We start from the raw sequence: 72,089 nt of genomic DNA on the forward strand, positions 1-72,089 counted from the left end.
CATTCCCACTTTGGAAACGTAAGAAATGGGGTTTAAAGTGTGTGCATTTGAGTTGAAATACGTTTGAGTCTAGTTAAATGGTTGTGTAGTTCTCTGTTAAATGGTTTGTTTGTCTCCCGTGTAGATGTGTAAGGTGGATGATTGTGGAAGCAGCGCCGCAACAGGTGGCCCAGTCCCGCTGATTGAAGTGGAGTTCAGCATCGTCCAGTCTCCCGCTTTACCGCCCAAAGAAGACGACGAGCTGGATAAGTTTCTGGACCTAGAGTTCATCTTGTCTAACACCATCTTCTCCGGTGTTGCCAGTGATAGCAACGGCAACATCCCGCCCTCACCGTCGCAGCAGCAGTGTGCGTATTCCCTACCGGAGTCACCGGAGAGCTGCAGCGGGAGTTCAGCACCAGACTGTACCGATCACACTCCCTCTCACCTGACCGCGCAGAGTTACAGTGCGGCTGCGTGTTTCACAGGATCGAGTCCCGTCCGCAGTCTCATGGCGGAGCTGCTCACGTCTGAGATCAGCTACCCGGGCGAGACTTCACCGGAGAACATCAACAAAAGGAGAGACGGGATGGAGTACACCGAGCTGCGAGCCCTGCGTCAGGTCTCCACCGTCCCACCGCCTCCGGCTCACCACCAAGCGTCGTTTGGATACAAAATCAAAGACGAACCCTCCAGTCCATCTTGTATGATGGTGGGAGTTGGTGGGGACCTTATGGGACACCAGATGCGCTCCGCGCACCCGCACGCCTTTATGCCCCACCACGCAGCTGTCCCCGCTGGGCTGCCGGCTTTCGGTGCGCACCCGTTGCAGCACTCAGCGCCTCTGGCACGCACAGACTGCCGCTTGGCACAAATGAACCTCATCCATCATCCTGACCATCATCTACAAAACCAGTACATGAGGGCGCCGTACCAGTCTCAGTACGCACGCCAGAGCTTGCCCCAGTTCCAAGGACAGTACAGCGAGCACATGCGCGTCCATCAGCAGCACCACCCGTCATCCATGCAGGGGATGATGCTCACTCCCCCGTCGTCGCCGTCGTTGCTGGACTTTTACGCGCAGGATGATTTGGGGGCCATCAAGCAGAAACGAGGCCGCAGGTCTTGGGCCAGAAAACGGGCCGCGACTCACAACTGCGAGTATGCCGGCTGTGGGAAGACCTATACCAAGAGCTCCCATCTCAAGGCGCACATGAGGACACACACAGGTGAGTGCCGATGCAACACACAACACACAAACCATCACATCGGTGTAACATTGCAACCAATTGAATGGAATGTCTGCAAACACATAGGTTGTTTCATAGTTTGTGACTGATCACTACTTTTAGCCATTTCATGTTTCTTTTATCAATTCAATGGGACACACACTACATGAAAACACATAAATGCATCCAATACCTTGTCAACAATCATTTAAATTAAGCTCCAATAAGTATTTGGACATGAAGGCGGTATCGTTTGAGCTCATAATCTAACGCCACCCCTTTCATTGTTTGTCTCTCCAGGTGAGAAACCTTACCACTGCACATGGGAAGGCTGCGGCTGGAAGTTCGCCCGGTCAGATGAGCTGACACGCCACTTCAGGAAGCACACAGGCCACAGGCCGTTTCAGTGTCACCTGTGTGAACGCGCCTTCTCCCGCTCCGACCACTTGGCTCTCCACATGAAGAGGCACATGTAATGGACACGTGGACAAAAATGGACACTTTTGGACGGAGTTGACTGATTGTTGCCAGTGTTCAGGTGTTTGTCAGTGCCAATAGCAATCCATACTTTTACTCAGATGTTTATACCCAGCTGATCAAGTGCCTCTCCATCAGAGCAGTATGGTGAATTTGAGATTGTACAGCAAAATTACACTTAAAATGCCATGATGATTCAGATTTCATTGGTGGACTGGGGCTCCATGAAATATGTAGCATTTGTGTGTGTGTGTGTGTGTGTGTACATATTTGTGCATATACCAATCTTTTTTTCTGATAAATTATCATAGTTCAGTATTTAAGACATTTTCTAGCTTTGTCAATCTAAGTAAGTTATTGTTAGTGAGTGCCTTAACACGACGGCTGATTCACTAAAGGAACACTAACTGGGCCGGACCCAGAGTTGAATGTTTACATCTTATAACTTTGATACTACTATAATCAGGTCAGGGTTTTTATTGAATTGTTTTTTAATTATATTTTCTCACGTTTTTGGTAAGAAGAAGTAGTAGCTTTGTACATTCCAGAGTTTTCAGATTCTTTGCTTCAGGTACCGAAATTCTGCCTTGCAGTCAGATGCAGCTTCAGGGGATTTTCAAGTTTCAGGACTTGAGCGGACCATTTTAATGCTACACACTTTCATGATTTCAGCGCAAACACTTTTTATGTGCTTTTTGTAAGAAGGACAAAAATGGATGAACTATTATGGATGCAATACTTGAAACACAATTGTGATCACCGTGTGTATGATTCTCAAAGAGTGCAATTGTTGTTATGTTAAAGGGCTCAAACAATAAAATACCTTTTAAAAAAAGTTGGTACCTTTCTATTTTTACTATTTGAGGAATTCATACAACTTTATTTGCTATTATCTATAAGAAACTAACAATACAACAATACATATTTTGTATCGGTCCAAATGTGAGGTGTGTGTTACACATAGTTTTCCATAACTATGCTTATTTATTATTATATTTCCATCCATGAAGGGGACTTTACTTGACTAGCCTTGCATCTCTCGCAAAGGCTCAGAGGTCTTTACAGGCCTATGAGCAACCAAGGAAAACATTAATATATGGGGCAAAGACAACCCCAGCATAAGCAGAAAGTCGAGTTTGCATCTGGAATTCCTGTGAAGCGGATCTCTGTGGCAAGAAAACATGTTATGTAATATTCACTTACATATTAGCCTGAATACACTGAGCATAATGAACAGTGATAGTATAACAGGCACAGCGGTCTTGTCAGGCTCTGTCGTGTGTCTTGTGAAATACTGCCCTCTAGTGCGTCTTTACGTAATGACACCTACCTTAGCTTGTTTTGATAAAATTGATAGAATTTTGATATTCTTATTTCATCACCACTGAATCTACAAGTATGTTTTTTATAATTGTGATTTATGTTTTAAGGAGGAATATGCTTTTCAATTGTAAATTTTCAAACTTGAACTTTTAAACTTTTGAGACAGCTTTTTTATTTTATCTTTGCCAAAGCTGTGAACATTTTTTAAAAAACTTTTTGACCATTTATGAGTTGTCTGGAATATATCTATCTTAGAAGTCATCGTGCCTTAGTGACCCCACAATGCAATGCGGCGGACTTTTTTTTCCGACCCACAATGGCGGACGCAGAACGCGGGAGTTGAGCGATATTTTCTAACGTAAGTTATTTCAACTACTGTGGAGGTTTGGGATTCGTGGGGGGGCTGCAGAAAAAGTGTGGGAATCACTGGTTCAGGGCTAGTTAACGCTAACACGGAAATGGAACAATTCAATTACCATCAACAGAGTTATTAAAATCGCCATGGTAACGTTTACGTTTGGTTTTACGTTACTTTTTGTTGTTTTTTTGGGTAAACATGATTGTTCTCGTCACATTCAGGCATCAAACCTTAAGCTGGACTACATTACAGCCTTCAATAGCCCCAACAACTTACTGTAAACTTATTTGTATTTATCTATATTTACATTTCTGTAATGTCATGTGTTTATACTATTAATTGCCTTGTTCGGCTTACATGTCAAAGCATTTTGTAAACTATAGTTTCTGTACAAATAAAGTTCTTATTAGTACTATTTATGCTTTGTTTTGCTCTACCGCACATCTAAGAACTGAATGGAAGGGAAGAGAGAAAGGAGAACTGAAACCCTGAAGAGAACAAGGCAAAGTAATGTTCAAGTTCATTAAGACAGTAGGGTGACAAAAAGGGCAACAGCAGGAAGCCACAGCCATGGGTTATGTAGAAAGGACACAGTAGTGTGGTTGCAGAGTTCTGATGACATCAGTGTTGTTAGTTTGATGATCTCATATGTATAGTTGTACAGAATGACATCATACGGTGGTGCAGGCAGCTACAGATGGCATCATAGACTGTTTTAACTCATGTAGAGTATCTTTTATAGCAGGGGTGTCACCAGAGGCGGACAGAGTACACAGCTTCATTACTTAAGTAAAAGTACAGATACCGCTTGTTAAATTTTACTCAAGTACAAGTAAAAGTACTGCAGTCAGATGTTTACTTAAGTAAAAGTACTGAAGTACTTGTTTTTAAAAGTACTCAAGTACCAAGAGTACATTTTCTAAATATTGTATTATTACTGCCACAGTGCTTACCTTTACCTATAGAAACCTCCCGGATGGAGTTTTTATGGAATCTTTAATGGTAATACCTTGAAGAATGTAACAAATTATGAAAGAAAACTGTGCTTGAATGAATGGGTTTATATGCAAGAAGAAAAAAGAAAATGCAGCTAATTTGTGTGTATGTGTAACAAAGCACACGCACACACACACACACACACACAGTTTTCCTAAGCCTATGTGTGACAAGTTGATAATAATAAATGAAGACAAATATTACCCATCAACAGTGGTGGTAAAGTCTCGGCTTCTGATAAGTTTGACTTTCTTTTTTTATCGGTGTTCGTATGTCCAGAACACTTCGATTTTGCCCCAGGCTATTATATTTCGACTGCCAACGATACCGAGGGCTTCTTTAAGTGCCTCCATGCACAAGAAACAGTGAAAACTACGTTTAAACAGGACATGGCGTACTACCTACTTATGTTTTTACAGGGTCGTATTCGCTCGGGACTAGTATTATCTGAGGTCGTTTTTCTGAACCGTTTTACAGAAGGTAAAAGTCCCCGTCATTTTTTCTGACATTCTCCGGATTGCTGATAGGCTGTCCCTGTCAGTGGCACCTGTACAATGCAATCACGTTTGAGAAGGAAACAACAAAATACTGAATCCACAGGGTTTCCCTGCTTTTTTATTTTAATTTTTTTTAGAAAAAGTAACGAGTACTTGTGGTTATGGATAGAAATGTACTTGAGTAAAAAGTACGATATTTGCCTTTAAAATGTACTTGAGTAAAAGTCATAAGTACTCCCCCAACATGATACTTGAGTAAAGTACAGATCCCTTAAAAGTGTACTTAAGTACAGTACTCAAGTAAATGTACTCCGTTACTGTCCGCCTCTGGGTGTCAAACTCAAATACTCAGTGGGCCAAAATAAAAAACTGGGACTCAGTCGTAGGACAGACTCCATATTTCTTGAAAATTTAGCTACAATTGTGTATGTTTACCCTTCTCTCCAGATATATAATGATCAACTATTTCATATCTTTAGAGCTCCACAGCAGATTGACAGATTGAACCCCACATTTGACCTGAAAATCCAGTAAAATGTCTCACTGTTTATTGTAGTCAAGACTTTGTTTTAAAGTTACAAATAAATGACTAAAGAGCTGTGCTTGGAGCGTAGTGGTAAACTTTGGGTAACTTTTAAAAGCAAATACTTGTAGGTGCCACTAACAACCACATGGGGGCAGTATAGCAACTGTTACAACGTTAGCACAGGCTGGGAGTTCTGGCTTTGTCCCTTCATACCCTCCACATCATCATCATCAACATCAAGACATCAAGTACTTTTTGCCATTTTTTTTCTGGAATTTTTACTTTCTTGCCAAGTTAAAGATCTTTGACTAGGCAGAAACACAAATTTTAATTTATGAAAATCTTGAAAACCTTTAAACCACAAACAAGGCAAATTACTAATTTACTAAGGCCATACATGTGTATGGCCTTAGTAAATTAACTCTATGATCCCAAGAGTTAATGACAAAGCAAGTCTCATTAAATCATCTATCAATGATTAAAAAAAAAGAGAGCTGTTTCTATTTTTTTTTCCTGTTAATTTTTAGACTTGGCAAGATTTTTGGGATAAATAAAGTATCTTATCTAAGAAATTCTTCAATTAGTATAAGAAAGATTTATGTGTGATGATTAAATTGAACTCTCCAAAATGTGAATTACAACTGTTGTTAATAGACTGAGTGATATTAATACTGTTGAGAAGTTTGAGAACATGGATTTATATAATTAAAATGGTCAAACATTGCAGATAATGTATCGATGGAAGTCAACAGGTTAATAGTAGCGCTGCGTTACATGACACCAGCACTGTAAAGTTTAGATGGAGTGACATCAGTATTCCGCTCGCCTGTGCCGTCGTCTTTGTCGTCAAGGAAGCAAAGCTATGTGTGTTGCTGTGGCTCTTGTTTACCTAACCCAAAGGATTCTGGGTTTGTTCAACTGTCACTAGGTCAGGGGTCAAACTCCACTCTCTGCCTCTGGTGTGACCCAGGAGCTAAGACAACCAAAGCCAAACCAAAAGCACTTATTTACAATCTTACACCATTTTGTGAACCAGGGACAGGTAGGATGAGAAACCCAGACTGTTGTCAAGGGCCGATCAAATTCTTTCATGGCATAACCTCTGATTGTATTACAATTATATAATAAAAATCTAATATGGTATATAATATAGAAAATGACTGCAAATTGTATCTTATTTGAATGAATTGATGTATTGATGGACGGAACAGAGCCGCACTAAACAAAACTAGATTTTAGAAACTACAAGCAGTTAAAATTGACAAAAAAAGGGACATGCATCAAGGAGAGCATGTGCGTCCATTAAGTCATTTCTGAGACCGTTGGAACAGCTCACTAAATTGCCCTCTACCTCACTGTTGAAATGGTTCCCACAGCCATGTTCTAATCTGGACCAAGAAGTATCAGGAAAGTGTGTAAACTGGATACGATGATGTAACTCCAGGACTCCATGAATTTAACAGAACATTTTCATTTGTGGCAAGCAGAACAGGATTGTTAAGTCTAGAGATTTTAGCCAGCATGATTGCAATGTTGGCTGTAGTGCCAAAAAAAAACAGTTCATCATTCTTCATCCTATTATCACTGCAGATGGACCAAACCCAAAACTAAACCCGATGTTTGGATTGGATTAATCTCGTGATGGTAGTAACTATTAACTCCACACGCATGTTCTGTTCTTGTTTACCTGCTTCTGAACTGGTTTTGATTCAAATCGGAGGAAAGGTGAGTCTTTGTCCGAGGAGGAACCCACTGAAATTAGATACCCGTTCAGATTCAAGGGCCAATCAAGAACAATATACTGGATCAATATGTCCACAGTTCATAGGGTCGGTGTGTCAATACAGATTGAATAAAAAAGCACAGATATGTGTTGCATGAAGCATTGTTGGCTGTAGTGCCAAAAAAAACAGTTCATCATTCTTCATCCTATCATCACTGCAGATGGACCAAACCCAAAACTAAACCCGATGTTTGGATTGGATTAATCTCTTGTGATGGTAGTAACTATTAACTCCACACGCATGTTCTGTTCTTGTTTACCTGCTTCTGAACTGGTTTTGATTCAAATCGGAGGAAAGGTGAGTCTTTGTCCGAGGAGGAACCCACTGAAATTAGATACCCGTTCAGATTCAAGGGCCAATCAAGAACAATATACTGGATCAATATGTCCACAGTTCATAGGGTCGGTGTGTCAATACAGATTGAATAAAAAAGCACAGATATGTGTTGCATGAAGCATTGTTACACATATAAGAATGAATACGGAATGTAAAGAAAACAGGACGAAATGAGGAGATAGAATGACTTTAACTTGCTAAATGACCAAACCAAAATAAAGGTGTGTGTGTGCATGAGGGAATGTCAATCAATGTTGTACTCTCTACAGTATGTGCTAAAAACAGGAAAGAATTCTTGAATATCGAAAATTCCACTTGCTGCCCCACAGCCCCGCTCCTGACCTCCTTGGGGCCCTATGCAAATTCTGCTGGGTGGCCTCCTACCTGACCCATGTGGCAACCGTTTGCCATTGCCACACAATCACATCTGACACCCCAGTGCTCCCACTACAACCCTCTCTCCTTTAAGACAGTTTCTCCATCTGTTAGTCTAAGATAAGTATTATACGACTTACAGCATATGTATGTATACCACCACAGACTATCCAGGAGCTCACTGATGCCCTGATCCAGGTCTTGGAGGAGATGCCCCAAGACACCATCCACTGACTCATCAGGAGCCCAGAGAGTGCATACAGGCATGCAGGGGCAGTTAGACGGAGGTCGAACTGTCTAATGGTTATAGTCATTACCTTGCAATCCAATGAGCAATGAACACTGATGATATAAACACCTCTCTTTTTCATTACATTTTTTGGTTTTAGTTTCCAAATCAGTCAGCATTTTGAGTTACACACAGAAGGAGAAAGTGAAACAATGGCACAATGCCATCACAGCAGGAGTAGTATAAAAACACTTGTACATGGAATTGGGATGGGACAGAACAATGCTGGATGTGTGTGGACGTTGGCTCCCAAGAGACTCAGAGACTCTCAGGCTCTATTCCCAGATCTGCAGGATTCTTGGGGACTTAAAGTAGGTGAGTGTTGACATATTGTACTCATGTTGATAGACCAAAGACATCACACACTTTTATGATGTCTGGCATGTAGAGCCAAATTCCCCCTCATAAATGATTCTGTAAAGTTTATATATAAAAATGTATTTTAATATAATAAACTGCAAAATATGTATTATACATATATATGTGAGATAATAAATTGATAAATAAATTTGAATTATGTGTGCTGATGAGAAGAGCCATGACGTAGAAATCCTGCAAAAAATAAATAAAATAAAGTAATTGTTATTAGGGGGAATTTCGAAAAAGAATCAATGAAATTAGATTATGACCCCACACTTCGTTGTCGAATGTTTGTGGCACTTAAAAAAATAGAGATACATACATTTTACTTGTGTAAGCTTAATCATGCAGTCTGGGCATTACCACCTGTGTGTCTGAGCTAAAAGAATTCCGACAGATTTTAAATTTAAGGACCCCCCACTCACTCGGAGCCTCTGCACCCCCCTCACATGCAGCCTCCCTCCTCTCTTACCCTGACCACCGCCGCCTGGAGGCTGCATGCGTGTCTCCTCTTCCGCGCTCGCATCTCGCCACAAACAAGGTAAAAGCCTCCCTCTACGTATGGCCGCATGCTGTGTTCCATTCCACGGACACGGGCTATCAGGCGTCATCTAATCATTGTCATCTCATCCTGAGCTCCACAGAGGCTCCTTCCTATCAGCCGAAGCTACCACACCTGTCTGAACACTGCATTCTGCTCCTGACTGCATCAACATCACACCTCAGTCTGTAATCAAAAACATTTAATCTCGACCCACGGACGCATTTTGGGCCAAATCCACGGTGGCATGTTTGAAGTGGGAAATATATGAGCGACATGTGGATTCATTCGTCCACTCAACACGCGTGGGTATGTGCGTTTTTGTCCGGATCCTCTGTACACATGACGGATCGGGCAAGAATACAACGAGAACTGGGTTCACCACAGATCAATCATTCCTGTAGTCACATCATGCGATCCAGTCTGCAAAAATGACATCATCTCTATATGTATCTTTGTATACATATAGATGATGCTGGTGCCGTAAAGCCTTCACGTGATGTAAAGTGTTAATTGGTGTCGTTAATTGCGCAAATAACCCCAAACCCTTCATCATCTGACAAACTCTGCAGATAAGACAAAAGACGTCTGACAGGTTTCAGCGCTCACACGTTGCCACACGCACGCGCACACACGCACGCACATGCTCGTCTGTTTTGGAATTGAAGGAGGAGCTTAGGGGAGGAGGAGGAGGAGGAGGGGGGCTGACCGGGTTTTGACTAAGAGAGGAAGACGCGGGGTGATGCAACGACCCTTACGGCTTTCAGTCAGTGTATGATATCAAACCCAGGGGTCAACACCGGAATCCACGGCAAGACCCACGGTGCGTGATGTTTTATTGTTTCTGATTAAAAATTACGCGTGTGGGATTTCTGGGCTCATTTGCGTTTAAAGCGTTAAAATTTCTGGCACAGGCTGTAAAGTGATGATTCGCCTAATATTATGAGGCTACGAGGAAGAAAATACTACTGAATAACGTTTTTGTTTACACATTGTAAAGAGTATGTAAGCCTAAAGAGTTTGACAGAAGTTATTATGACGGAGGCGCGTCAGAAAACGACTTAATCTGAGCTGTGTGAAACACGTGGCTGGGTAATTTCCGATGCAGAAGTACGACAGTGATGGAGGAGAGGTCACTTTACCCGCATTTATAGGTTATTAAGTGGAAAGTTTGTGCGCTGTCTGTATATGAACGGACGACACATTCTTTCATGATAAACTGTTAGGTGTAACATAACAAACACTTAACACAATCAATATGTAATTCATGCTGTGCTTAGAACAAACTACATAACTGGATAACGGATAATCATCAACAACTAGATTTTACTGTCATTACCTTGCAATCAAATGTTGAATTAACATGAATGGTGTAAACTAATTGTATAGGGGTATTACTGCCGTCTTTTGCTGGATTTATACCTGTACCACATAAACATATGGTTATCTGATTTATACCGTATGTCTATGTGGATCTTTACTAAACCACACCTGTTGATAGTCCATTATAGACACAGCTCTCTTTTTCATAAAGATTTGTGTCTTAGTTTCCAAAAACACTGGCCAAGAACTTTAATATTGAAGGTCCCATGTTTCACCATTTCCTGTGACACAAACAGAAAGTGAAACAATGATACTGCATGTTTGACGCGGAAGCCTCATTTCTTTCAAGCAATGGGAAATACAAAATCCTCCAGGCAGATTTAAGAAAGCCTGACCTTGAGCACAGCTTTAGTAATATTAAAATAAGCCTTTTTGCTGAAATTGGGAGCTCACGTCTACATTATTCTGGGACAGAACAACGCTGGATTTGCGTGGACGTTGACTCTGGGTTCCATTCCCACTCTGCCGGATTCTTGTGGACTTAAAATTGGTGAGTGTTGACACATTGTACTCATGTTGATAGACTAAAGGCATAGTTTTGCTTTGTTTTAGCCTTTGAACTTTCAAACTGTCTCGGCATCACTGTGTTTGTATCAGTAGACATATAATTCAAAAAACAATAAGCTGACAGTATTGTAACCAAGATATCTCACTAACTGCCCTATTATTTATACAACAGGAATTCCCCAAAACCTGGAAGGACCGTGAAAACCTGAAGATGTGGCTTTGCAGTATAAAAACAAAGTCACAGATACCAGCATCGACTCATTCAGTTACTAACGGCCATTGTCATCGGAGACTTCCTACCTTACGACAAATTTGGCTGCCTAAGTAGTTAAAGTACAAACTTACAAAGCTATGAAAGGGAGTCTATCTGAGAAAACTTTCATATAGACATGTTAGTAGTAAATAACTTTTTTTTAATGTATGGATCTTTATTCTTTATACAATAATATTGGTAGTGTTGATGTTTGTAAAACTCCCATCTGTCCTTTTTCCGGTGAATACACATTTAAATGTACGTATGTCAAATGTTGTTGTTGTTGTTGGTCATTTCCTGGTCACATGCGGTTGAAGGTAATGAATCCAATGTAAACACGCACAGGAACATTTCCTAAATGTTGAATTTTCTAAAATGGACTGTATTTCATGACACAAGCAAACATCGTTCCAAAATATGACTTACAATAAACAGGGTGAGCTTTGGTTGAACGCAGGGAAAGTACGCGACACACAAACGGCTCACTACACTGACAAAACCCAACCTCTGTACATTCTGCATCCCTGAAGTATGTTTTGATTGGAGGAATGCCGCTCATTGCAATACCGAATGAACAGACACATGCACACACATGTGCGCTATCCCAATTATAAGTCACATTAAGTATGAAAAAGTAAATGCATGCATGTCGTTTATAAGGAAAATATTTGGCGAATTATGGAAAATAACTCCACACTTCATGCTAGAACCTTGTTGATGTTAAATAATATAATAGATAATATTTTATTTTCACAGTTTTTCCTTGTTTCCTCCTGATGAAAAAATCTGCAAAGTGTGTGTGTATATATATATATATATATATATATATATATATATATATATATATATATATATATAATAAATATAATAAATATTTTTTATATATACCTGGGGAGGGTGCAGTATTTTCCTAGAAAAGTAAAACACGAAATGAGAAAACAGGAAGCCAGAAAGGAAAGGTGGAACTGAGGAGGAACTGTAAATCGACAACAATGATTGGAAACTGAGCAGATTACGACAGTCAATGCCACTGTTAATGATTCTCTACACCAGCCCTCAAGTGAGCATACAGCCCTCAACCAGAGCTCATACTGGCCCAAAAAATTGAAAATGTCTGGTCCAATAGGCAAACCAGGCCAGAGAGAAACTGACATTTTCCAGCCCCACCTGTGATCTTAATTAAAGACAAATATTTAGCTTTAAATATCACTACAATTTTTTACAATTATCAATTGTAAGGGGTATCAATAATTTTGTCCATACCATTTTCATTTGTTGTTTGTTTGTTCTTACATCCTTTGAATTGACCGGATCCAAATGACTTGAGTGAATTTCAACTTAATTCAGAGAACATTTCAAAAGTATATTTGAATTCGAATGAAACCAAAATTGGCAGCCACCTCTTTATGTCTAGGTTGAAAAGGAACTTATCCTAAACCAGTAGTTTTTGAGGAAACCATGCATGAAAAGCTGTGTTCACACTTCAATTTCATATCGGTCACTTAAGCATGAATGAATGTCAAGACAAATACTTTGGATCTGACTTAAACAGAAAAGTGGCTAATGTAAAATGTGTGTGTTTAAAAGAGCGGCTTGCTATGACTGATTTATCATGGCTGGTCACCGTTGCGGTTAAGGTCATTGTGGCTTGATGTGCTGTCTTTGAAAAGCAGGTTTGCGGCCCTAGATTGTTGGCATGGCAGCAGTTGTCATTATAAGGAGACATTGTCAATGTGGTAGAGAAGGTTTGCAAAAGGAGAGAGAGAGTTTCTGAATAGAATATCATTTTGTGGCACGTGAGAGGAGAAAGTGGATCAATCTGCAGTCTCCCAAGTCATGCCAAAGGAGTACTCCAGTTACTGGAGGAGCTTGCAGATGATCTGGAGCCAACAACAAAGCAAAGCCACGCCATCCCTGCAAAATGTGTTGTAGCTACAGAACTCGCAGGCTGCCTTTTCAAATACGCTGTTCATGTTCCTGGTGCTGAAAGCTGTGCTGGGTTGAATCATGCACTATATACAGTATATATATATCCAATATATCCAAACCGAGCATCTTAAATAGCAGCAGTGCATTCAAGTCAACGCAGAAAAAAAAAAAAAAACTGTCATGCTGAAAATGCCAGCATAATACCGGGTTGGTTCCTGCATTGGGTCATGTCGTGTGTGAATGTGCACAGCACTGATGTGCTGGGAGTTGCTGTTTCTGTCCGTTTTTATTTCAAGAATGGCTGCAAATTGCGGAAATGAGGGAGCTCCCCTCAGTCTGTGCTGAGGGCACCAGCTGTCTGGAAGCTGCAGTGGATTGGAGCTAAATGAGCGGTCGTACACTGTTTTATATGAGCTCCACTGCTCTTTGAACGTTTCCAATGCGCCGTTCTGATTCAATTAGATCACAAAAAACGTTTTCTGACGTAGAAGATTAAACATGAATTATACAAACAACGGCAGCCTGTTTGTTTTTCCTCTGTTGGCTTTTTACTGACATCTGCTTGAGTGTCCCTTGTTCTGTTTAACCTGGCATAGCAGTGTTATGTTATGAATAAGTGCGACAGGCGCAAGATGGCATTATCCCAGCACGTATTTGCATGTGTGTTTGTTATGAACCAATGGGCCAGTGGGCCAAGGTTCCCTGATTTCCACTTTGAAGATAAGACAGGCGTGTTTGTTTGTGTTTGTTATTGCAGTAGATAGAATATCTCAATAGGACCTTGAATTTTGGCATTCAGTGATGTATGAGTTGGTATATTATATAAGAACATGATGTATACTATATCTTCTCATTTCCTATGCCATCGCATGTTTAAAGAAGTAGTAGTAGTTTGTTTTGGACAAAATGTCTTGGACTGTACTTACCCTAAAGGACCTTACAATGACCTCACATTCACCCATTCATACTATGCAAGACATCAACCTGCACATTAGGAGCAGTTAGGGGTTCAGTGTCTTGCTAAACAACATTTTGACAGGCTCTGTAGGAGGAGCCTGGAATTGAACCAGGGATCCTACAAACAGGGACAAACACAGGGAATCCAGGGGGTCCACTGTCCCCCACTGTCCTCTGAGGACAGTGGGGGACAGCGGACCCCCTGGATCCCTAGATAGTCATGTGTTACCTCTATGACACCTTTTTTTCAAGTAAGGCTTCCTTGGTAGGGCGTTTTGTGAAGCAGGCTTACACCATGCCTCCCAGATCATGATATCATCATAGGGCTAACAAATGATGTATCTCACTGACTGCTTACTTGCTGGTGCATTCTTACAGAATACTTTTGAGTACCATCTCATCTTACTCGTCTTATCTCTGGGGAGTGAGCGAGTGAGTTCTTCTATCAGGACATAACAGACTCCACTTGTTGAGTCCTAATCGTACAACTGCATATTGTCATTACTCATAAAAGCAGGGGGCCAGGGGGTCTTAATTTCAGTGCTGTGCATACTATGTAGATGTAGAGTGACAATTGAGAACAGCATATAAGATAAGGTGTTTTAGTCTCTTTTAGATTTAAAAAATGGTGTCTAGTGAGTCTCAGTTCTGGCCTATGTGTTCCCCGTTGCTGTTTTATTCTTGATGATTAACAATAATTAAGAAATATTCGCTAAATAAGTGAATTCTCCATCAGTTCTTGGTGATTTTCAGCACTTTGTTTAATCAGGCTTCTGTTAGAGCCATAACAAATTCACATGGTAGTTAATGAGTAACTATATAACCCCCCATGATACTGATGCCTTACACAACACATAGGAACACTTTCTATGCTTCACCTAATGTACATGATTTGTCACAGTATCGAACTAAAGCACGTGGAGGTTGATTACTATAGTTATCTTTACACAGTCAGACAGTGATTTATAATTTAAATTGCACCATGGTGTGCGAGAAGGAATCCATAAGCTACGACAGCAAAGAGTAATGACTACAACGTTTGTGTACTGTGCTTATATGTGTGAATCCTGGCACCTGCAGATTTATTTCATCGTTTTATCTTAAGATATTTATCGCGGAAGTAGTGTTTTATGCTATGAAAATAATATAAAATGTGCAAATGAATGTAGTACAAATTATTCACATGGTCACACAATTATTGCCTCTCACATTTCAGAATACAACTGCGCATGAGTGACTTTGTTTTGCACAACACAACAAGCAGCTGTTCTGACAGAAGCCATTCTGCATATACTCTGGACTGACATGAGACCACTGTCAGTGGTGGAAAGTGCAGGAATCAAAACGGTGATTTACATTTGCAATCGGGCTTACACTCTTCTCTTCTGGACTCATTTCATGGAACTGATAGAGAGGAAGTACAAGGAGTAATATAATAGTATAGGGAAATGTCATAAAAAGCCACCAACAGCAAAATTGCTCTCCCAGCTGATGTGTGTGTAAGTGAAGTCTACCTTAAACTCAAGTTGCTCTTTATCATTATAAATGACTTACATACTTTCACGTGTCCTCTTCCATTTTCCTCTCTGTCAGGAAAGAAATACTAATAAGTCCTAGGAAATGTGATACACATATGGAGTAGATGCATAAGGAGACAAAGAAACGGTGACTTGAGCTTATGACTTATACAGTCAGGTCATGTATAGGTGGTGAATAATAACGTTAATGGTGATGAATAATTGTGTTCTGTACCAGAGTGATAATAGTGTAGCCAAGTCATTAGAATGCACTCTCCAGAACTGAAGAAGCCTTTCGGATGAGAGGTGCTTCTTCAAGCTTTCTTGGAGTCATTAGTCTGGTATAGCCTGTAGATCTGCCAAGTAGGACAGATATTGTTGCCATTTGTGATAGAACTTATCGGTGTGTCTCCTCAAAGGACTTTGTTTAAATGTTTTCAATACTCTATCAGTGACATGCTTGAGTTACCCTTTTCATTATGTTTTACATCGTTAAAAAAGCCTCAAAATCGCATTCAAATAGAAACGGGTCGCTGATGCAAACAGTCAGGATGACTCTGTACAAAGTTGGTTTCTATTCGATTTTTTGCATGGCTCAGTAGAAGTATACATGATCATTATATCATGGTCATAGTTTCAAAAGAGTCCTCCTATTGTGCAAATGCATGGAGAGGGTTATGTTCACTATTTACACGCCTGAGTTATTTATTTACTCATTCAATCTATTACTTGAAGTATGTTTATGTTGATTTATACCATAAAATGTATTGCCCTTAATCGCAGTGAAATTGAAGTGTACAATGTGAAGTCTCCAGCCTGGTAAACTGTACAAAGAACTTAACAAAAAAAACTCAATGAAAATCCCTTATCCAAGTAACTAGTAACTATGTGAAAGTACAAACTATTCCAGGTGAGTTTAAGTCAACCGGAATGATTTTCGGCCAAGTTTGTGTCTGTTTTCAGTGTTCTTTTCCAGTTTGGCTTTTATACAGAAGTAGTCAATGGGCAGCCTAAACGATCCCTCAGTTAACCCTCAGTTAATCTCTTTACACAAAAGGACACTCTGTTATGGCTCCTGCTCTGCTACAAAATGCAAATCTGTCGCAACATTTATTTGTGAACAATTTCTCATTTAACTCTTTACCTTATTTCTAACATCATACGTAATAGTTTTATGTCGACATCTTGGTAATCAGTGAAGTCTCAAAGATCACCAAAGGGCTTGATTTTATTTTCTACCAAGAACCAGGTCATGCATGCACAAAGCCTGAGGAATTGTTTTGAATGTGATTAAGGGGACAAGTAACTAAAAAGTGTTTCCCCCTCCCTCTCTCTCTCTCCTCCCTCCACCCCTCTCCACTTGTCACATGTTCTTTTCACAGCATAGAAAAGTTTCTGGATTAGGGCAGAATTAACACAAAGCAGCGACGCCACTCCAGCTACACTCTCGAACAACTGAGAAGCGGCAGAGGGGAAACGAGACAGAGAGCGCGACACGTCGGCGCGAAGACACTCGAAAGCCACCTCAGAAAACCTCAAACTCTGATCCCCAGAGGTCGAAGAGTCTGCCACAGAGAGAAGCCAAGGCAGAGAGAGCAGCAGAGAGGCAAGGGGATCTTTGCCAACAAGGTCCTGAAGGATGGAAGATAAACAGTTTTCTGGGATCCTGGTAAGTTTTATTCTTATCTACGGTATAGAGTGTAGCAACACACACACACCGCCTCACAGAGATGATGGAGCCACAGAAACACAGACAGCTGCTGGACCCCCAGTTGAGCTTTCATTGACCTTATGTTGATCAACCCTCTGACATTCCTTATTTCTTCTTTATTCCAAAGACATGGTCCTTTTTATTTGTTGTTATGTGGTTGGTGATACACATCTGTCAGATCTCCTTTCTATTGCTGTTTTACCGAGTATATTGTGAAATTTTTAATCCTTGGTCCTTGAACAGTTATCCCACATTTTAGTGGTTGCAGTTGAGTTTACGTATTGATGATCAAGCAATCCAGAATGGAATGACACATCTTAAATTATTCAGCAGAGTCTGGATGCAAATGAAAAAGTTTTGTAGGAGAGAAAGAGCTCACACAATATATTTACATGCACACAATACTCACATATACATAGACAGAATTCAGGGTAAATCCACTGTTTTCCCGGACACACGATGCATTGCTCATTCCGATTATGTGTGGAAATTTACACGATGGTGGTATGTAAGATTTGCAATCTCATAATGTGTCGAGTTATGTTTATTTAACGTTTCAAAAGGATCTGTTTATTCCCTTGATCTGTATGCGGTCCTCAATGTGCATCCAATGTTCACAGAACACCAGATCAGGAGCAGAGTCTAGCATTCTGCGTTAGATGTTCTTTTAAGACCTCCAACCCAAGGCAAACACCATCATCCCCACATGTAGATTTCAGAAAACCTGAAGGAACATTTTACACGTTGGATCTCTCTAACCAGTTGCCTCTTTCTGAGGTTGTTGCAGTGTAGCAGCTGAATCAGAGTCTAATCGAAGTTTTGAGTGCTTTTCCTTTTTCAAAACACTTTGGATTTATTAGCTGTGAAGCACTTTGTGACACTTCCTCTTAAAACCCGGCAAACAAACAAACTTGACTTTACCTTAGTCTACCTAACTTATAGAACAATACGTAAAGTATCCAAGTCAGGCGTACATTGGCAGTAAATAGAGGTTTGATGTCATTGGCAGTCAGGTCACTTCTCTCTCTTTCTACCCCCGGACCTTCTGTCTATCTTAAGACAACCATAAACACCAACTCCGAGCACCAACTCTCCTCTGGCATTCTTGTTCGTTTGAAGCTCCGCTTTCCTTCCCCACTGACATTTTTTTCCTTTGTCCTTTCAAGATGCAATCTGCATCTGTGCTTTAAAGGGGGAAGTTATCGGTCTTTCCTGCTCTCTTCTCTCGCTCCCTCAAAGTGTTAATAACGTGAAGGTGTTTGGAGAATGGAAATGTGGTTCTGGATTTTTGTTTGTATCTCAGTGATTTTGCTACTGTTTCTTGGATGGGGGAGATACCATTGATGACTAGTATTGTTTTGCTGTGGGTATCTGCCCGTGTTTGCTGCATGTGGGGAAAACCTCTGTATATGACAGCCAAGGCAAGTTAATCTTAGGTAACTGGAGTAGTAAAGTGGTACTTGTAGTAAAAGCTAGAAGACGTTTCACATCTCATCTGAAAAGCTTTGTCACTGGTGGGGATTCCCAGGATTCAGCTTCTGTGGAGTTGTAGTCAGATGTGGATAGTGACGACAGTCTCTGGGGTTATCAGCAATATTTGATTTGATTTGGCTCTGGCTGTCACAGTAGTTGGGGAAATACTTTGTTTGCTCTCTGTATCTGGATTTTAAACATCTACTGACAGAAGGTTGTTTGAGGGGAAAGAAGAAATGATTTGGATATTGAAATGATTTCACATTTAGCTAGTGAATAATAATAGGGCTCAGCACTTCACCAGAGGACGATGGGAAATGAAAGGTGTTGTTTTTCATTCAGTTTAGGTATCACAGTTTTTGCTGAAAGTAGGGCAGAGGTGAGTGCCGCTTATCTGTGATGGTAAATAAAGCCCAGAGCCGCTGCAGTAGTGTCAGTGAGAGCCACTCGTCCCTACTTACACACAACTCGCCCCTTGTGATTGGTCATCTCCCTGGCGAGGACAATTGTCTTCAGCTGTGCGAGACAGTGATGTCGGCCGAGCCTTAGAGACGTCAACAAAGAATCAAAGTGTGTTTGTGTGTGTGTGTGTGTGTGTGAGGGAGGGCTTTATGTTTGGCTTGAGAAAGAGGGTGAGTTCTAGACATTTATTTCCCATTGTCAACTGTCACTGCCTTTCCTTCCCCTCCTCCATCTTCCTCCTCCTTTTCCATCTCATCCTCCTCATCCTCACTTTGACATTCACAAAAATGGTCGATTAACATTTTTAGTGCGTTATTATTGCACGCAGAAACCACCTACGTTTCTACCTCCCTTGGTTTGGTTTCACTTAGTCCCTTAGAGCTTACATGACCGGTTGGTTAAATTTATTTATACCGGTCCAGATGGTTGGTGGATGGACCTGTCACCGTAAATTGAGGGATACACAGGCACTCACTTCCTGCTACCGCTTGGCTGGGCTGGTAGCCTTCTGCCGGGAGTCTTTCTGTCCAAACTTTATTCCCCTACTCATTCAGAGGGAGTTTGTCTCCTCAATCTTGCTGCGATGTCTTTCACTGCCCTGGAAGTCTCCGCTTTGACTGAATGGATGAGCAGATGGTGCCCTGGCACAGGTTTTTATTGGTCTGATAGCAGCCTCTTTGTTTGCACTTTTTTATGTCTTCCTACTTTCATGTCTGAAGGTTGATGTGAGAGGAGGAGGAGCTGGACTGTGGTTTTGCTCGTTTGTCTGCCCAGCACTATATTCATATGTCTGCCTGTGAATTCCTTCCTTCCTCCATATCCTGGTGGAGGAAGAGGTCACCTGAAAGCAGTTACTAACCAACATTTAACTGATGCCATGAAATGCTTTATTTCAGGCTGGTAGTTTGTGATATTGTTATAATAATAAGGATATTGTTGGGACAGTATTGAGTTGATTTTTCCTCCAACCTTTATTTAAACAGATACTCTCAATGAGCAACCTGATTATAACACCATGTTCACATCATAATAGGTTGAAAATGAAAAGTTAACTCTGAGGAACATGCAGCTCTGCAAGCATTTCTTCAAGGGATACTACGCATACATACTTGTACAATGGTGGAATCCTGGTAATTCCATCCACCTATATACGTAGACTACCATTTTCTGTCTTAATCATCAACAGGCAGATAACCTGAGCATTGATTGCATCTAAACATATAGTTTGAGGCCGTTTTCACACCGGTAGTCAGTTCCATGTTGCATTTCCTGCTTGCTTCTGTCTGGGTTTACACAGAAAAAAAAATGTTGTGGTCCTTTCTGAGTATTGATCAGAGTGTTCGTCTTTTACTCCATATACCACACAGGCCTGTAAGTAGAAATGGCATCTTACTGTTGTGGAAAGTCCCATGGTGCCTTACAGGATGTGATGCCTTGCACAGAGCATGTACAACCACATGATAACACTCTACATAGAAATGTGAAAGTTTGTCTATTAGAAAGTTCAAACTGAGCTCAGCTTGGAAACATTTAGTTTTTTGACCCATCAGTGAGAGCTTCAGGGTTAAATAGGACAGAAGACAGGTATCGCCTAGCAACAGGAAGATCTTTCACAGCAACATTTGAATTGTGATTTTCAACAACCTTTGCAAAACATACACACTATAATTAATGCACAATAGTACAAAATGACATTTGAAAGAAAAATATTATAGGAAATTCTGTTTATTGTCGTATGTAGTAGTAGAACAACACAAATGTTTTCTCAGCTTTGGCTGTGGAGGAGGTGTGACCTCTGATGAGTGACCTTCTACTTTACTCCTTCATGCTCTCTCTCTCTGTCTCTCTCTTTCCATCTACCCCTCTCCCTCTCTCTCTCTCTGTCCTTATGTAAGAAACATATTGGGCTGCCAATCAGCCCGTTTAGTTAACAGCAGTGCTCAGCAACCATGTTGGATGCCTCTGGGCTGGGGGTCTCACAAACAGATGTGAACTGACAGAGAGCAAAAGAAATTAAAAACCAGTGAGGGGAGGTGAGCGGAGAGAGTCAGACATGTTTCTGATTGCACTACACACACATACAACTCCCACAACCACGCACGCACACACACACACAAACACACACACATAGGCTGAATGTGAGGGTGAACAACAAGCGGCCGTACAAGGTGCAGACAGCGCCGTCGGCAGCTACTGTGGCGAATGTACAATTGAGGGACAAGAGCCACTGAATGCCAAACACGTCCACTGCTGGGCACTTTGGTACCCCACCACCACCCAACCACTGCGTGCATGTGTGCACTTACACACACGCACACACACACACACACACACACACATACGGTTAATAAAGAATGCCAAAATAGGATGCCATTGTGTTTTGGACCTTTAGATTTCATTTGAAAAAACCTCTCAGGCTGAAAGTTTTATTTTTCACATTTCCTTCCTCTCGCCTTCTCTTCTTGGTTAATGAGTCGTCCTCTGAGGTCAAGCAGTGACGTTCTGGACAGGGCTGTGACATTGTCTTGACACAACAGGCCTCTTAAATCTCCCCTCGTTCCTTTTACAATTATTATCATTTTCAATGCATTTCCAATTGAGCTCCTTTCTAAAGCCTTTTCAGAACCATATTTAGGTAATTTGTTGCGGTTGAACCCAACCTGCTCTTTGGCTCTGTGTGGTTTGTGTGTGCTGAATGGCAGCTATAAGCCTGGGACGAGGGGGTGTCAGCTTTTCTCAGGGCTGGACGGTTGTCTCTCTTGGAGACACACCTCCCCTGTGTTATTTATCACTTTTATTCCTCTCTTAGTTTCTCCCTCTCTCTACATTGGAGAGCCCCGCTCCCTCTGTGGGGAGAGAGCAGAAAGTCAGCTGACAGCGTTCAGCTTCTGCCTTGAAGGGAACTGAAGAAGCATGAGGAAAAACCCCAGGTTTTGTTTCCATATCACAGTTTGACAGTTTTTGTCCATTACGTGTGTTTACGTAAAAAATTGTGATTATTCTTCAAATCAAGCAGTGCCTTTGTGTGGCTTTTCATAAAATAGTCGTTTCTATGCTAGAGTCTCTATGATGGATTACAATGCTGCTGTGATGCCAGTGTTTCCACACACACTCCCACCCCCCCACCCATATGAGTAAACTAAAACCAAATTAAATTAATTAAGTGAAATTAATAAAATACCTGTTCCCACACTGAACAGAAGAAGTTTTTCAAATTAACAGTTAAAATGTCTGAAAGCTTATTTTCCACTCCAGAGAATTCAATAAAACTTCCTGGGCCTGCTGCAGGAATATGATACATTTAAACGACCAGAAGTCAGTGTTTATGAGTCACTCAAAATATATTTTCAAAATATATTTAAACTAATTCCTTATATTACCTATAGCTATACGATATATTATCCATACCTCTCTCTCTGTCTATATATATACAGTATATGTGGAGGTGTTGTTTAAAAATGATTGCCGTCAGCCAATGTTTCTGTGTGTTGCTATGTTGTCAGATAGATTTTTGTAAAGCAACCCTAACGGATTTTGTAGAATATCGTTGTTGGTACTATTTAGTTATGCATTAGAAACTCTGTGACCTTGATCCATCAAGCAGCCCTGCAAGTGGCTCATAGTTGATTGCAGCGAGCGGTGGCTTTTCTGACTGATGCCACGTGAGGCCAACTCCACTCACATGTGCCTCACTTTCATCCCTTGCAATGGTCCCATATGTTTGTCAAAATGTGTATGTTGTGTGCTTTTTCCTGCCTGATTTGTTCTCAAGCATTCTCTCCAATGAGCCCCGCGCTCCCTGGGGGTCTGAGGCGAAGCCTCACGCTATTTTTACAGACTGAACAGCTGGGGCCCTCCTAGCCAAAGTAGTGAGGGATGAGGGGTCGGGGGATGGGTAGAAAAATGATTATGGAAACTTCAGGTTAAACCAAGCGTTGGGAATTTCACTCTATTCTCTTTTATTTTCTAGTCTCTCCTCTTTCTCTGTGTCATTTCTCTTTCTCGATAGAGTCCACAGGTCAGGTCGTGTCCAGTTCAGGTCAGCGGACAAACATCTCTCATGCTTTTGAGGACTGTTCATCATTCCATTTAACACCTCTGTCCAATCTCTTTTTTATCTCTATGAACGTTTTTAGTTGCATTGCAACTATATCCATCCTATGTTACCTCACACACACTTTCTCTCCCCTTTTCCTATTTAAGAGCGAGCTGTTTAGGATGGAACACTGATTTTCCCTCCAACTGCGCTTCAAAACATTCTGTCCTTTTGTTGCTGTGGACAAAGCCAACCTGCTGTTGCAAAACTCAGCTTTTGGTGTTTCTCTCCTTTTATTCTGCACTGTGGCTCACGCAGTGCCTGTCCTACTGCGACCCTAAACCCTGTGAAGCTCTCTCATCAATGCATTTTGCTTCTTATTTTCTGCTTTCTTCCTTTCACCTCTCATGATATTTTCTGGTCTAGCTCAGTTCTTTCCTCTTTGAGCCATTCAGAGGGAAGAGTGAAGGGAAACTAAGGCTTATAGATGCCTCCCTCAGTCCTGGCCCGTTTTCACAGTCAGCTGTCCCATCACAGGCGTGCTGAGCTAAATAGAGGTGATGGGATATTAAGTTAATTGCTCTAAAGGACTGATATAAAGATTGAAGTGGATGTAATAGGTCCAGGTCTGGCTTCCTGTGATATTAGCTTTTCAGCTTGATGAAGTGGGAGTTTCACATTTTACAATTTCAGTGTCACAGGGGACATGTAGTGTTAATACTTCAAATGTTTTATATTAATAGTATTTTATAGTAATTGTAACTACAAAACAAAGGTCAGTACATTGTGCCCTAGAGTCTTATTCCCCTACTTTTGTACAAGTGGCGTAGATGTAAAACACTTGGTACGTCCAGCTTGGTTGTGCTCAAAGTTGGCAGTGTGGGAAGCTGGCAGAGGGATTTAGTCCTTGCGGCTCCACTAGTGACTCCTACTGGTCGGTCAGGGCAGGATAAAGAGTTGACATCTTGTGTTTTTGGAAGTTTTACCTCCAGCTGTTGAGTGTTGGAGGATTTCTGTCTTTTTGCACTAATAGATATTGGCATTTCTCCGAGAACTAAGCCTCAGGAAACAGACGACCGTTCTGACCTTTTCTTCTCCTGTGCTGATCTCTGTCCCTCTTGGGTGTCCTTGTTGTTTCCCTATCGCCTTTTCTATTTGCCTTGTCACTGCTATCGATCCCTCAAGAAGGGATCCTCCGAACATTCATAAGAACTCCCTTCATAATAACCAATCCAGCCGGCTCAAGAGGAATGTGTGAATAGAGTTGTGGCAGAGTCCTGGTCCACGGTCCTGACCTATGTGAAGTTGTAAACACTGACACCCGCTTTGACACGAGGGGGAGGCGGGGCCCCTGCATAATTGAGTAAGCGTATAGGCTGTGTGTCACAAACAGCCTGTAGGCAATGAAACTGTTTGTTCAGGTTCTTACAGGTCATTTTACTGCTGTAGGAACAACAACAACACAACTAAACGAAACGAAACGAAACTAACAAAACCGAAACTAAAAACTAGGGAACATAATTGAATAGAGAAGAGAATGTAATTGGTTGGTGTGATTTCCATAGCAGCATCTGTCCTCTAATTAGTGTCAAATTACCAATTGTTGAGTTCTGAGTCTGATTGTTCACACAAAAAAAACACCTACATGATTTTCTATGTAAGAGGGCAATCTGAGGAGGCACTGTGTTGGTGTGTGTGTGTGTGTGTGTGTCTCTGTCTCTGTTTGTATCTATGTGTGTGTGTGTGTGTGTATCCGTGTGTGTGTTTGTCTCTCTGTTTGTATCCGTGTGTGTGTGTGTGTTTAAAGCCTCCCATTATATATGACCTCAACTACACTCTCCCCATCCAGACCTAAGAAGAGCTTGGATCCCTGTGTAGGAACTAATGCTCTCTCTCTCTCTCTCTCTCTGTCTCTCTCTCTCTCTCTCTCTCTCTCTCTCTCTCTCTCTCTCTCTCTCTCTCTCTCTCTCTCTCTCTCTCTCTCTCTCTCTCTCTCTCTCTCTCTCTCTCTCTCTCTCTCTCTCTCTCTCTCTCTCTCTCTCTCTCTCTCTCTCTCTCTCACACACACACACACACACAGCTCTTTGAAGAAGCAAGACCTTGTATGCCTTCAAGCTTTCCTTTATGTGATCTCCCGAGCCTCTTAATTTAACAAATATGTTTCATTTTAAAATCCGCACCTCTTATCAGAATACTTTGATAATTGCTAACTCGCCAATGAACAGGAAGCATAGTCTCCTTTTTGCAGGAGGGTGATTAGCCTTAGTGGAGAGAGAGGATGGGGCACATCCGCTGATTTTCTCTCTCTATCCTTATTAAATTGCTCATTTTACATCCCGTGACTCTACTGACCACTTCTCTGGCCTATGGGCCCCACACCCTTGAGTGTGGGGTTCACAGGTCAGCTATTTTCCAGCTCTGTGGCTCCTGAGCCGTCTCAATGGTGGACGGCTTCTCGCTCAGAGGGACGGCGTAATGTGTCCACTTACAGGGCTCTGTGGATCCCTCTGCCATCTGACAATTCTTACTCCTAGCAATATGACTCACATGCTTTGTGTTTAGTGTGCAAGGCTTCTTGGTGAAACTACTGAGCTGAACTGTGTAGCATAATGTCTCTGGAGGTTCTGGTCAGTGGATCCCTATTGCCTTCGACCCATTTTGTCAACAGAATGCAATGGGATCGACCTGACCCCATCCATTTCACTTTGGACTTTGAAATAGAAGGTAGAAGAAACATCTGCTCTCCATGTCCACTGCCGTCCATTTCCATCTCCGTTTAGAAGTATAATCAACGCTTCACTGCACAGCTTTGCCTCTAATAAGCCGGTTTAACACTCTCAAAATGTGTTTTTGAATATTCAGACGTCATCTTTTGTTGTAAAGACGAAGCAAATAGCAGCCAAAGTGGAGTCAGAGGTCCGAGACAATTATTTGTCTACGATAAACACATCCGCTTGCGTGACTCTTTGTTGGGGCCGTTTCTTTTCACTGCCCCTTAAAGGTCTCTTGTCTTTCCTCTCACCACGTTGAATAGGGCGGGTTCAATAATGATTCCTGTCTAGTATCCACGATGAGAATCTAACCCATGTACCCCTAAATTGACAGACAAATGAATAGCATCCTGTCTGTGTTGCTCGTCTCGTGTTAACACAACTGGAGGGCCTCCACTCAAGCGGCAGGAGCCATTGTCCTTGGCTATCAAACACTCGTTAGGCCAAGTGCCAGTTGCCTGTCAACTTGTGACTTTAGCACCACATCCTGTCAGAGAATCGGCACTGAAGGACACTGAAAGACGCCGTCTCCTTCTGCTGCATGAGTGATGTTTTTGTTGATCTCTCAATCACGCCGCCATTGTGAATCGCTTTTTGTGTCTTGTATATTCACTTTGCTGCCTTCTCCTCACTGCTTTTTGAGGCGGATAATCGTTTGCCATATGGCGGCAAACAGGCACATCAGTGTGATTGAGAAACAGAGGCTCAGGGTGGGGAGAGAAGAGAGGTTGAACGTTTGTAACTGTGGACACGTCGCAGGCGAAGGCAAAGGAGGAGGGTTATTGGCTCGACTGGTCTCTCGGTGTGACACGGCACAGGGGGGCATTGGCAATGTCAGGATGTAGAGAGGGACGAGGATTTGGAGGAGTCAAGTGCTGCTGAAAGGGAAGTTGTTGGTGGTCCGCAGAGTTGCAGCAGCTGCCTCTGAAAACAAATGGAAGAAATAAGAGAGACACAGGCCCGGGGGGGGTGGGGGGATGTGTGGAGGTGGGGAGCGGGTGGGGGGGCAGGGGAGTCCGGTGGAAGGCGTGTAGGCTTCTCAATTGTGGGCTCCTCAATTTTTTTTGTCCCCTCACTTTAATCTGTTGAGAGAAAGAGCGAGGGAGAGAGAGAGAGCTTGGCTGTGGCCCATAGGCGCTCCACTTTACTCCAGCCAGCTAAACTAGGAGTTCAATACCCTCCTCCGGACCCCCACCACACCACCACCCTCAGCCCTCCTCTCTCCTGCTTACCCGCTCTGTATTCAAGCCTAGGTGCTGGAGTGACAACAAGCCATTCATTGTGGAGGTAGAGGAAAGAGACTGTGGATCTCTCCTGTGTGTGTTTGTTTTTTTTTGTGTGGGGGGTGTTGGGGGTGCGTTTTCCTGAAATGGTGAAATACAACAGAAAAGAGGCAGAAAGAGTGGGAGGGGGTGAGCGAGCAAGTGAGAGCGCAAGGGAGGGAGGCATTGAGGGAGAGCTGGAATCACGGATGAGAGAGAAAGAGAGAGAGAGAGGGAGAGAGAGAGAGGGAGAGCTACCATGCCGAATGAGCAAGAGAGGCGGAGAGGAAGCGGAGCTCCATCAGATGAAATGAGGTGAAAGTAATTCAGGCATTAATCAAGCCAGGGCAAAAGGGAGGGTATAGGTTTTTTTTTTCCTTTGCCCCCTCTTTCGCTGCGGAACTGACAGGCAAGGTGTGAATGAAGGAGCCCACAGTGGCCAGCAGAGAAGCACCACCGGGTCACAGCGTCAAATCATGTCCGAGTCGAACACCATTGCCGCTTCCATCACAGACCAGGTCAGTCCTCATTTCAGCATGTATCATTTGTGTTTTGTTTTGTCTTCCAGAGGAGAGGGTGCTGATGTGTGTGCTCGTTTGGTTTTGCCTCAAACCGGCTTCTGTCAAAGACTTAACAACAGAGGCCATACCCCAAGTTCCAGTCAGATGTATATCTTTAGATCCTCATACGGAAGTAGTTAGAGGGAGTTTTTTTAAGAGGGAGTGAGTGTGTGTTTGTTGGACTATCAAAGCAACAATTGTTTTGCCCGGAGCTGCCTGGACAACGGTACAGGGTCCTGAAAGAATTGAATTCATCAAGACGAGCTATTGTCTCCGCCGCCTTATTTTTCGGTGATCATTCAGGGGGTCTGTGACGACTCAATACCCCCCGGACCACGTGAGGAGGGGGATGCAGCTCTTTAAAAACCCGACCACGTGTGGTGGCCCTGAAAAGTTTTTATAAGTAATTGCAGTGGGAAGTCCGGGGCAGCGCTGTGAGAGATGGGGTTGGTAAGGAAGTGGGCCGGTCCGCCGTGTGTGTGAAAGAGGGTGACAGAGTAGCGAAGCAGAAGTATTCAGAAAAGACCGATATTTATGTCCCCCACAATCCTACCCCACCCCCCTCCTCACTTTAATGACACACATTGGCACATACGTCGTAAACGCTGCTTTCTTTATTGACTGGCAACTCACTTTGAAACAGTTAAAGCCGGGGATGTGGCGGCACAGAGAGAGCTAAAACCAGTAATGGAAAGTACAGGTGAAGACAAGACGTTTGTGTTTGCCGAGTGTGTGCCATCGTGTGTGTGCAAGTGTGCATAGCGTATTTGTGCCAGACCTAGCTGCCGGCTTCAATCGGGAGCCAAGTCCTTGTCTCCCGCTTCCGATTGCGACTGTCAAAGCTGAGTCAGCTCGCTATAGCTCTGTAGGCACACACACACTCACACACACACACACCGTGCACACGCCATCATTGTGGCTCCTCAGATTGCTCACATACACAGAAAATCAGAGCTGGAATAGGGATGTGTGTGGTAGATTAATTCTATATTTAAAAGAGTGAGTGAGAGAGTGAGAGAGTGAGCGAGTGAGGTAAAGAGATAGAGAGCGAGAAAGAGACTGCATGCACAGGTGTGTGATTATAAATATTTTCCTTTTTTTCACACAGAGAAATAGAGCTTGATTGATGATGATTATAGGCTTAGTATCGAAGCTACAAGCTGTAATTATATTTTTGAGCATGGCCTCAGTCTTGTCAATAATTGTTTCCTGTAATAAAATAAATCTGCCAAACAGTCAAACTAAGTTATTCTATCTATATCAGTAGAGCCGCTTCAGATTGAGGTCCACAGTGTGTACGCCTTTGTCTCTGTTCTGTTTCTATGGCATTGCTATAAGCTATGAGTGGATCTAAATAGTAGTATGCATTTCGTAATTAATATTTAGCTTAAGGGTCTTTGCTTGCAAATGTTGTATTGGGAGCTCTTTCGTGTCCGTGGGTTTGTGTTAAACATTGTCAAACAAGGTTGCCCATACAACACAAACCCTGAAAGCTTTGCCGTTGATTGTTCCTTTACGTCTCTGACACGATGACATCATGTAACCGACACACCTGGTTAGACACACCCACCAAGTGCGAGCCGATTGATTCAGTGTTTGTCAAGTTTGCTCAAGTTGACATGGAATCGGAAAGAGAGGTCGTTCAGGAGGAGGCTGTAAAAAAAGCAACGACTACTGGCTCATTTTCAGTCAGTGTGCACATGAGTGCTGTGGATTGAAGTGCAACACCTAGTCAAGACATATTTTCCTTCATTTATGTTTTTTTCTGTTTCCAATTGTCACATTGTATCGCTTCTTTCTTGCTCCCATTTCTTAAGTCCCGTTTCCCATTTCCTGTCTTGGGAGTAATTGTTCTGACGGCAGACATCCAGCTCCGAAGCCATCAGAGCCCAGTCCCTTCATTTCCTGCGCGCTTACATGGGTCAAGTCCTTTCTTCTCAGTGGTGGACTGACCTCACTGTTGTTACCAAACCCGGGGTCATCTGTGATTTAAAGACATGCTTGACTAATAATTGCATTACAGTAATTAGTTTGAATGAATGTGGCAATTGCTTAGTGAGCACTTGTGATCGGCTCTGACATCCATGTAGTCGAAGAAAAGATTGAGTTAGATTATACGTGACATCTGTTTTGATCTCTTGTTTTCTTTCAGTTTCAATCTTCTGAACCACATTTTTACATAACAGGATGGAGAAAATCTCAACTGCCAAACATCCGGTCACTTTCTACTTTACTTAACTTTTGTTATTACATTTAGACATAACACTGAAGATTTTTATTTGATTCATTTGAATGCTTAGCTAATGATTCATTAGTCTGAAACATTGACAGTTACTTGAAGAACAAACATGGCTTTAAAAGGAACCTTAAGTCGTCAATCTTGTCTCATGTTTTCAGGCGGGAGGACGCAGAATGCAATCCAGTGGGACGTGGGAGTCAAAATGTATCCACACATTCACCCTCTCCACATTCCTATAGACTGCTGCTGTGCTGGATCGGTTTCTTTATGTGATTATAGCTGTCATTGATGGGATTATATTTAGAAGTATTTCTTATCTGCATGCTGCCACAGGTGTAATGACAATTCTGCATTTCTAAACCAACCCCCTTATGAGCTCAATTCAGTGAACAGTTTTTCAAATATAGTAGCTGCTAATATACAGTTCACTTCATTACATGTGGGACACACACGCTCGTACGCACACTCACACATATGCACACGCATGCACGCACGCACGCACACAGACACACACACACACATATACACAAAGTTCTGGGGGCAGGTGTTGCAGTTTATGGAGCGGAAGTAGCTGTTTACTCATTGCACAAAGGCATAGCAAGCAGGCAATTGGAAAAGAGAGACAGAAATATGCATAGCCTGTGTGTGTGTGTGTGTGTGTGTGTGTGTGTGTGTGTGTGTGTGTGTGTGTGTGTGTGTGTATGTGTATGTGTGTGTGGTATGGTCATGTCCCTGTGGTGGCTCCAGCCTTCAGTCTCCTCCTGACTTCACTAAGTTAAGCTTGCGGGCTCACAGCTGCACACAGTCGTACGGTTGCACCCTGACAAACTGACTGGGTACATTCATGGTTGGATGCATTGATGGAGGGATGAAGCAACGAGGAGGTGAAAATTGAACCAATGTGTTAGTTGGAATAAGCCGATAATGTTCCACTGTCTTGCTGAGTGAGGCATTGTTTTTTAGTAAGTTGGTTCATTTTCGAGTTAGATCGTATTTTACAAGCAGACGTGCCCACCACCACGTGCAATTTGAAAGAATGTGGATGGTGTCTGCAGCGACAAAATGGTGCCTCAATTATTGATTGGCCAAACAAAGAGGGAAAGACTTGTGTGTGTGTGAGGGTGACTGAAATGGAGACAGCGTTTGGGTTTCTGTCCCAGGGAAGGTTTGGGAGAAGCTTTGCCCTAAAACTCCACCAAAACTTCTAAACCTTAATTAAAATGTTCAATGTTCAATATCCCTAATTAAGACCCCCTGTCCACACACTAGTCTGTATACCATTAAGATGCTGTTTAAGTGTGAAGACGTTCTCTGTCTACACTGGCATTTTCAAAAGCCTGTTAGAGGGGGAAAGCAGTGATGTTGGTCAGTTGTTTCCACACTCTGTTGATCTCCGGCTTCATTAAACACCAGGATTCCTTATTTTTTATTCCTCCCAGTGGGAGCATTTGACATTGCGGTAACTGTCTTCCCAGTGGGACAGAATACCAGAACACGGCAGGCTCCTGTAGTCCAAACACATTCAGGCCAGGTGAACTGGAAACTCTAAATTGCTCAAATGTCTGAATGAGTTTGCATGTGTGTGTGTGTCTGATTGCCCTGTTAGCAATCACACAAATGGTCGGCTCCAGCATTCCGTACCCCTGCACTGGACATTAGGGGGCTGTTTGGAATGTGTGTGCATAACAAAGTACTGTTGAGCAAGACACTGCTCCTGATGTACAGGTTGGCTCCTTGCATGGTTCGTCCCTGTCATCAGTGTATTGATGGGTGAAAGTCTAAAAGTCTGTCCATATTGCGACAATACTGCCGCAGTCAGATTGGAATTCATGCGACTATTACGTAATTTCAACTGGACATGACTTCATCATTTTGCACGGTGATGCAGTTTGTCAGTGGAGGGACAAAGCCGCCATTCAAATCTTTGTCCTCTTTCTCCTCCCTTGCATAGTAGTGCAACCTCCACACCAATTTTGTAATTTCCCCAGAACTCCATGTTTGGACAAGTGTTGTTTAGGAAGTGACATAAAGTTATTATTTTGCAAATGCATGTCACGTTCAAAGATCAATGTGAACAGCTTAACAACCAAATCAGGTACGAGTGATGAATTAGAATTGACCACAAAGTCTTGCAGTGTGAACGTAACCTAATAGAGACGGGCATGTTGACAGCTGCTGCAGGCAGGAGGATGGAATGGAGAGGAGGTCAAAGCAGACAACACTGAGCCTTTGGTTGAACTTATCTTATTAAACAACTTCTTATCCGTCACAGTTTGTGATGTAATTCCTGTGTGTATAGAATCCAGCAAAAAGATACAAAGCATAACAAGCATAGTCACGTATTGCTTAAGAAACCTGGGACCTACGTGAAGGCCTCATTTCACAACCACCACTTGAAGGCCGTCTGTTTTTAGGGTTAAGGTCCGCTTGAGAGGGTCACTAGGTTTATTTATATCCCTCAAAGTGTGTTTCCCCACATGCCATAAATTATGTTATACCGTCGGAAAGTGATTCCAGCTCATCTGTTGTGATAAACAGCACGTCTAAGGCTTGTCTCATTCTCCAGGTAATTCACGTACATACATACATGTAGTATTTAAGTGGGTGAGGAAGTTGACCCAGCTGAAGTTTCTGTCCCCAGGCAGAATCAGAGGCCAGAAGAATGTCGGGGGTTAAAGCCTGAAACCTTCAGAGGCAGAGGGTCAACTTCCCCGACAGGAAGTCTGAAGTGTGGAACTAACATGGAAGGAAGAATGGAAGGAGTGATAGACACAGAGGAATGGTGAAGGGAAGGCAAGGAGGGGAAAGGTAGACAGAAACAGGTAAAGAACAGGGGTTAGAAAGAAAGATAGAAATAGAATGAAGCCAATAAGTGAAAGGCAGAATTTAAGACACAAAGGCAAATGCGTAAAAGAAGAGAGGAAGGAGTGAGAGAAAGAAAGAAAAATTAGGGAAGGTTAGAAGGAAATGAATGCGAGTCAGAGAGAGGAAGAGTTATCCAGAAGTAAAGCCAAATGTGGGAGGGAAGGAAGGAAGGAAAGACGAAACAATGGGGTAAAGAAGAAAGATAGAAAAAAGGTACGAAGGGAAAGAAGGAAGGGAGGAGGAAAAAGACAAATTCTTGCTTCTGAGTGGGAGAACGTAAATCATTGCAGACAGTTTGGTTTGAGTTTCAGGGCGAATTTGCTTCACTGTTAGTAAAAGGTGGCACTGAGGAACCAAGGAAAGACAGACTTTGTGATGTGCACGCTGTGTAACCACGCCATGCTGCTGTGGTTACACATTTTTTTCAACTTCCTGAAGCAGTTCATCACAAACCGGAACTAACTGGGCCTTTGTGGTGGCTTCAGACCAGCCTTCCCCTGTGAAAATGGCAGTAAGCCACTAGCAAAGTGCTAGTTTAAGCTGATGAGGAGCTGCAGGTCTGTGGGACTTGACTAAGCTAGGCCACCATCACTTTACTCACTGGTGATTTCTCAGAGGAGGCAACGGAGGCTGATCCTCCTCAATAATTCATTCCAAATAAACATAATTACCGCGTGTTGTTGTAAGGGAGGATATGCAGCAGACAGGCTTTGCTGGGGAGTTTACACAGGCGCAGAACCTCATTTGTGGCCAACAAGTAGGCTACATGTCTCTCTGTCATAGGAAGATTAGCATTGTTGAATGTTCAAGGCTATTTGAAACAATCAGGACAAGCCTATCGAAGTCGACGAATCGTAAATGTCACAATAAGAGAAACTATTATGATGTGAAAGTTCTTCTGTCTCATTCAGGGTCAGCAGTGACGTTGTGTTCCAGTAACTGTTTGGTATTTGAGTACAAGAAATAACGGGTCACTCAAAAAGAAGCACTTGACCAAATTTCGCAAACCAGACACACAAAACACACAAAACTTGGAGCAAATCCGAGTACAAGGAGCAGATGAGTTATATTCATCAACGTTGTCAAGAGAAAAGAGCTGATTATCATGCTTGAGGATTGAGGGCAACTCCACAAAGAGAACAAACAAGCCACAGATAATGATTGATGATTGTGTGTTTGGGAGAGTATTGGAGAGTTTGTGTGGGTGTGTGCATGTGTGTGTGTGTGTGATAGAGAGAACACACACCCACACACACCAGGGGGGGCTCCTGAAACCAGATCTATTTGCAATACCTTCATTATACCTGTAGTTACAGGCGTAGTGCTGACACTTGACATCTCAGCAAAATGTGTTGTGGTCGATGTTGAAGTTATTGAACATAAACAAGATGGCGACGTCGCGACAATGACATAACAACAGACATTCCAGATATTGTTAACCATCCAGATAAGTGGCCACAGATCACAAAACATGACCTTCCTCCTACTCACAAAGGGAAGAGGAGAGGATCAGCATCAGTGACATTTTCCTGAAGTGCACAGGAAACACAAATTGTCTAATGCTGAGTACTGCACTCGCCGCCGGCTTGTGTATTCCAGCTGTGACGGTTTGAATAGGGAAGCAGCACACGGAACGGGTCAACATTGGAATTGGATGGACTGTATGATTGGAGTGAACATGAAGACGAGTGCGCTCCACATCACTCCCATGCAAAAATGGGATTCAGTTAGAAAGACAGCTGTCATCTAACGCAGTAACACAACAATTCAGCTGAACTGTGACAGACAAATCAGAGGGAGGGGTTCGCGCAGAACCGGGCTATTCTGGCATCAACTGAAGAGTTCTGCTATTAAATTATATACAAACTGATGCTCTGCCTTTCTCCTTGTTATCACTACAATCTTTGTTGTGGTACAATATTGCAAACGTCACACACTCCAGGAAGCTTGTGTAAGCTCTTGTGCGAATTGTGCCATTTACAGCGTTTAACGCTCAATCGGGGCCCGACTTTCCCAATCCCCTCTCGTGTTGACCGAGGCCGGCTCTGTGTTTATGCCTCCGCCTGCGTTCTTGTGCATGATAAAACATGCACGTGTACTTTGTGTGTGTGTGTGTGAGTGTGTGTCCTCGTGTGTTTTGTGGGGGTGGTTGTAAGGGGGTTGTTGAATGCAGGTGAACAGCTTGCGAGGGCCAACAGTTCCGCAGGCCAGTGTCTCACGCATCACTTGCCAGCCATACCAAATGAAGCCCTATGCAAAATGCACGTGTTAATCAAATGAGTGAACAAGTGTACAGGGGCAGCGGCTGGAGCTCAACCTGCCTGCCTGCCTGCCTGCCCCTCTGCCTGCCTGCCTGCCTGCACTCATCGGCCGCCACAAACTTCATCCTTCCATTCCTCCACATCACGTACAAGGCCTCAATGCTTACTCTCATGTTTTGCAAGTCAAAGGGGCAATGTTGTGTAACCACTTTGCTGCTGTCAAGCTAGACAATGAGGGCGTGCTGGTTTTCGGCAATTTGTACCCACTGACACCTAAATTGCTGCCAGGTAACATAAAGAGCTGTTCGTAAAAGGTTGTCTTATCACCTTGTGTATTATTTAGTTTTCTTATTCTGCCAGCACACAACGTTTTCACTCAGTGTTTTGTTCACACTGATCAGAAAAATGCAGATCAGTGTCACATGTCTTTTGCTAACGACATCCATCTGTGTTCCTGTCCTTCCCTTTCGGTGTCTAACTCCTGCCTTCTCCCTTCCTTGTTCCTGCTTTCTCCCTTCCTTGTTCCTGCTTTCTCCCTTCCTTGTTCCTGCCTTCTTCCTTCCTTGTAATCCCATTGTTTTATTAGAGAACAGCCTATTTCTGGATCGGATTGAGCGATAATCCTCACCGTGCTTTGACAGGTTACCATTATGCTACCACCCCCTGTGTAAATCTAAAGTGGATACCCAAATAAGAATAACGGTTTGAGGGCTTTTACACGGCTCTTCCATTTAGCTGACAGGTGTGTACACATGCCAGATTTCAGTGTTGATTACAGGGAAACCCACTGCGCAAATCAGACAAAAGTTTGGACAGTGTTACATATTATAAGATCACCCGTGTAGTGTTTCCGTGTAGGTGATGCACGCACACACACACACACCCACACGCACTCATACACAGTTATGTAAGGTAATGATGTATATATTTGCAAATGAACACACCCGTGCACATACCTAGACACACAGCCACACACACAAGTCCTAGTCGGAACAAGTTCCTTCCATTCCATTCCAATTGCTGACATCAAGCTTCCACCCCCTCTGCCCTTTGCCCTAACCCTTCCCACCCCTCCCTAGCTCCAACCCCCACCTTCCTCCCTTACTCATACATACTTACTCATACTCTTACGCATACTCATCCACATGGCACCCCTTACGTCTCCTCCCCCTAAAGGGATGCATGGGAAGTTTGCAGTATTTAGGCCTATAAGTATCTCAGGGTTACAGAAGTGTGGATTACTTTTTGTCTTGTGGCCAATGCTGAACGTGCATGCAGAGCTTCACTATGGAAAAGGTAAGGATTAGAATATTACAGCGTTTTTTGGTTTACCTGGTGGTGTTTACATTCTTGTTATCTTCCCTTGAGGGAACTCTATAAGGTCTCTTTGTCTATGAGCACTGCTGTTTGAACTTTGAAGTTGGAGCGTTTTGGAGATATTTGCCATTCACTTCCCAGGTTTGTCGGAACACATTGGACACATGGTAAAGCCTCTGAAAGCTAGGGATTGTGACAGCAATTTGTATACTGGATAGAAATGACAAAGTAAAACATTGGAAAACGACAAGAAAGAGGCAGCAATTCAGGGTCAGAGAGAATAGAACTTTTGTTTGTTTGTTGGTCAAAAATGTTAACATGCATCCCTGACCGCCTCACAATGCAGTTTAGGAATCATTCAGAACTGATTGTCACACTGCAGACACAGCGGTGGACTGTAGCTGCTCTCTTGCGCTCTCTGGCAGATTTCAAAATAGTCGGCGATTTCATTGAAGTGGTTCTCAAGCTGTGGTAAGTGTAACACCACTGGCATTGAACTGAATATTTATTAAGCTTTGATGTCAGCCAGTATGAGGTGCAGCAGGGACATGTTAGTCACAAAGCATTTTATTGATTTCTATCAGAAGTGTTTATAGGCTGTGTCCCAATACCAAGTGACATGACTGTTGACTGACTATGTTGACAGTTCACTAGGTATCGGGACACGGGGCTTGTTAGTAAGGTGGTATGTCTGCCTGTTGGTCTGCTCAGAGGTGAAAGTGGGCCAAAACCACTTTGACCACCACTGATACAGTCCCATTGACAGCAGTGTTTGGGAAGATGTTCCAAACTCAAGGGTGTATTGACACTCACACTCATCGCTTCGAAATTAAGTGATCACATCCCATTATGCCCTCAAAGTTTTGGTTGTTACCCTCAGATTGCCTACAATGTATTTTAATGTCCCATGTGAACGGCGTCGATGGACTCAGTGTGAAACTTAGTGAATGTGTGGAATGATGTAACCTGTAAGTGACCTCTAGCTTCTGGGGGGCCATCTATTCCAGGCTTCCTCTGACAGAGCTCAACTTTCTCTCCTCCTCCCGACACCCCTGCATTGGTTTCAATTAATCAGCCGTGGAGGGGGATTTATTCACTCATTGCCCAATGGGATCTTTTGGTATGTGGCCCCAATGGTAGCAGGTTGAGAAGCCGCGGTCTACACTGTCTTTAGGCCTATTACTCTCACCTCACAGCTCACTCATAATGAGAGCTTTGAGCAGACTGTTTCTGGGGGGATCCGGTGGGCTTTTTGTCCCGTAATAGCCGAGTGGATTCAGTCACTGCAGACAGACGTGTTTACTAAACTCTGTGTTGGTGGAGGAAAAGAGATTACGTGTGCCACTTTGAATAACCGGCGCTTGGTTTTGGGCTTGGGAAAAGTCCGTAAAATGTCAACATCTGTCAGGGGAGATCACTTCTGTTCCAGCGTTACTTCAGGCCAACTTTGTTCAGCGCAGCGTGAAAGTGTGTCACACTTTCTGATTGCGTCTGCTATTACATGAGTGATTTAAAGTATTACATTATGTCTGAGAGGAAGACCTGTGTTGTTGTGTTGTTCTTGTTGTTGTTGTGCGGTTTGTTTTAACATGTGTTCTCATTTTCTGGGTATGTTGTCCGGATTAATGAGGTTGGATGTTAAGGCAAGATTTAAATACCTTGCAGAGTAATGTATAAATGTATGTAGTGACACACTCTACATTATTAATTGTTTTGAAGATGGAGCATTTTGGAGATATTTGGTATTCACTAAGAAGGTTTTGTTGGTACACATTGAACACACTCTAAAACATGCTCGACCTGAAGTTACATGTTTTGTCAGATACAAATATATTCACTGTTGTTGAAAGTCTTATCCTATGACTTTTGATCTTGAAACGTCTTTGTTTTCATGGATCGAAAAGTAATATAGGCTGGGAGCTGTGAAAGTCAAAAGAAAGGAGAGGAACTGGCAACTTTTGCAACATCTCACTGTGTTGCAATCGTCTGAAAATGTTTGCACCTTGTGTGTGTGTGTGTGTGTGTGTGTGTGTGTGTGTGTGGTTGCTACATGCCAGTGGTGGTGTCCGTCACTGGCATTGCTGCAGCTGTTGAGGTTTTTTTTTTAACAGTGACGCTGCTGTCTATGAGTGTATGGCTATGCCTATGTGTTGTGTGTACCTAATAGAGTACTATGTGTGTGTCTTAACTTGTGTGATCTCTGTTCAATCTATACAGCTAAGTGCTGTCATTTGTCATCTTACTCTGTCATAAAACATTTACTCTAATGACTACGGCAGCAGCAATGAGGCACAGGGACATGGGTTTAGTCAAAGCTGTGACTTGTAAGAGAGTAAAGTGATGGAGAGTCACAGGGGCCATGTGTGGTCTTATGTAAAGCACAGATGGCTGCAATAAAGCACGTGACAGAGATATGGTGGGATGGAGGGCTGTAGAGAGAGCAGTGTCTGTCTGCCTGACTGAGGGCCAGGGGGCTCCTGGGACCCACAGGCTGCAACACCTGCGTATGGAGATGGGAGACATGAGGAGCAGAGTGGACAGATGCCACAAAGGCAGACATCAGGGTCAGGCAAGGCAGAAGGAGCTAAGTTCAACCGATCCCTCAGAGGGTTCACCCATGAGGGTACACGGCTCAAGCTGCTGTCATGACTCCTGGATCTCAGCATGCAGACTGACAATACTATGTGTTGGTTTGCAATATCTATCTATCTATCAATCTATCTATCTATCTATCTATCTATCTATCTATCTATCTATCTATCTATCTATCTATCTCTCTCTCTCTCTCTCTCTCTCTCTCTCTCTCTCTCTCTCTCTCTCTCTCTCTCTCTCTCTCTCTCTCTCTCTCTCTCTCTCTCTCTCTCTCTCTCTATCTCTCTCTCTCTCTCTCTTCGGCAATGTGTGTCTTCTGGAGATGCATGTCTAGATGGTTGTGGGGGAAGTCAAATGTATAATAGTATACTATATATACTATATAGTATAGTGGAGAGCCCTGTATGTGACAAGAACACACACAGCTGCACTGTTTTTTGCGTGTGTGTATGTGTGTGTGAGAGAGAGAGCGACTGAGACAGCAGTTTCCTTTCCAAAGTCAACTCCATACAGAGACAGCTTAATGTGCGCCCTGCTGTGATAGCGGGCTCACTGCTGGACGTTCCTACATGCACGCTGTTGTGACCGCGGAGTCACTCTCTGTATCTCCTCATCAACAACACGTGTTTGCTGATCTTACTGTCTGTTCCACCTGCAGTCCACACACCTGCACAAAGAAGGGTCAAGGATGCTCAGCACACACAGTCAGAGTCAAAGGCAAACTACAGCGCTTTGAGGAAAAACTGCCAGCTGTGTGCTTTATGTGCTTGTTGCAGTTTTGTTCTGTGTTTTTGCTCCTTTGTCTCCTTCGTCTCGCTTGAGGCAGCCTGGGAGATTAACTGCAGCAAAAAATGGAGGTTGCTTTTAGCTATTGTGTTTGTGTTTGTTTTGTTTTGTTGCTTATGAACAACATTTTGAAAGATTCCCAACCACACAAGTGTGTCAGAGAATGTTTGAATGTCAAACTTGGAGGAACTTGGAGTGACTTCTGACTCTCTCTGTCTCTCTTTCTTCTCGTAGAACGGAGCAGTTCCGGGCGAGCCAGTGAAGAAGGATGAAAACATTCGGAGGGGGAATTGGGGCAACCAGATTGAGTTTGTCCTGACCAGTGTAGGCTATGCTGTGGGTCTTGGCAACGTCTGGAGGTTTCCCTACCTCTGCTACAGAAATGGAGGAGGTATGTACAACAACACAGATTGATGATGAAAGCTAAATTAAAAGCAAAGCAGCACTTTGTAACGTCTTTGAGCATGTGGCACTCATAAGCTGTTGTACTATTTGATGTTTAGGACGACATTGTTTACTCAATCATTGGCCGTTCAGCAATAGTACTTAAAACAACTGAATTTACTGTATGGTGCTGAAGATGTTTCACCAGTCAAACAAATTGCTTCTTCAGCCCTGGTAAAAGATAACAGTACTTAGCTTAGCATTCCAACAACTTATGCTTAATGCGATTTTAGACTGTGGAAACTTACTCTCTTAACTCTTATCTTAAGGCAAAGCAACCTCACATTTTGTTCAACAGCACATATGGCTTACTGCAGTGGTTCCCAAAGTGGTTCCCAAAGACCTATTGCGGTGGGGGGGGAATACTTCTCCGCATCGCAGCAGGAGAATGAGAATGAGTGACAAGTCATTAGCTCGGCTAGCCCCTAGTTTAGCATTATACAACTAGCTAAGATTTTCTTATCTACAAAAGGGGGGGCCCTGCAGGAAAAAGTTTGGGAACCGCTGGCTTAGTGTAAACCTTCAGTCCACATGTTTACATTTTAAATATTTGGCTTAGTGTTCTGCTGCCTTACAAGGACTCAGTGTTTGTTTGCCATGCTTAAGCTCATACTAGTGGGGAAACGGTAAAGTAGACAGCTGAGCTTTACCAGCAACTCATACTCAACGATAAGAGTTACATGATACAGTAAACAGTATCAGCTGGTTGGACTGACCTTTTTCACGTGAATACAATCGTTTCAAAATACACATAGATACACACTAATGCAACAGAGCATTTTCTACTTTGTATTTTGTGTGATCATTACGATCATTTCGGCAGACGCTTTTATCCAAAGCGACTTACATTACATTACAACCCTTCGCAGAGGGGGGAGCAATTGAGGATTCGGTGCCTTGCTCAGGGGCACCTCGGCAGGGGCTCGAACCGGCGACTTTCCGGTTCCCAAGCGGAAGCTCTACCCACTGAGCTACTGCCTCCACAGTGATGAGTGTTGATTAGGTCTACAGCATAAGCCAAAGATTGTACACAGATGAGTTCCAAAATTAATTTCAGAACAAGTAACAAATAAACAACGCTGATTAGCTCTTTCCAATGTGGAAGTAACACCGCTGCACTTTGCTACTCCCCAAGCTTGTGTTTGCGTACGTTTATGAGGACGAACAAAATGATCTCTTCAAAGGAATGTGTGATATGACAGTTATATCCGTCTATATCAGTGGTTCTCAAACTTTTTACATCGGGTACCACCTCAGAAAATATTTGGCTCTCCAAGTACCACCACTATGGCCGATGTTCTTACACCCACAGCATGTTCACACACACACACACACACACACACACACACACACACACACACACACACTGCACCATCATGCTCATATCTGACATAAACAAGTCAATTGGCAAAACCTGCATCATCAGTAGTCTCGTCCAGTTCGATGGAATAATAGCGACTATTTTAAATGCGTTCAATCAGTGTCTTCCTAACGTCAGCTGCCATGGCTCCTATTCTCAGCGACACTGTGTCATACCACCACAGTACCACAGTTTGAGAATCACTGGTCTATATAATGCAAAGATGTTTTAGGAACTACCTGTTTTTCCACCACAGGGACCAGAAACCATACTTCTAGTCCAACATTATTAAAAATGAAAAAGCGGGGAACTCTTGATGTTTTTCTTTATTTCAGATGCTTTTGATTGCCAAATAGTTTGCTCTCTCCTCTGCCTTTGACCCAATAACACATACCTGCTGTGTCTCTCCTCCAGGTGCATTCATGCTCCCCTACTTTGTCATGCTGGTGTTCTGCGGCATTCCTCTCTTCTTCTTGGAGCTCTCCTTTGGGCAGTTTGCTAGCCAGGGTTGTCTGGGGGTCTGGAAGATCAGCCCTGTGTTCAAAGGTCAGTGTTGCTGCCTGTTATGTGCTGTGATTGAGGTAAAAATGTTAGTAAGAAGGTTAATGGCCAGCATGAATTTATAGGCTTTAGCCATGCTTCAGACAGACATGAGACACCAATGAGACCACAAAAATTAAGGTCTTAATTAACTGAAATAATGAACTGTAACCGGAGTGTGACCTAACCCTATTCTTTGTTGTCCTTCTTCTTGTGCCCTCATCTCTCCAGGTGTTGGTTATGGCATGATGGTGGTGTCCACCTACATTGGAATCTATTACAACGTGGTCATTTGCATCTCCTTCTACTACTTCTTCATGTCCATGACAAACCTGTTGCCATGGACTTACTGCAACAACCCCTGGAACACGCCGGACTGCACGGGCGTGTTGAGCAACCAGCTCAACGCCAGCCTGGCTAATGTCACCAGCCTGGTGGCCGAGGTCACCGAAGTGGTCAACCGCACCAAGAGGACCAGCCCCAGTGAAGAGTACTGGAAGTAAGTAACTCCATTCTTCCATTTTTTTTTAAGGTGGCAGGAAACAGGCATAGTGAACAGAAAACTGGTTTTGCGGTAAACATTCACACAAACATCTGTAAATCATGGACACTGTAAGTACTACAAAACGTGTGTGACATCTCTTGTTTCACATGACAAATGTCACTCAAAGTTTGATCAAGCACTCGTCAGTTTTGTAGCAAAGGTTGTTTTGTACTTTCTGTCAAATTATACACTTCTTTGAACCCAGTGTGTGTGTTTACTAGACATATCAGTCAAAATCGACCGGCACCCATAAGATAAGGGGAATAAACATGGCTCCTATTGGCACACAGCATTCAAATATTTGGTTTAGATCAGGTTGGCATTCTGGGGTTTTTGTGTCATCAGCTGTAGTTAAAGACTTCGTGGGGTTGATTGACTAAGAGGTTGTTGCCCCTTTCTAGCATTTGTTATTGGTAAGGAAGAGAGAAGTTTTTGTTTTTGGTTTGCAGAAATATGTATTCAAGGCTGCTGTTGTGTTGGACGGCACATTTTCAGAGGGGGAGAGGAAATTGATTCAAATAGCTGTGGAACATCATTCCTCATTGTTGACAGGCTGCTGTGGTGAAGGAAACTTCATCTTTGTAATACATTACATTACATTACATTACGATCATTTGGCAGACGCTTTTATCCAAAGCGACTTACATTACATTATATTACCACCCTTCGCAGAGGGGGGAGCAATTGAGGGTTCGGTGCCTTGCTCAGGGGCACCTCGGCAGGGACTCGAACCGGCAACCCTCCGGTTCTTAAGCGGAAGCTCTAACCACTCGACTACTGCCTAATAATGTGTCGATCATGTACAGTATAATGCAAATATGCATCCGTGTCCTTATTTTCATTGAGGAGCAGGGTTCATGCTCCTATTTGTCAATATCCGAAATATTTGCACAACCTTCATCATTTTTCCACAGTGTAATACACCAAGTAAAGCACAGCTGTTGTAACACATACTGAGAATAATAAAGGGTAGTGTGAATCAGTTCATTAAGTTTGTGGTTGAATCAGTAATTCCACGAGAATAGCAACATCACAGGATAATGTCTCAGAGCAGCTGTGACTGGGTGGATTTTTGGGTGGAGTGTTAGTGACAGTAAATGCACTCCTTTGGGTGTAGTCATTGCGGTCATGCAGTCATAAGTCGCTCTATGACTGATTTGTGCCCCTTCAGACACTGACGTATTATAATGATATCCCATCATCGGTGTCACCTAAACCAAAGAAACATGGTGACAAAGCAGAGCTGATAGCAGAATGAAAGCGACAACGTGTACAGTGGCTGTTGGCTTCAGTACTGTGCCACTAAAACCCTCATATTTTGACTAATTCACCCAGTGCAATCCAGCTTTGGTAAATACCAGTATGGATTAAACAAAGGGGGCCGGGGCGTGTTTGTGTTTTTTGTCCTGACTAACAGCTTATCCGCTTGCCTCAGGTGTCAGTGGCACATGGCAAGAGCTAGAGTTCCCCGTTTTTTTATTCCATTTGGCATTTACATCCTGAGTCTTAAAAGAAAATGGCCAGAATACCTCTAGCACCGCTGTTTGTCAAGATACTCAATACAATTGAACTGACATGTTTATTCAGTTTGTCCCCTCCATAAAGAGAGAGTTGATTTGTAAAAAGTCTGAACCTGAAAGTATTTGTACTTATTTAAAACTTTGATCCCTTGGATCATAAAAGCATCTGCACTGAGGTCACAGATCCAGACATTTGAGATGTTGAAGCATCTGAAACTCATTGTGTCTCTGTGCGTCTCTCAGACATTATGTGTTGAACATCTCTGACGACATCGGAAACTTGGGAGAGGTTCGTCTTCCAATCCTCGGCTGCCTTGCTCTGTCCTGGGTTGTTGTCTTTCTCTGTCTCATCCGGGGCGTCAAATCCTCTGGAAAGGTCAGTGACACACACACTGGCACATACATGCATGCCAGTAAGCTGAGTTCTACATTACATCTGTTCCTCTTTCCATTTATGTCTTCCCACACAAACAAAGGCTTCCCCAAACTTGCATTTCTTTATCAGTGATCTTGAACATAATCTGTGTCTGTGTGTGTGTATGTGTGTGTTTTTAGGTGGTCTATTTCACAGCCACATTCCCCTATGTGGTTTTGACTATCCTGTTCATCCGTGGAATCACCCTGGATGGAGCCATCAATGGGATCAAGTACTACCTAACTCCGCAGTGGAAGATGGTCTTTGATGCAAAGGTATTCAGGCACAGAAACATATAGAGGATTAGATATCAACACTAATAATCATCCTCGAGTGTGATGTGGCAGAGAAAGAGTGGCTGCTTCCTCAATCCTGTGGCTTATGACTATTTGTATTTGTGGTTTTCTAGGTATGGGGAGATGCAGCGTCACAGATCTTCTACTCCCTGGGTTGTGCCTGGGGTGGCCTCATCACCATGGCTTCCTACAACAAGTTCCACAACAACTGCTATAGGTTGGTACGTGAGAGTATGGATAAAGTGGACGAGGTCCTCCAAACAGGCCGGTGGCAGTGGTGTGGCCTCGAGGTGCATGACTGAAACTGGATTGGTTCTGGAGTCACAAACCCGCTGACTTGATCAATCAACCAAGTCTTACACCTCAACCAAGACTTGAAGAAATAGAAATAGAAATGACAACCCAATTTGGTATAGAACACCTTATGCCTTGAATATTTGACTTGGACTTTTCAGTTTTGCTTGACTGTCTTGACTTGGGTCTCCATGCCAAGACTGGAGGCTCACTTCTGCCTTTTAAAACCATGACATGCTTCCCAACACTGGCAGTTGGTGAAAGTGAAAAGCCCAAACTTACTGAATAAATAGGAGCCAGGTATAAGCAGGCATGAAGCAGGTGTCCTCCTCACATTGTTGCTTCCAGCTCTGTCCACACCTGTGTCTTTGTTTGCGACAGTGAAATGCAGACAGCCAGACAAATTGGCATCAGGGTCTGAACAAATGGCAGGGTCTGTATTATATACTGTATACACACCCAATCAACACCAGTTCAATTGCATAGTTCAGCTCTATGTCCACGCACGCAAGCACAATCATCAACACCTTGCACGTCATGGGTTCTTACTCATGGTGCGATGAAAGCAGGAACAACAAGGAACAACAAATAGTCTCAATGTCGAGTTCAGAGTCAAATTAGGAACAGTTTTACTCGTATTCTCCAGTGTAGAAACCATTTGGTGCCTCCATTTCCTTGAGCCGTTTCCCATCGTGTTTCAAGTACGGTGACTTAGCTGTGTCATGTGCGTCCAAATGTGACACACACAACAGAAGCTATGGGCAACAAAAAGGTGCCTGTCTGTTTGCTTGGGCAGGGGGGAAGCTTTCATCATTGAGTATCTACACACAAGCAGGAGTTAATAACACTGCCAAATATGTTCTAGCAGCATGAAACACACTTTTAATTTGACAGTTCTGTGTGGAGGTACAGCCTCTACTTTTACCTCATATAGTTGAGATTTATTGCAAGGGTAATGGTGAGTTTATCCGGCCGGATTTAATTGATGTCATGATGTAAGGTTGTCCCCCCTGGGATTGTGCAAATGTTACACAGATTTTTTACAATGCGTGTGCTGCACAGCCATTAGGGCCTATGGAGGAGAGTAGCACACACCTACCGCAACCCTGACTAGTATCGTATTAGTCGGAGTTATCAGAGAGGCTAGGCAGAAAATTAGGAATCATAGGAGAAAAGGGGAGGACGAGGAGAGGTAGAGTTCAGCACAGAGTAAACAGACTGAGGGGTAGAGTTGTTTTAGGATGTGCTGGCTGAACGCAGAGCCACCACCGAGTCAGTAAGTGATGTGAGACAATGTGAGGAGCAGGAGAGTCAAAAACAGAGGGCTGGAAGGTGCGATAAGTTAGAGCAGCAGCAGGGACGGGGATAGTGTTCTTTTTTGTACACGTTTTAAGAAGCTGGTTGCAGTGGGCATGAATGCCAAAGGAGTGAAGGAGGAGATGGAGAGAAGGTTAATGAGAAGATGAGGAGAGGAGAAGATGTCATTCATTCTGTGGAGTTTGATGTGCTGACAGAGTGAGGTTGTCAGGATGGTGACAGAAGTTGTTTCTGTGCCAGGAGCTTAATGTTGCGCTATCTGCACTCGCAGCTGTACGGCAGCCTAATCAGCGCCGCTTCTGTCTCTTGGGGCCCCGAGGAGTGAGCCTCTGCACTCCTGCAACTCCACCTAGTGGCACAAGTGCAGAAGTGCAGACCAGTAACCAGAGTGAGGGAATGTTCCCATTGTGAAGGGTTCGGATTCTGTCTCAATACAATGGCCGAGGTGTTTCATAGATCCTCACTGATGCTGGACTACTGTCTATGTCTGGCTTAACAACATCCTCTCCAAGTGGATGAATTTGATTGGACAGGTATTATTAGGAACAAAAAACGGTATCAGATTTTAATTTGCAGCAGAATAATTCATGTGAATCCTTTCTTCTCTCTCTTTCCCACTTTCAGAGATAGCATCATCATCAGTATAACCAACTGTGCCACCAGCGTGTACGCCGGCTTCGTCATTTTCTCCATCCTGGGCTTCATGGCACACCACCTGAACGTCCCGGTGTCAGAGGTGGCTGACCACGGCCCCGGCCTGGCGTTCGTCGCCTACCCAGAAGCCCTCACATTGCTCCCCATCTCACCTCTCTGGTCTCTGCTCTTCTTCTTCATGCTCATCCTTCTGGGACTGGGGACTCAGGTGAGGCAGGGAAAGAGTGAAATTAGAGGAATGTCGGGTCTTGGTGGAGGTATGAACTCTCCGACTTAACACCCGTTTGCTGTTCTTACAGTTCTGCCTGCTGGAGACGCTAGTGACGGCCATTGTTGACGAGATTGGTACAGACTGGATCATGAAGAATAAGTCTGTAGTCACGCTGTCAGTGGCCATAGTTGGATTCCTACTGGGCGTGCCACTCACAACTCAGGTTAAACCCAACACACACTCACACACACACACTCACACACACGTCTCTCTCATGGAGGTGCAGCACTGACTCGTTGTGTTCTTCTTTGTTCAGGCGGGAATCTATTGGTTGCTGCTGATGGACAACTATGCTGCTAGTTTCTCATTGGTCATCATCTCGTGTATCATGTGCATCTGCGTCATGTATGTTTACGGTAAGGACATCCTTTAAACACTTAACATGGACAAAAGCCAGTTGTAGTTTGCAGCCTAGAAGGGTTGACTGATAAGTTCAGAGTCTGACCCGTAGGTATGCCAGGGATTGGCTCTGATTCTTCTTAAAATAACTTCTATAACGTCCTCCTGGCATGATTCAAAGCTCAGCTGGTAGGAGCTTTTGTTGAAAACGAAACACCTGGGATGAACTTGTGTCTCTGTGTCTCTACACCCACAACTTAACAATCAACCATTGTGTTATTGTGGTGTTAACGTTACAGTAACCAAGCAGAACCTGGTAGGTAGAGGAGAGTTCACAAAGAGACAACAAAAAGCAATTAAAGAGGGGAAAAAAGCAAGTGCAGAGAGTTTTTTGTCTCATTTTCAGTTTGTCAGAATCAAAAGAACAAATTTGCTATTATACCCCAACATTAAACAACCACACAGAGACAATTGCACAGGAGGTTCAGAAAACAATTTCCCCAGCGACAGCAGCCCGAGCTGTCTGACACACAATGCTGCCTCATGGCTTGTTTTGGGAAAGTGGTGCGAGGCTGGAAATAGTCTGGCTTTATCTCTTATTATGCTGTCACTTTTGTTCCCTGCACCTGCTTTACATGCATAAGCCACAGCTGAATGCTAACAATTTGCCGGCTATTTATACCTCTGTACATGCGCTCTTCTTTTTTATCTTTTCCATGCTCTTATCTAAAGCTGCAATTTACAGGCTCACCCTGAAATGAAATAGGGAAATTTAGGAATCAGGAACTCTTAACAGAAGAGGACTTGAAGGGGCTTTAATTAAAGATCATAACTCCGCCATGGATGAACAAGCCTGGATAAAGTTTGTTTCCGTTTCTGAGAATATCCTAAGTCCATGATGTTTTCACTGTTTGATTGTTTAGGAGACATATCTGACATGGGAGTAACATTAATGTGAATTCTGTCCTGTGCAGCTGGATCGCTGAGTCAGAAGCTGGGGAAATTGATGATGTAATGATTTGTTTACAGGTCATAAGAGATACTTCAAAGATGTTGAGATGATGCTGGGGTCCCCACCTCCTCTCTTCTTCAGAGTGTGCTGGAGATTCATCTCTCCTGTCATTATCTCTGTAAGTACACACACACACACACACACACAGTAGATTCCCTTGATGGTTCAGTATGGTCGAGTGGTCATCTAGGGATTGGAAGGTTCCTGGTTGGATTTGACATTGTTTCTGCCGTGTCCCTCTGCAGTTCATCCTGATCTTCACGGTGATCCAGTACAAACCCATCACCTACAACAACTATGTCTATCCCAGCTGGTCCCTGGCTATCGGATTTTGCATGGCCATGTCCTCAGTGGTCTGCATACCAATCTATGCCTTCTACAAGATCTCAAGATCCCCAGGAGCGACCTTCAGAGAGGTAGAGCGCCTCCTGCAGTTGTTGCTGTTGTTGAGTTAGTTTTCAATAATATAGATGTTGAGATAGACTTTGATCTCTGTTTTCATGCTTTGCATTCATTACTACTTTTGATGGGAACTTGTTTATTTATGTCAACAAACACATCTGTGTGTGTATCAATGCCTGGTGGGCTGAGCTCGCTGTGTAGCCTTCAACCTCACGCCATCCGTCTGCAAAGGGCATATTCATGCATTATTATTATAACCTGTGTAACCAGACTCATATTTCTGGTGGGTTTTCTGAATACTCCAAGTAAAGCACTATTCCCTCTCTGAATGCTTTGTCTCTCTCCTCTCAGCGGTTGAAGCACGCATGCCAAGCACATCCAAAGTGGGGCCCGGCCCTGCAGGAGCACCAAACAGGTCGCTACGCACCCATGGCCTCTGAAGACCCTGTGGAGGCCCGTCCCCTCAAGGAGAAGGAGGAGCTGAAGGAAGACGAAACGGAGAGGAAGGATGATATCAGCCTCACCATCCAAGGAAGCAATGGCTCCACCAATACACACAACAACCCCAACCCCAGTGCATAAATGGCACCCGGCTCTGTCAGCATGGCTCAGGGCACAGCCCAATGCCGCTTCCATCTCCTCCTCCTCCTCCCATCTCCTCCCTCTCCTCCATGCTCACCCCACTTTCCCACAGTCTGCTGTGGGGGAGATCCCATTCGCTGAAGACCTTTACATATTGTAAGGGCTTATTATATCTATCCTAACCTCTTCTATCTATCCGTGTGTCATCTCTGATTAAAAGACGCAAATGAAAGAAAGAAATTGGGTCATCATCCAAAATACTTTTTGCGTGTGGGTGGGTTGTTCATTTATTTCACCTAATTTAATAATGCAGGTGGTTTTTCCTTTCATTTTTTTGGTAAAACCTGCATAAGTCATCTTCAAATGCAATTAGAGTCAACGATACAGTTTATGGTGTCGAAAGCTGCGTGCATGTGTGTTTTTTTTGTGCATGCAGCAGCGTAGTGGCAACACAGCGGAGGGACACACACTGTTCTCTTTGATTCTGCTTGCTGGGTCTGTTTTAAAGCATCACTGCTGTGATATAGACGTGGAGGTTTTACTGTACCTGTACTGGATATGAACAGTTTGTGTTAATACTGATCCTGATAGGTGCGGATAGTTTAGAGGCCGGAAAACGGAACAACAACTCATCCACATTAATATGGAAGCATGGACATAGATTTTAATATCTCGTTTCCAGCGTTTTTTTTGGAATCTACTGTACATTTTACCGCACACACAGTGACCTCAACCATAGTTGATCTCAGCAAGGACTAAGCCTGTTGTTTTTATGCTGCTTCTTTTGAAAAAATCATAAAGAGCATACATTTTTTAACAAATACCCAGGATAGTTCTATTCATCACAAATGCATGGTGATTTTCTGTGGAAATCCTTGTGGGACTTTGTTCACTGAGGCTGCTCGAACCCATGGTTTGAGAACTCAACAGCGAAACATCAGTGAACTGTATGTAACGCACAAAGTAAAAAGGCTCCAGAGATTTCAGTACCCATTCTCAGGGTCCCAGTGAATTTTAACTTTTTGGTTTTTGGTTTCTACTTTGTTGGGCTAAAGCGGGGCTGTTAGAGGCCCCAGGAGGCTTTAGAAGGAGGAGAAGAAAACCTTGCATGGTTCAAGACACAGTGATTCAGGCAAGAAAGGCAAGGCCCCTCTTAGCTATGTCTCATTTCATGGGACGCAGCCTTTGAAGTTGTCTTTCAAAGGCTGCGACTATTCCGTAGAACCTTTGAACTTAAAGAAGTTAGAGGATACAGCTGGTGTATCCTTTCCCAGAAACAAAAATAATTATGGTAATACTAATTTGTATGCACAATAAAGACTTTAATGTTGATGTCATCTTTTGTATTGATCGATTTGAGATGACCTTTATGACCTCTACTGGGCCGGGGTGTCCCGTGAAAAGAGACACAGCTTTTGTCTTTTCTAATTCTGATACCTGTAATGTTCAATGTCCAAATATCACATGACTGGTTCAGCTCTGCATCACTGGCTCCTCACCAGTGATGCAATGTCAACCTCATTTGATATTTGCACCAGTTAGAGCCAGGGGGGGGAGAAGGTATCTGAAGACAAGAGGGCAGATCTTCTAAGATGTGTTCACAGGCCTGTTCATTCTTATTTTCATCTTACGTCTTTTGAAGCACACTGGGGCCTTCGCTTTATTGGAATGGACCCCAACCTAACATCCGTATTTCCTCACATTGCACAACACATAAAAACAGGTGGATGCAACTATCTTTATAGAAGTGCCATCTCTTCCGAAGTCTTCCAGGCATTGTTTTTAGTGACGTGCACCTTGAGATGTGACACATGAAGAAGGAGCTGGGCTGTGGACTCGAGGTAGCAAAGGGCAAAGGGGCATAAGTGGTGTGTACGTCGGTGTAGTTTGTGTCTCTTATGGGTCGTAGCAATTTGTCCCATGAAGGCGTATGACCAGAAACACGTTCGCATACGAGTCTCACACTGTCGGTGCAAACACAGTAGCAGATTACATTTCCAGAGAAAGCAGGTGGAAAGTACTTGAAATGGCACCTATGGGACCGTATGAACATGTTTCTGGTTATACGTACTTCTTAATATATATAGAGACTCCTATGGCTTCAGTCTCTTGCTGTTGAATCGTAAATGTTACATATTTACATTTATATTTGTTGTGTGTAGGCTCTTAGGACGATGGAGAAACAGGAAGCAGAGCAGCGTGTTCCCGAAGTCAAAAACAAGTCATCCTGCTTGTACTATGTAGTCTTAACTGTTTCCTTTGTAGACTCTTTTGCTCAATAGAGTTCTCCTTTTTACCTGTCCTTATTGTAAAGTAACATAGTAAATAACTATAAAGACAGCATATGTTTATTTTGTAAAAAAAACAAACAACTTAATTAATGATGTTTACCATATATTCTTGGCTTAATTTGTTTGTTGTCATTTGTTGGAGGGTGTGATAGAATAGCCACGGGTCTCTTTTAGCATGCAGAGCAGAGTTTCCCAAATATGACCGTCCATCCAATGCAAGAGTAGGGAATTTAAAGGACACAATGGCCAGAAGGGCTGTGCTCTTTGTTTGCATGCGTGAGCCCTAAACTCCATCCTGTCACTTTGTAGATCCACTATGCCACCTGTGTTTTACGCAAGTGCAAAAGAAGCGCAGATCTATTTCTGACTGTAGAACTGTGGCTGTAAGATCTAAAGAGTTTGGACTCGGGGAGGAGGCAGCTTTGTCGATCCTCGTCCAGATTGTGCCACAGGGAGGCCAGATGTTCCTAAGATGCTTTTACAGAATTGAGCAGACAGGAAATCTTTAGGAATCGGCCGTATCCAGTCTCACTCTGGTTCCTTGAATTGTACTTTTGAGTTTGTGCTCTGTCCAATCTTAACTAAAAACACTTTGGAGAATAGATGGCTATTGCATTGTTACTAGTCTGAGCTCACATCATAATGTTTATAGTTCATAATATGCATCCAATAAAATAAAGATGTACACACCATATTTATATGTAAGGAGCAATAGGGAGATTTACATGCTTATATCTGGTTTAATAACACACAACCTGCTACACAAGACAGGGTCACACTGTTGATGAAGGCATATGATTGCTGCATCAATGATAATCACATTCATATTAAGCACATGAGCTCATACACTGAGCTACGATGAGATGATCACAATAAGGATTTTTCGCAGATCTGAAACAGTTTTTCGAGATGCTTCACAAAGTTTATATCTATACATTACATTACATTCTAGAGGTTACCAACTCTTTTTAAGTCCTGGGAACATTTGCGCCTGGTGTGCAGCTCTACAGGTGTGAGATTCATGCTTTAGAATGGATCCAGTAACATTTAGGACTAGATCGTTTTGGTAGAATAGAGGAAAAACTGCATCCAAGGGAGGTGAATTCTCAGGCGACTAGACTTGTGGTTGGTTGTAAAAGCTTGAACGCTCGTGCTGGTGCATGTCAGCACACTGCACACACACCCCACTTTCTGCTATCTTATCTCCATTTACTGCTATTTAGATACTACTGCATTGGAGATTCAAAATTAAGGAATCTCATACTTTCAAGATGAATAAGGTGAGTATGAAACTAATGGGTGAGCTCGTAGCTAAGGCCTTTTTTCCTGTCGTGGCTGCCTGTCTTGTGCATTACTGCTGTAAGTGGAGCTTAGCCACAGTGTTCCCATGCTGTCTCTATATAGAGCCCATCCTTCATCATCTCTATTGACCCTACAATTCTTCCTCCCCCTGTACAGTAATGTAAAAAAATATATAATCGTACTGTCTGTGTTTGTTTATCTTTTGCTTTTATTTGGGGTGGGTAGGTGTGTTTGTGGGAAGGTTGTTGTTCCAGTTTGGTTTGTTTTTCATTTGGTCACTTTCCTCGTAGTGTAATTTAGGCATTGTAGGCGTGTTGTTGTATTCTGTGTGTAGTGGATTAGCTCTTATTGCTGCACCTGCATGTAGAGCAGGCATAGTGTCAGTAATGATGTCAATGTACCTCTAATCTATATCAGATATTAGTCATATCCTGCTAATATTTAGGCTTTATCTTTTAAGAATTTTGTACTAAAAGGAGAGAGAGAGAGAAGACTACATATTTTGTCTTGAGATTTTAATCATTGTTTATCCATGTTCCATGACAGTAGGTTTTTGTCGTTTTGAAGTTGTATTCGTAGAAAAAATATGTCTAAGATAAAGCCAGCTGATATCAAAAGCATTGCCAAACAAAAAGCTTTGGATCGAAACTTGAACTACTACAGAATGCTTGGTTTTTAATGTGAGCTCTGGTGTAGATGGCAACTGCAGCTACATACATCTGTGCCATGGACATTTCTAACAGTAATAGACGTACCTAAAACAGTTTCCCACAATGCAGTGCCAACAGTGGTTTGGCTTTTTTTCAGTCCAGTTTAATGTCCACACACCCATGTGACAAAAAAAAACAAAAACAAAAGCCAAAACCTTTAACAACAACTCCCAACTGGTGAGACATGTGGACTTGGATAGACTTGTGTGGGGGGGAATTGAAATAACAGCAGTATAGATACAAGAAAAGGGTCCAGTTACTGTTCTAAATGATTTATTGAATTGATTTACTTTTGGATAATTGCTTGATAAAGGGAGAAGGCTGATGGTGATATAACAGGAAACAAACATGCAGCATACGGACATACAAAGGAGGACAATTGTCAATTTAGGATTAATCTTGACATAATCTACACATGCATGCATCATGACTACCATGCATATAATCGATACATTTGAAACCTATTGATCCTCAAGAAATAATGCAATACCTACAGAAATTTGGGAGACCTCAATTTCAACTTCTATTGTGTGATGTGACAACCAGAACAATGTCTGAAACTCTCAAGGAGAAACATCAGAAACCGTCCTCATTTACATAATGTGTCAACATCGCTCAACAGTGAGAGATTATACTCGCTAGGACAGTGACATGAAATTGGACACAAAATTGAACATTCTGCTGGGTGTCATGTTGACAAGAGATGAGGTTTCACCTTCACATTGCCCCCTATTGCCCAAATTATATTCTATAATCCATCTGATTGAGTTGACGTATGGTAGCAAGGTTGCAAGCAAACACAATTTAGGTAGCAACTACTTAGGTAGTTCCGGTTTGTCTCTGTATGCATATTCGCAAGTATGAGGAATACTTCAGAATGCAATGTCAGCTCCATTCAGAGTCTACAGTATCTTCAAAGACAGTCATTACGTTTACATACACTGATCCGTGCTCGGTACGTGTCCCTACTGTGATGAAGGCAAAAATGCAATGAAATACATGTGGAAGTGTCTTACCCATTAAGATTTTTACATGCAGGAATATATACATGCACAATAATGAATCTAGGGTATGTTACTTGGTAAACACATGAGTCTACATGAGTTCATTCTCCAACACAAGAAATGCCAGAAGCGATGAGCTCCATTCTGATACGACTGGTCTCTATTTCTTTCATCTTCTCAAATGTGAAGTTGTCAGTAAAAATGTTATCATGAATCTATACGTTTGTGTTGTTCTTACCAGTTATGCCACCATCCCAACCTTTCTCCACTTAATAATAATAATCACACTGCTGAGAACTGTGTTAGTTAACCACAGAGTCTAATCTACTCTTTACTATCATCTTAAAATATGATGACTGTGCAGAAAGTCACTGGATTTTGATCAATGTTAACTCCCAACATTCTGACCATTTATATACCATAAAACTCTCTATGGTATTTCCAATCCAAACTGTGATTTTTCATCTTTTTTTTGTGGTTTTCTGTCATTTGCAGAAATTACCTCTTGAATTTTCTTACTGCTACCCATATACACATCATCTAATGTCATGTTTCAGCACTTGTTTCAGCACAAAGAAATCATTTGTTTTTACAAGCAACAGGAAACATCAAATAATTCACTTTTTCCATTTTTTAAAATACGCATCAAAAGTCAAATTAATGCCTTTCTCAGTGGTCTGGCTGTCTGTCTTCTATAAGATGAATGCTGTGTTTTTGTTAAGCCAATGTAAATTCTTTCATGTGAGGAAAAAAAGCAGAAATGAAAAGACAACACAGTTGTTCTGGTACCTTCTATCATATCTATGTGTATCTCTATCTAACATGTCTGTTCTTCAACCTTTAGGGCCAAAATCCATTGAAATGTCTTAGTCCTGTCAGCTGTATATCGTAAACTGTTGGAATTACAAAATGGTAAATAAAATCTATTTTAAAGATCAGTGCACTCTTGCCTTATGGTGTCTGTCTCTACACAACCTACACAAAAACATGAAATTGTGAAATTGTTCCTGCTTGGGTTTGGGTTTTCATAGAGAAGAAGAGATGGGAGGATGTGGAAGAAAATAGGTATTACTAGTATTAAGGGTTGGTTGTAATCATACTAGTAGTTAAGTTATGATGCTTTTTTGGGAGGCAGTGGCTCAGTGGGTAGTGCTTCCGCTTAGGAACCGGAGGGTCGCTGGTTCGAGCCCCTGCTGAGGTGCCTCTGAGCAAGGCACCGAACCCTCAAGTGCCCCCCCCCTCTGCAAAGGGTGGTAAGTCGCTTTGGATAAAAGCGTCTGCCAAATGATCATAATGTAATGTTTGGCAGTACCCACTGTCATGTCGGGTTTTCTCCACAAGGGGGCATTGGAAAGGCGATTACTTTTAAATACTGGTTAACACAACAAATAATATATAATAATTTCAACTTTCGATATAGTAGGTGGTATGAGAATAGGACACTTTTTAAACACAAGCAGTTCTTCTGAAGTAGAGGTTTGTATAAGGTGGGAGAGGGGATTGACATTAGAGTCTGTGCATGTTCACATAAAGTCCAGTGTCTCAGTATTGTGTAATGATCCTGTGTTTTGTTGTCTTGTGTTCATTTCCTGTTTTACTGTGCAGTACTTCCTGTTGTGTCATCTACTTTACTTTCTGCCCTCCTATTTCCTGTCTTGTGTGTGCTTGATTAGTTTCACCTGTTGTAATTGTCCACACCTGTTCCCCATTGTCATCAGTCTTGGGAGTATTTAGTCTTTGTCTACCCCTTGCTTCATCTTGATTCTGTTCCTGGTTTACCCCTAAGTTCTGTTCTCCCAAGTCTGGTTTTGTCTCTGTATTTTATAAACTGTATATACTGCAGAAATCTGCTTCTTGTCCTTATGTTCTGTGTGTGTTTCCTCTTTTCTGTCCTTTTATCTCATTTCCTTTTAAATGTACTTGTTTCTTTTCTTTGCTTTTTTTAAGTGTTCCAAGGTTCTTTTTTTTAGTTTAGTTCTGTTTGTTCTCCTATATTTGTGTTGACCTGTCTGAGTCCTTCTGTTTGGTGCCGTGGCTTGTATGTCAGATATTTGAGGCATACAATCCTGCTTATATAGCAGGCGTGTGTGTGTTCAGAAGAGATATACATGCATAGGATCTGTATATACTGTATGTTTGTCATTGGCTCAAGGGACGGTTTCTTTGTCTTTATGCATTTTGTCCATGTATCACATTTCCTAGGGCTAGGTCCAATCAACGTGTAATTTCTCTGTAAAAAATCATTTATTGTTAATGTCCCATATATTTATGATCTACTCTTGTATTCAATCCGCCTATAAGCTTATTTTATTTCAGCTTGCTTGTATTTATGCATGCATTGCTCCGGGGTCTTCATGTTTTTTCTGTCCTGCTTTTCACCATTTGTTATTTTCTATTTTAATGGCTGCACATGTTTGTCTCTGCACAGCAATTACAGTTGCATTTTAGATGGAAAGAGGCTATTTCAAATAATTGATAGTTGATTTACTGACTTAAGGCTTCCACTGCTGCCATGGCAAAAAGATCTAAACTTCTTGGCACCGTCTCTAGTCAGAAGAGGGCAGTATGACCATAAATATAAAGGCTCGACCCCATAAGCAAAGGGACATTCAAGCCGGTAAATAACTGGACCGTAACATCCATCAAACTGTATCAGCCATCAGGTTGCAGGATTAAATTTGATTACTTAACACAACATTGTATTAGACTAATGACTTCCCAAGTATCAGCATACACACCTGCTTCCATCCATCACTCTAACACACACTGTAAAAACAGAACAAGACATATTGGAATGATTCAAGAACAACGAAATAGTCATAAACATCATTTGTATGAGGTTATTAGAGGGAATAACTTGACATCTTGAGGACATGTGCAGAGGAATAAACTCATTATAAACCTGTCATCCATATTTGACTTTAGGCAGCTCTGCCGTCGGATGTCACAGTTTCTGTCAGACTCAAGGACATTTTCCAAATTTTTGTTTAACTCTCACTGCCCACAAGCCCTCGCTGCTTGTAGCTGCTGTTGCTCTTCCATTGAATCCTCCAGAGTGTAAAGCAGTTTCACCTTTCACTGAATTTCATTTCAATGTCGTTTTGCATTTTTCATAAAAAGCTGCACAACAAAAAAACCTTCTAAATTGGATTTTGAGGGGAGCAATTCTACAAACAAATCCAGGTTTTTGAGAAGAAAACATTTAATTAGAGACACACACAGCAATAAGTCAATTAGTGATGTTTACAGTTGGCAGAAACTGTCAGATATGTAGAATGTGTTGTTGTAGGGGTTAATGAAAAGCTTAGGTTGCATAGGGGTTAATCGAGGACTCTGAATATCTGCACTGACACATGATATGATCTTGTCATTGATATTCACTTCAGCTACCTCGATTAATTAATTATCCAAACAATCTCTCATCCTGAAAGCAGCCTGTTACTGATGAACCTGTTTGTTCCAAGCAAGAGGCAACACAGCAACAACAGTGATTTTACACACACACACCACAGTCACTCCCTGGACTTTCAACGAAGGGCTTTTAAAGTCACAATTCTGCAGTTGCATTCCATGTGAGCACGTCAATCTTGTAGAAAATAACTACTCTCTTTCTCAGGAATATATAGATTTGTGACTCCAAAAGTTCCATTTAGGTGTTTTGTGCTTCCGTGTCTAGTTTTTGTGCCATTTCTTCTAATGGCATCTATTGTAAAGCTGCCTGTAGTGTGAAATGATGCCCCTGTGGTGGTGCTGAGCAAATTATATAGTTTTATTCACTCAATCAACCAAAAACAGGTCTCCATTTTTGACAGCCGTTTCTGTCTTGTCTCTTTGTGCAAGAACCTTTTAAAGGAGACATGCAGTGTTTGTTTTTCAGCGTGGCACAATACTCAGAGTTAAAGCAATGTAAAACGCTTTGTCTTTCATTAGACAACCATAATGTGACTAAGAGCTTATCCGTATTTTCTGTCATACTGTTTGGTTTAAGCACGGGTTTATAGAATTAAGCAGTCATTGCCATTGCCAAGGTTTCCACAAAATGTCAATGTCTGAGGAAATCAGTGATATAACTCCTGCTTCCCGCAAAAATCTCTCTCTAACTTCAATTTATGTAAATTAAAAGGACAGGGGGGGAGGTTTTTGTCAGCCCACAATGTTTAAGTGATTACTGATAATGTCATGGACTTGATTTCGACTTTCGAAGAAGTCAAGTCAGGCGTCACATCTAAGCCAAAACACCGATGCGCTAGGAGTAACAGGCATAGCTAGAACAGCTCAGATCATACTCAATAACAAGGTTGTTCACAATGAAAAACAGCTCCAATTACACTGAAAAAACACTGAAAATAGCTCTGATTCTCCTGTAAACAACCGTCAAGTTTGATCACGATGAAAATATATCAAATAACACTGAAAACTGCTCTGAATGAATTGAAGTCAGGTGTAATCACGCTGAAAACGGCTGACCACACTGAAAACAGCTTAGATCACTACAACAACAACACACCAAAACAGCTCTGATGTCAGTGACAGACATCAGCTCTCGGCCAATCCTCAGTCCTCATACTGCTTGACCTATCGGCTAACATGCAATTGTGTATATGTAAAGAAAAAGTGTTCTTGCCTGCCTGTGCTGAAAATGTATTTTAATATCACAAACAAAAGGCAACACAAAACACATTTCACACTCCCCCACAGGCATGGAGCCATATCAGTCTGACTAAGCCTGCAATTCCGCCTTCCCTTCTTTGTCCCATTATGCCACTAATTAACTGTGCAGCGTAGTGAAATTCTGCTATTGTATGAACTCCGAATTGTGATTTTCCCCAAACACGATTGTGTCAAAACCAGGAGCACAAATGCAGACATGCTTAGCTGAGAAGTTGTCTGCTTCCCTCTCTTGGCCAGATACTGGTCATGCGGTTCAGGCGGACAGCCCCAATCTCCAGAAACAGATAGGACAGGCAATTGTGGAAGAAGTCCTGCTCTCTGCTGCTTGTGCTGCGACAGGAAAAAAGGCAATGAGGTGGCTGTTAGTGGTGATGCTGCAGCTACAGTATAGTGCTGATTCAGGTGACTTAGCAGCTGGAACAGGAACAGGTGACTTTGCGGTTGTCCCCTGGGTCATAGTACAGAATGGAAATTGAATTGTAAAGATATGACAGGACAAGGAAAGCAGAATATGAAATAGGAGTCAGGAAATGAGATTCAGTTAAAAATACCTGGTTTCATGGTGTACACAACTGTTCTGGACACAATGGATTACACAACATTTGTCCTGGAGTTGCTTTAGACACATATAGAGTCAGTCAGTCAGAATCCTCCTCCCTTTCCTTTTGCCTGGACAGTATTGTCACACTCATGCTGACTGATTTGGATCAGTGGGTCCCGAGAATGCGTGTTGCCCACAGCAGGTTGTAGAAATGGACCGTTCATCACCTTAATGGAAGAGTATTGATTGTGGTGCAGAAGCATGAAACCCGTCTGCAATAGTAATGGACTTCCTGAGGAATCACAGTTGAAAAGACATCAGGGGAAATCCAGGAAGAGGGAGACACCGGGAGTCGGCTTTGCCTGTTCACATCCAGGTGATCGTTTTTCACCGGATTGATCATATTCATTTACATCACACTGGCAACATTACTGTCTATTGTGTTTTTTAAGACCAAGAAGAATAAGAAGAACAATGCCTTTTAGGATCCCTTCAGTTTTGGGGTTTAGTGCCTTGCTCAAGGGCACCTCTTACTAAATTTGAAAATAAATGTGTTTTTGATCAATTATTATATTCGATTTGTATTGTGTTTGTTTTTATTTATGTACAAATGTTTCATTTCTTTTTTGTTTAATTCAAAAAAATCAATTTAATTTCCTTGTGGATCTCAATGGATCTCAAAATTTGACAAATATTACCATTTCCCCTGTTTTTCTCTCACACGGGTTTTTTGTTTGTTTTTGTCAATCAAAGGCTGCAAATGAAATGAAATCAAATAAAAATATAATGTGGTTCACTGCTTGAGAACATGAATTTTCCTTTACAGACCTGAAATCCCTTTATTCTCCAATCTCAAGCTACAAAATAACAAACAGCCGTCAAGGTGTGAGGGGGGGTTGAGGGATGATAGATAGACTCATCCGCTTGTGTGTGTGTGTGTGTGTCTGTTTGTGTGTCTGTGGGGGGTACAGCAGCAGAGCCTAATAACATAAGACTCTCTTAGCCTCCATTCAGACATATTTGACAATCCCCTCAGTGATTAGAGAAACAAGTGTCTCACGTTACAGCTGGTGTAAATATTTCACAAGCTGCACTGGGAAAACATCTCATTCCACGCTGTGAGATGCTACATTAGATTGAAACTGATGCTGTTCCATCATATTTTCTTTGTCCACACCCATCTCAAATAGATCCCAGTCTATTTGGAGCAACCTGTAAATAATCTATTATTGCTTATTGTTATTATTTTCTACCTGAATTTTAAACACAATTAAACTAATTTATGTTGCCTTGGAAATATGTGAATGTTAAAGACTGCCATGCTTGTAAATGGACTGCTTTTATATTGTGCTTTTCTCCAAAGAGCTTTATAATGACCTCACATTCATCCATGAATACATTGATGGCGAGGGTTTGGTGTCTTGCTTAACAGCACTTCAAAGGGCTCTCTAGGTGGAGCTCGAAATCAAACCAGGAACCTTCCAATCCCTAGCCATGAGGCCCCACTTGTTATATGTCTTAATTTACTTATTATTTGATTTACTATATATTTCTCTGTTTCATCAGTTAACCGTTTAAATAAATCTTCCCTTTGTTTTCAAGGTTTCTTAGCTATTCATTCAAATTCTATAACATTACCATAAGTCCAATGTAGGTCTGGCTCCAAATTAGATTTGACTTATTTTGGCAGTGTTTGTTTGTCTTTCAGAATGAGTGTTAAATATCCAGCCTGTGTTGTGACTGAATCATCACCAGTTTAATAAGATGATGTTGGAAGCCCTACCAATCATCTATTCATACTGTAGTCTATCATTGGAATCTTAAAGGCTGTCAGCATTGCATCGTGTCCCTCTAACCTGACTGAAGATTCATCATGTCTTTCTAAAGAATGTAGTATTCATTTAGTCTAAGCACTGTGTGTTGTCTCTCTTGTACAGATGTGGCCTTGACCACTGCTCTGTCTGGGAGACGCTCTGAGCAAATCTTAAGAGACTTGGAGCCTCTTCACGATGAATCAAAACCTACCAAATCACATGTTTGTGGTTTGAGTGCAGATTCCAACAGGCTGCCAACACACTAGGTTTCTCTGGTGCATCAAGTTCAATTGGAACAAACCATAATTGGAATGAGGGCAAAACATTATCATGATTCCATGTATGTACACAAGTTGGATGAGTGACAGAAACAACAAACAAAGGTGCGGCTACACAATATTTACTCATGAAACACACCTAGAGCTCAATTATTCAGAAATAATATGAAACATCAATAGTGCAACTGTCAAAACATTACACAGGTAAAGGTTCAGGGATTCAACCTCAAGTTTTGACAGTTTGACGTGCAAGCAGCCAACACTTCTACTATATTACGTCATAAGGGACCGCAACAACATGTACAGTATCTGCCCTCTAAATCAAACCCCTGCATGTAATTTTAAAGCATTCTGCCACATACCGTATACTGGGAATTCTATACAGAAGGTCAGTGGGCTTAAAAACATCTTATTCTACTTTATTGCCCAGTTCATGCGCAATAAATGGACCAGTGAATAACAGCAGTGACTCATCACTGCAATATTAGAGGTGTAAAAACCTCCACACTGAGGCTGAAGGCACACCACCGCTTTCTTTCTTGGATACTGAGGTGTCTTCATTTATAAGGCAGCTTAGAACAGAGAACATTACTAATTACAGCCAATCCCTGTGGGAGGTGGTACAAGGAGAAGTAGAGTTTTACACACACACACACACAGACACACACGCACGCACACACAGAAATAATCCCGAGTTACTCTTGTCTTCTGTGTTGGCCCCTGAGAAGCTCTAATAGAACAGTGACGAGTTCAAGTGCACTTAGACAGTAGTTACAGAGTGAATCTGGGAAATTGATTTCCCTGCAGATTTGGGGATTTAAACTGGCACAGCTACGGTCTGAGCCTGTACAACTCTGCAGCTACGGCCTCTGCTGTTTAGTCAGGTACTTTAGTTTTTATAGCTGAAAAACACAAGTTTATGAGCCAATTTATGTGCAAATAAATGTGGACATGTACACGCATACCAATGGGCCGTGTGATGTAATTTTGCGTTTGATTCTCGTAGAAGCTAAAACAAAGAGGAGCGGGAGAAGAGGAACAACGGTGAAGTAAACCCTCTGCTCCTCCAGACATTTCAGCGTGATGTTAATTATCCTGATGTGGGTCGACACACAGGCCCCTGCTCGCCCAGAGGGAGTAGAGGGAGATCATTATAATCCAGGCTCAACACACTGAGCTGCATTCAAACACACAAAGACACGTAATTAGACATAAACTAATGTACCTGCTCAAGCATAGGAACCTTTCACACACTGTAGCTATGCATCAGTACACACACACACACACGCAAACACACACACATACTCACACACAGGCGCGCGCACACACACATTACAATAATCAAGTGATGATGAATGTGGGTCAAAATGGTTTTAACCACTGTAGCTCATTCCCTCGTGTGTTATGAACTCATCAGCAGCATGATTGAGGGCACACACACACACACACAGACAAACACACACACAGACACACACACACACACACACACACACACACACACACACACACACACACACACACAATACAAGCAATAGGCTGAAATGCTGAAAAATTGTTTGTTACCAGCGTTGTGTTGTTGGTCTGACATATTTTGACTCTGTGCTGTGTGACTGTGTGTCTGCCTGTGTGTCTGCTTGTGTGTCTGCCTGTGTGTCAGACTGTGTCCGGCTTGACACATTCACTCGCGGCTCACTGAATAAATAGACCCGACTGCCACGGTGAACTCATCACATTGATGAAACCACAATACAATTCCTCCCATTATGGATTTGTTCTCTCACAGTAGTTTTGATATCAAACACACACACCAATGAAATTTTGTGCATTTCATTAATTTCATCATGCACACACACACTTCAATCACCTGGCATTCAAACAAGTACGATCCTACACACAAACAAGTGTTATCACACACACACGCTATAATCACCAATCACATTCTTCAAACAAGTATGATTGCACATAGTGAAAGGTGTGTGCTTTCACTTGTGTGTGTGTGTGCACGCTTTTACCAGTATGTGTGTGTGCAATGTCACCAGTGTATAGGTGGAGGTTTCTCATTTGTGTGTATGAGAGGTGCATGCATAAGTGCTTGTGTGTGGTTTCACTAGAGTGCGTGTGGGAGTGTAACACAGATTTTGTCCTAAACGGTGCCTTTGTACTTGTTTTGTACTAGAATTTGTCAGGAAAGAGGACAGAGAATGTTTTTTTGTGTGTGGAAGCATGGGATTTAACCTTCTGGAGTTGAACAATGTGGTGTGACTGAAAAACTTACTCCCTTTAATAAGTCAGCTGTCACAGCACACAGAGAAAACGAGAAACGTGTCGCTTTTAGCCACCGTTTGTGACAGGTGGTGTGATGTGAAACCAAATAAAGCCTCACAGCCAACTTGCAGCACGGAAGTCCCCAGAAACGGCCTTCTGTAACTGCAAATTAGGGGCACAACACAAGAGCAGCACTGTACACACACTTAACTTTCAAATGCATTTGTAAAAAACATCGTCTTTGAGTCAGTACTGGCAGCGTAGCCTTCACTCACTCGTGGAAAATTAAAGCCCAAAAACACCACAAATGGAACAAAATACAATTTATTCATTTATTTGTACAATTTCTTTTGGCTTGCTTATTCAAAACGGATTGCACAGTTGTCACTTAAAATTCAGTGTAAAGTAAAAGTACTCTCCTGAAAATAATGATGTATTGTATTGATGCTGATTGACAGATTGAGCTCCAGACACTCCAAGGTTCAACTGGCCTGCAGTTTCCATACTAAAGAGGGAAAAAATAAATAATTAAAGGACTGTGAAAAGCGCAACAAGAGTTTAATTTTCCATTTGACATGCTTGAGAGTGAAGGTTATAGGGGATTGGCTGGTACAACACGGGCATAATGTGCTGTATAATCAGCCGCAGACCCTGAACATGTAGCTGTTGCTCATAATGGGCATGTACACATTCACACACTGAAGTGGGAGCTCTGTGCTGAGGCCGAGCTATAGAAAAGGTTCCGCTTGAATTTACGTCACCTTGGACACACACACACACACAAATGGCACAGCAAGACATTACAACATGGCCAACAATATATGAGACGTTACCAAAGCACAAATCAGGATGCTTTGAATGGACTGATGTATTCATGGCATAAATAAATGTCAACAGAAGTGCATCCATTAAGACAAAACCATAGGTCGTGAGTTTGTTTTCTTACCGCAAGAAGGAAATCAACATGCAAGTGTTTGGCCAACACGTCTCTTTCACAGTCTATGAGTGGTGCCATCACCTAAAACAGTCTGTTTTCATACACTGTGCACAATGTTACTGCAGCAGGGAGCATTAATGTTGTTGTTTTTTGCACTACAGGTCTCAAAATAGACCTTGAATAAAAGTAGGAAGGGCAATCTGTATAATATTTTCTGTTTAAGTAATTGCTCAGTATGTAGATGCATCAGATGTCATCTCACATTACACACTCCCTCATTAGTACACAACATTTACATCTTAAGCAGATACACATTGCTAATGAATTCATCAGCTATTCAATGTTGTTTGGAAACTGATTTGTTCCGTGTTAACCACCCTGGAATGAATGTTGCCTCCTGCACTTTCTTGACTCATAGTGATGTTTGTTTCCACGCGTATTCTTAGCGAATAATGACGACTGCCAAGCTGTCATTGCCTACGCACGGAGGACTAAACCGGCTCGCCTGCGCCACATGACAGCGTCACCAAACAAGCTCACCGCCGAGGCAGCTAATGTGTCGCTGTCCGTGGTGCTGAGACAGAATCCACTCCAGGGGGAAATGTTACTTTGAGAGCAAAGTCCTGCTGTTTGATCCGAATCCTGTTGTCTTAAAGCTCCCCGGCAGGAATCACACTTAAAGTTGACTGTAACCAACGTCACTGGGCAACCATGAGAGCAGGCAATTTATGTTTTGAAAGTGGATGAAGAAGAACAAAGACACACCCCCCCCCCCCCACCCCCATCTTCACCCACCCCCTTCTGTATAGCTGCTCTCTGACGGGGAGAGAGAGAGAGAGAGAGAGAGAGAGAGAGAGAGAGAGAGAGAGAGAGAGAGAGAGAGAGAGAGAGAGAGAGAGAGAGAGAGAGAGAGAGAGAGAAATAAAACTGAGATAATGAGCAGAGTGGGCCACCGCTGGCAGACAACATCCGACGTTTAGGGAAAGCAAAAAGCAGAAGTATAACTAACGACCGTCAAACTCGACCGTCGTCCGCGCGCCGACGTCCACCGCTGGCGGATGAGCCCCCCGCGCGCCCCCCCCCCCCCCCCCCCCCCAACCCCCTCCCCCTCCGGCTCGCGCAGCATCCACTTAGAATGGACGAGCTCAGGCTATGGACTCTAAACGGCCGCCTGGTCAGGAGCGAGTGAGTGAGAAAGAGAGAGAGAGAGGAAAAAAAGGAAAGAGAGGAAGAGGAGGAGGAGGAGGAGGGAAACGACGCTGTGGCTCGTTTATCTGCAGTGATTTGAAGTGGGATTCATCATTTGTTTCTTTTACAGTCGGTTGACCAAGTGCGGACACCGAGCTGCCGCGATCCGGTTCACACGGCAGGGGGGGAAAACGGTAAGTCACCGCCGCGTCAGGAGAGGGGACAGAGCGCGCGCGCGGGCGGGATAGCGACCACTGACCCCCAATGGTTCACATCTCATCTAAAACAGAAGCCAGACAGGTTTAGCTGCAGCTTTGTCCTGAGCCACATCACTGTCTCTACTCGACTTTGTGTATTCTTATGTGTTCAACATTGGGATAATATTGTTTAGGTTATAAGTTAAATCAATATTAAATAATTTGGGCATTCAGGTCCCCATAAAGGTCCCCGGACCACACATTGAGAACCACTCCCATAGGCTCACAGCTCATCTCCTATATGTTATGGGTCAGTTTTGCTGGTTTCTAATGTAAATGTCATGTGGGCTTATTTCCATGCTGAATATTACATCATTGATCTTATCACAGATGACTGACAGGTTGATTTATTGATTGACGAACGGTTACTACAATAATTAGAGCATGTTTGCAGTAACATGCTAAGAAAACTAGTGTTTTAACAGGTTTTAATAGAAGGGGATATTGCAGTGATATTGTAGGAGTACAACAATATTACAGTTATACTACAGGTGATGAAAGGAATACTATAGTATGATAAGGTCACTACAAGCCCATTATTGCAAAGTACAAACTACATTTCTCTGTTGGGAAATTATCATGATTTAAGTGTCACTGCTCCAGCACCTCCTTCCCTACTGACTGAGCTTTATTGCTCCTTCCTCTGGTTAATTGCTATTCTGCACAGGAGGCAGTGTGGACTCAAACTGCAGGTCCCTGGATAGGACCTCGTTTGTTTAACTGAGAGCCGTGGTATTTGTCTAGCGTGGACACATGCAGACGGACAAGTTGACTTCTTACATCTGCAGAGATCTTTCATTTTTCATTAGAAGCTGTCTAACCGAAATCACATCATTACATTTTTTTTCTTCAAAGCTACGTTCCATGGATGAAAGTGCTCTAAATCAGATTTTTAGTGTTTTGACACATGCCACGTTGACATGCACTCAAAGCTCCATTTATTCTGTCTGCACTGTGATGGAGGCAGGAAATGTACAGTTTTTAATAGAACTGTGCCTTGTGATTGTGTAATTGCAGTAGGAGGTGATGCATCTTATTCAAACTCTGAAGGTTTACATGCCCACGTGAATTGATTTTCATTGTTCATTGTTTCATTGATTTGAAACGTGTTAAAGTTGGGGGCATGATGTTTGAAAATAAAAAATCTATTTCCTTAAACCCATGCAACTGAAGTATAGAATGTAAACATACTGACAGATCTGGTTTGTGTCTGATCAGTGTAAACAAAAACCTGCATCTGATTCATGACCTGATCTCAAATAAGTCTGCAGCTACCACCAACCTGCAGCTGAGATAATGCAGATTTGGAAGTATGGAATGTTTTTGATGGATATGGATGAGAGGAGGAGGAGGATGAGAGGTGGAGGAGGATGTTGGCAACACTGCTATACAATGAATATGCACAATTTTTACACATCTGATTTTAAGATCAAGGTAGTGACATGAGAGAAGGCTGTTTGGGTGGAGGTATGAACAGGGAGAACTCTCAGAGCCAGTGTCTTTCTTCCCTTCTCTTCTCTTCTCTTCATGTCAGTTAGTACTTTCCTGTGCACTGTGATTGAGCCTTTTGTCGAAACATCGTGTCTAAACCCTAATGCGGTGGAAATCGTAACAAATCTGTTTGTTCAGACTAACATAGATTATGCAGGTGTAATTTGATTCAGGCTTGTAAATCAGAGTCTTAATCAGAAGCTGACACCTCTGCGTGTATTTTCTCAATTGCAGGATTTACCTCATACCATGATTATGCAACACATCATGCCTATTAGGAGAAGCAAGGAGCTGATTCCTTCCGTGTATACGACTTAATCACATCTTTGGCTTTTATCACCTTATGGATAAATTCTGTCCTCATCATTCAGTGTCTGCACTTTACAGCCCATTCAAAAACATTGAGTGGTGAGATAAGAACGTTTTTTTAAACAGAAACTCTAGTTAGGCAAAGTTCCTTGGCAACAGGAGAAGCTTTTGCAATCTTCCTCCTCCAACATTAACAACATTCCCAGGTAGCATTATGATATAATCCGGGATTTTCCAGGATGAGTGGGTGTGTGTAAGGATGACGTATTTGTCCTGCGACTTGCTCATGACCAAACCCTTAGCGGGTTGGCGACAATCACTGTTTCCAGAAGGAAATACACGTGATTGGATTAACAGACTGGGAGATCAGGGAGCATCTGTCCGTCAGGGCTGATGACAAAATAATCTGTGAAATTAAAGGAACGCTCGGAAATTCAGTCCTTCATGACCAAATCACAACAAAGGGCAGCGCACTGAGTCGCGTCCTACTTTATACTGTCACTTCAACTGCCACCTACTGGCTCGGAGGTAGGATCACACCTCACTCCTATACCTGGGAATTCCAGGTTCAAGATAGAGCTTTGAGTGTCGGGGGCTATTGTTCCACATTCCAGCACCAGATCGTCCTGCTTTATCTTGGTGTGCATGTGTGGAAGGGGCCTGACTAATGTGAATGTGAACTGTCAAGACGAAAAGGTCAGATCTGACAAAATAAAAGAAAGAAAAGAATTGAGCATCAGAGCCTGGAATGTGACTGTAGCTTAAGTCTGTACTGAGATGACAGATGAGCTCCAATAAGAACTCCATGTGCAAAAGCGTAATTGGAGATTTCAGGATTTTATTGCTTTCTGTGCTTTCAATATATACAGTATGTAACAGATTGCAGCACTATCCTATAGGGGCTGTATATGCCAGACTGTGATTTGACATCCATTTGACATCCATCTCTGGCAGTCAGTAGATGTTTCACTTCCATGGCAACAATAAAAACCTAAATTATGTGGACAGAGTGATTCTGCTCCGACTGCAGAGCAGCGAGCAAACCATTATTACCAAAATGCAGCACCATGATAAACAGCTCTTATCAAAGTACCATTTTCATTTCATCTTTGGGCACACACACGCACACAGGCACACACGCACACACAGGCAGACACACACACACACACACACACACACACACACACACACACACACACTCAGCGCTTTCATTGCTGCTGGAGTATTACCAGCACTTTAAACTGACCTCCCATTAAAGTAGTGGTATTTACAATTTAGATTCTTCCATTTGAAACATCAGGAAAGGATGATAATGTAAAACAAATTATTATTATAATAAAAGTGTCATCTTGAAATGCTTTTAGCAAAAAAATATGAAAAGAAAAGAGCTTGTTCTGCTTCTCAACAGATGACAAGACATTATGATTGTAACCATCCTGCAGTGTGAGGATCCTTTTGTAAACAGATTCCATTTCAAAGTAATGATAGCAGAAGCCTGGCTTTAGTTTGATGCTTCTGACACTGAATTATGTATGATTTATTAACTGATTTGGGAAATAAAAAGGAGAAAATTGATTCCTGACAAGTTTTCCTCACTTGATTCTAAAACAAATGGTGCCATATGATCCCTTTTTCTTTAAGTCTGGCTTTAAATGGAATTGTTAAGATTCAACTGAAACTAGATGTGTTATGAAAATGGAGCAAAACACATAAAAGCCTAGATTTTACTTGATATATTTCAACGACACATAAATCGTGCGTGCCTGTCACATGAAAATGGAATTGCTTAGATCGATCATATCAACCACCAGTGACAAGACGCTTTGGCCAGAATGTGGCTCTGTGTTTATAAGCGCGAGTGAGAGAGTAAATAGAGTGTAGTGACATTTGAAAAGCATTGATAACAGAAATGATGAAGAGCATCCCCAAACATGTCGCAACGTTATATAGACCGGGCTGGAAACAAAGAGATACATAACAGCTTAAAAAGAGGATACAATTTATGAAACTGTTGAACCTGAAAGACATCAATTGAGATATACACACACACACACACACCCAGACACACTCTTTGATGAAATAGATAGGTGGGACTTAGCTTTGAAGAGTTGATTAAATTTGGAGGCATATTGGACTGTCAACAAGTGCAATTGAGGCCGGATCCTGACAGTTCTTGTAGATTAAATTGCTGGGACAGAGGTCGTGTATAAGGAGGAGCCGCTGTACATTAACAAATAAGTCCAGATACCTGCAGCTACCACCAATGCTACTGGTGGCAGCTGCATGTTTAATGCAATAGCTAAGATTATGTGGTATGAATGTGGGATGAAATGGGAGGAGGGTGATGTCGCCAGAAGTGCCATGCAATGAATTTGCATTTTTACATCTGATTTCTGATTTCTGATTTATTTTAAACATCTGATAGTGGCAGGTAAAGTAAGATCAAAGCTCTGTTAGGTGGAGGTGTGAACTCTACTTTAAATGCTAGGTCAGCAGAGAAGAGAGAGAAGTTAATAAGATATTGATTATCTAATTAACAGATTTGAAAGTCATAAGTCACCATTATGTTTTATTATCATTATTATTTATTATTTTATGTATTTGCCAATAATGAGAATTGTACTTTAAATTCCAAAACAGTATTGATGTAACAGGTTCAGTGTTGGAGTTGTTGGAGGGACACACACACACACACAGCGCATGGATACACACCAGTCTTTTATTGATACTTATGTCTAAGTGTTCTGGAACAACTCTTCAGCTTTCCTAACTAAACAGCTTTTAAATCAGCTACAGATGTGGTAATTTGCTGCATCTAATCGGCAACTAGACACCAACACAATGTGCCACACCATCTACTATCCAAGCTCCCACCACAGTCAGTCAGAGTTAAACTGTACAGTATAGCCTCATGTATGGATGGATCATTGGAGCCGTCCCTGTTTAAACATGCATTATTTGTTTCCAGCACTGGCATGTTGGAAATGTGATTAGATGCAATCCACATGTCACTGCTAGCTCGGGCAGAGAAATATAAACAAAGCCCGCTGCTGTTCAGGGCGAGGTGTTTGTAACCTCTGGTCCGTACAA

At 42.4% G+C, this 72,089-nt stretch overlaps 2 protein-coding genes across 5 annotated transcripts in view; both read left to right on the forward strand.

Moving 5' to 3' along the window:
* Window positions 1–1,869, forward strand: part of klf17 (Kruppel like factor 17) — a 2,632-nt gene extending 763 nt beyond the window's left edge. The window contains exons 1-3 of the mRNA XM_076162357.1: window positions 1–18; window positions 125–1,208; window positions 1,509–1,869. The exon at window positions 1–18 is cut by the window's left edge and continues 763 nt beyond it. Of these exons, the coding sequence (XP_076018472.1) occupies window positions 1–18; window positions 125–1,208; window positions 1,509–1,684 (1,278 nt within the window). The 3' untranslated portion in view covers window positions 1,685–1,869. The remainder of the gene's footprint in view (window positions 19–124; window positions 1,209–1,508) is intronic.
* A 6,482-nt stretch (window positions 1,870–8,351) lies between these two features.
* slc6a9 (solute carrier family 6 member 9) lies at window positions 8,352–54,439 on the forward strand. Of its 4 annotated transcripts, none has more exons than XM_076162138.1 (14): window positions 8,352–8,484; window positions 16,999–17,285; window positions 40,186–40,342; window positions 42,170–42,301; window positions 42,527–42,794; window positions 44,603–44,735; window positions 44,915–45,049; window positions 45,184–45,287; window positions 47,306–47,543; window positions 47,635–47,769; window positions 47,863–47,962; window positions 48,975–49,075; window positions 49,203–49,373; window positions 49,711–54,439. In XM_076162138.1, the coding sequence occupies exons 2-14, from the start codon at window positions 17,256–17,258 to the stop codon at window positions 49,939–49,941; spliced, it is 1,935 nt and encodes a 644-aa protein (XP_076018253.1). In that variant the 5' UTR covers window positions 8,352–8,484; window positions 16,999–17,255; the 3' UTR covers window positions 49,942–54,439. The 4 variants fall into 4 exon arrangements, with proteins under 4 accessions (XP_076018253.1, XP_076018255.1, XP_076018252.1 ...); XM_076162140.1 differs by having other exon boundaries at window positions 8,368–8,480; XM_076162137.1 differs by lacking the exon at window positions 8,352–8,484 and adding an exon at window positions 9,772–9,893.
* The last annotated feature ends 17,650 nt before the right edge of the window (window positions 54,440–72,089 follow it).

Source organism: Genypterus blacodes, unplaced genomic scaffold, assembly GCF_046128005.1.
Source record: "Genypterus blacodes isolate CSIRO-AG114 ecotype Tasmania unplaced genomic scaffold, CSIRO-AGI_Gbla_v1 ptg000120l_1, whole genome shotgun sequence".
NCBI classification, from domain to species: Eukaryota; Metazoa; Chordata; class Actinopteri; order Ophidiiformes; family Ophidiidae; genus Genypterus; species Genypterus blacodes.

What these genes read in the sequence shown, in the direction of transcription:
- slc6a9 (XM_076162138.1), top strand. Translation starts at nt 17,256, where the DNA reads ATGGAAGATAAACAGTTTTCTGGGATCCTG. An exon ending in CTGCTACAGAAATGGAGGAG is followed by an intron (nt 40,343 to 42,169) that starts GTATGTACAACA and finishes TCTCTCCTCCAG; the next exon opens with GTGCATTCATGCTCCCCTAC. An exon ending in GCGTGCCACTCACAACTCAG is followed by an intron (nt 47,770 to 47,862) that starts GTTAAACCCAAC and finishes TTCTTTGTTCAG; the next exon opens with GCGGGAATCTATTGGTTGCT.